Here is a 72,089-nt window from a genome sequence, read left to right as displayed (position 1 = left end):
CTTTTTCTCCTCTATGTTACGCTCACTACAGGTATAATAGTTTTACTTATGATTCTGGTTGTGTAAACCAAATGAAGTACACAAGTTACACATACAAGGAAAAAGCATAGTAAATAAATACTTTGAAATAGGGAGAGTAAGAAAATGAAGTGCAGAAACAACATGTCTGGGGGGGGGGGGCATGATGAATAAATGCAGGCAGTAAGTGAGATTAATTTCAACTTATTTTGCAGAATCTATAGTCATTCAAACAATTGTGTTGAATGAAATAACCAGAATACTTGGTGAATCATTAGCAGCCTAACTTTTTAAAAGGTCAAAGAAAATCGCACACAGTTAAAATAGTAGTATTATTCACTTAGATTATTAATAAACAAAAATCCAATAATTAAGGGGGGGATTCAGTAATCCTCCATGTAAGATAAACAAAGTCCTACTCGGAGACTGCCGTTGAAAAGTATGACATCAGCGCATCATGCATATGCATGAGGGCACGCTGACACAACTCCCAGGCTAACACGGAACATGTAGAAGTGCAGGGGTCGTGTCAGACTGCCAAGCAGTCCAAATACCCACGCCCCTGCAAGCGCCTAAATCTGCAAATGTCAGCAGATATGAGCAAGTCCGTTCAAATGTGTATACCCCCAACACTACACTCCCCCACATTCAAAACCCCTGTACAAATGAAATAAAATGTAAAACAATTTTTTTTATTATTCACAATATAGCTGCCCGTATTTGCGCGTGTGTGCGCGGGTGTGCCCATTGCTTAGCTACAGTTAGCAGTTTAGACATCGAAGAGGATAATAAACCACTTATATGCAAATGAAGCCAAATAGCAGTAGTGGAATGATAGAGCCTTCGCACAAAGAGGAGGCATTCCCGGTTTGAGTCCCACCACTCCCCTTTCCATTTTCTGTAGGAAATCCATGCATAAAAATAATTCCTGACATTTACCTTTTAAATTTTATTAAAATGCATCAAAATGGCCTATGTAGTAGTGAACGATATTTTAAATATATATAAAAAGGTGAAATGGTCATGCATACTAATGAATGCATAAGTAACCTATCTTAAGCAATGTGAAGCACTGCTAAGCAACGTTTCCCATTATTAAGCACATTTAAGAATACTTGCCCATAGCTAAGCACTGGTTTAACTAGCACAATAGCTTTGCGTGGAGCTGCACATCGCGCCAAACAGCGCAAACCAAACATGTTTGCACAAAGCTGCACACTGCGCTAACTAGCGCAACATCGGGCAACGTCAGTAAACGTTGGGCAAAGTTGAGCAAAGTCGGCTAAACACAGCCACACCCCATACCGGTCAGGCCAGTAGTAAAATAAAAAAGCAATGACAGGTCTCGAACCCGGGATAGTGTGCACCATAATCACAGTACTGATCCACTAAGCCATGACAGCATTTGATGTTCATGGACTGTCATATACATATTAATCAAAGTTTAACCAGTGCTAAGCAGGTGTGCACTCAGCTGAGAATTTTCAAATCCAGCCAATCACAAATAAGTGCGGGAAATGAGGCATATTTAAGCTCCGTAGGTGGGAATACTCACCATAACTGGTTGTAGCTCCCATCTGCAGGCAGCAATGGCTGGTGTCGGAGAGGGCTCTCGCTTCCGAGCGCAACAGTGGGGCATTGAGGAGTCAAAAGTGATGGTTTGGCTCCTCATCCATCATCATGATGCTAGACTCCTGCAGGGCCAGTTCCAGGGCACGGAATACAAAGCGGAAGCCTGGAACCGTCTTGCACATGAATTCACCAGTGCCACAGGCTTCGTTCGGACTGGTGAGTAGGTTAGACATCACCATGCAGACCTGAAGAGACGCAAGCAGGACCAACTGAACCAATGGATACAGGAGGCCCGTGGGATGCAAAATGCCCCACTACTGTGTAGGTAGCCATGGACTGAAGTATGTAAAAATTGCTAGTGTAGTCGATAGCATGGATAGGTATATGTCTCAATATCACTTCATTTACTTCACAGCTGCAGGTGTCCGTGCCGCGAATCAGCAAGCCTATGCAGATAGGCTGCTAAGGCTGCGCCACCAGGCAGGTTAGTAATTTTTCTGCATGTACTGTTATATAAAATAAGTGAGAGAGCCTGACAAAAAGTGTTGTAGCCCAATAATAAAGGTATAATAAGGCTTGAATAACCTCTCTGCATGTACTGTTATGTAAAATAAGTGAGAGACCCTGAAAAAGAGTGTTGTAACCCATTAATAAAGGCATAATAAGTCCTGAATTATTTCTCTGCATGTATTGTTATATAGAGTAAGTGAGAGAGCCTGAAAAAGAGTGTTGTAAACCATAAATGAAGGTATAATACATCTTGCATAAGATGTCTGCATGCACTGTAATAACAAATTTTATTTTATTTATTTATTTATTTTACATTTGTTAACCGGGCTAGTCTAGATGGATATATGTCCATTTTCAGTAGAGACTCGGGGAGAAAAGCTCCAAGCATGAACAGTGACAAAGTTAACAATGCATAGAAACATAGAGAATCACAGTACGGTCTAGTATTGTTCTAAAAGCAGTTGTAATAATGTATTTTTAAACTATAGCAGATTTAGTAAAAATTCTACTAAATAATTATACCAAACACAGTAGAAGATATGAGCAAGGCTAAGGTAGGGGAAGAGAACCCCAATGTTATTCTCATAAATCAAAGAAAGAGTAGCAACTAGTTTTGGAGACATAAGTTACAGGAGTAGGGAAAGGGGTAAGAGTAAAAGTGTAGAAAAATATCAGTCTGGGTTAGTGCATGGACAAAGCCAGTGAGTTTTTAGATGTTCTTTAAGATGTTTTTTAAAAAGAGAAGTAGAAGCAAGGGAAGATAATTCTGAGGGAAGCTGGTTCCAGATTTTTCCTGCAGTGTTTGAAAAGAGTGAATCCCCAGCTTTGTTATTAGCTTTATTTGAGGAAACTAGAAGCTTATTAGCAGAGTGTAGTGTGGATAGATTTGTATATGGTGTAATTAGATTAGTGAGGATAGGGATGTTGTTAGGGTGGTATAGGATCTTTTGAGTAATAAGTAATTGTTGACAGAGTATATGGTTTTTCAATTCTAGCCATCCTAGTTGTTTGAGGTTAAGGCAGTGGTCAGTTTTAAAGGGGGAGCTTGTGATTAATCTAGCTATGCTATTATAGCAGGTGGAGAGTTTAGAGAGGTTGTTTGAGGATAGGTTAGTATATATATAACACAGGCATAGAAAAGGGTAGAAATGAGGTGGATTTGGGCACTAGTTTTCCTTGCAGAAGGGGTAAGGAAGGGTTTGATTCTATAGACAGTGCCAAGTTTTTTGTTAACAGACTTTATAATGGAGTTGATGTGTTCATCATAGCTGAGACGATTATCAATTGTTACACTTAGTAGGCGGGTTGTAGTATCTGGGGTAATGTTGGTACCATTGTTAGAGGTTATAGAGAAGAAAGGAGTAGGTGATTTGTGAGTAGGGGTAAAAAGTAGTAATTTAGTTTTTTGGGGATTTAGGCAGAGGCAGTGTTGCATAAACCAGTTTTCAACATTTTGAAAAAAACAGTTTGGGTAAGAGAGTGGAGAGTGGCTATATTCTTGGCTGTACAGATTAAGGTGGAGTCATCAGTGTATTGAATGCAGGTGGCTTGAGGTATGTTGATGTGTAGATTGCTAATAAATAAAGAAAAGAGTAAGGGACCTAGGATAGAGCCCTGGGGTACTCCAATATTAACTGGGAGTAGAGAAGACAGATTGTTCTGCCAGAGTACTGCTTGCTGTCTATTTTTCCAGAAAAGACCTAAACCATTGTATAGCTTGAGGATCGAGAGAATGGGCAATTTAGTTTGCCTAGTAGTAAGTTATGGTTAACCATATCAAAGGTTTTTGACAGGTCAATAAATAGTGCAGAGGAAAAAAAGTTATTGTTATGATTTTTATATATAGAGTCAGTAAAGGATAAGAGGGCAGTCAATGTGCTATGGAATGGCCTAAAGCCATGTTGGCAGTTTGCAAGTAGGTTATTTTTTAGTAAGTGGTTAAGTAATTGTTTGTGAATACATTTTTCCATGATCTTAGCTAAAGGGGAGAGTAAAGCAATAGGGTGATAGTTTGAAAGCTCAGTAGAAGGACCACCTTTGTGTAGTGGGATGATGTGGGATATCTTCCATACAGCAGGGATTTTGCCTTCTGAGATAGTTTTGTTAATAAGGATAGAGATTGGATAGGCTATGGGTTTTGCAGCTATTTGTAGGAATTCAGATGGGAGATGGTCAGCAGAAGGGGTGCAAGGTTTCAGTTTTTGAAGTAGCTTACAGATGAGGGATATAGATACAGGTTGTATCTGAAAGGTAGGCAATGAAGTATTGTAGGTATTAGTTTGGGAAGTAGTGAAAGGTGGTAAAGAATTGGTCAGGGTTAGAATGGCTTCAGTAAAGTACTTATTAAAGGCATCATGGATCTGGTTGGAGTTATTATGGTTGAAACCAGTTGGGTCTGGAGTAAGGGTGTGGCCTGGCTGAAGAAGTGTGTTTATTCCAGACCAAAAGTTTTGTGGAGTTTGTTGGCTGGTTTGTTGCAGTTGAAGGTAGAAGTCTTTTTTATCTCTAGGAATATCCTTCTTGGTGGCATTTCTTAGCTGTTTATAGTGAAGGCAGTTTGTTGGGCATTTGGTAGCTCTCCATTTAGACCAGATTTTATTTCTAAGGAGTATCTTCTGCCTAGTTTGTTTTGTGAGCCATGGGGCAGATTTTGTTCTTATTCTAGTAGTGCGATAAGGTGCATGACAGTCGAGGATTTGAAGAAAGTTAGTATTAAACTAGGTAACGGCTTCATCAAGTTCTAGATGGGTTAGTGGTGACCAGTCACATGTTTGTAATTCAGTTAGGAAGCTGTCTGGATTAAAGAATTTTTTAAGCGGGAGGTTTTGAGGTTATGAGTAGTTGGAATATGGACTTTTTGTCTAATAATGTAGGTAAGCATGTGGTCGCTAATGTCGTCGGGAAGGGTTCCTGGAGTATAAGTTTCAGGGTGGCTATTAATAAGGATCCAATCCAGAGTACTTTCCTTGTTGCTAGGTTTGTGGATTCTTGTAGGAGTTGTTATTAATTGTGAGAAACCAAAGAGGTTTATGTGATTAGTAGGATTTAGAGAACTGCAAGTGGACCAGTCTATGTTAAAGTCACCTAGTACAATGGTCCCCTGGAGTAGTTGGGTAGAGAGGTGACTGAGTAGGTTCTCAAGAGTATTGATATTATTACCTGGGGGTAGATACATACAAAGTAGATAGACAGATTTGGAGTTATTGATTTGGAGTTTGGTTGTTAGGATTTCGCAATTGGTGGCAAGTGAAGGAAGCACATTAATGGGGGAAATCTGGAGGTTAGATTTATAGAGAATGGCTATACCTCCACCTTTTTTGATTTTATGGTCATTTCTAAGAATGTTGTAGCCTGGAGGGGTAATTTCCTGGTCTAGAGTAGATGGTTTTAGCCAAGTTTCTGTAAGACATAGCATGTCAAATGAGTGAACATCAAAGAGAGCATGTAGATGGAAAATTTTATTGTTAATACTTCTAATGTTAAGGTGAGCTATCAAGAGGGAGTTACACGGGTTTGTTAGTGTAGAAACTATAGGCAATGTTACATTGGTTGGGCTATTGGAGTAGTTAGTGTTGTGGCCAGGGTTTGGATGAATATCACCATCTAGGAGGGGGTGTTGCTGGGGGTATTGTAGAGATTTAAGGAGTTTATAGAGGTTATTAAAAGTCTTTTTGTAAGAGAAGTAGGTAATGTGGGTTGCTCTGTGAAATTTTGGCAGCATATAGTTGGAGTTACAGGTTATGTTACTGTGGTTAAAGGAGAAGATGAAAGAAGATGCTAGTGTTTGATGGATGTAATGGTTTTGTTCAGGGAGGGAATGATATTCTAAGGAGGTGAGTGAGTAAGGTAAGGTAAGACAGGCTATTGTGGTGGTTAAGAGTAGTATGTTTGAGAAAATATGTTTATTTGTTGGGGCCATGGTAAAAGTAGTTTTAAGTAGGGAATAGTTTGTATCAGTATGTGTTGTAGAAAGAAGAAGAGAGTTATGGAAGAGATTGAGCAGGGTATAAAATAAACAGGTAAGAAATTAGAGGAGGTATAAAAAAGAGGTAGAATTGGGAAGGAAAATAGTGTAGAGTATGGTTAGTAAGGTCAGGGGCTGGTTCAAAAGGGAGTGGAGTAGTACTAAGCAGCAAAAGCTAGGGGAGTGGCCTGGAGAAGATGTGGTTTGTGATAGGATAAGATGGATGGGGGAGTGGTTAGTGAAGTATAAGTCTAAGACCCCTGGGTGTGGGTGGGAATTGGGGGTAGGGTAGGGGAGCGGAGTGAGCCCGCAGGGCGAACAGAGCGGGTAGAAACAGGCAATGGAGCAGCTAGAGGAGAAACTATCAGTCAGCAGAGCTGAATACTGAAGGTAAGTGAAGTAAGCCTGAAGTGGGAAGGAGCAGAAATAAGCATGGAGTGTATTAGAAAACAGGGGAGTGTAGCAAGGTAGAATAAAGGGGACAGTGTGAAGTTTCAGAGTAGTTCTAGGTCATAGAAGTAAAGAGTAAGAAAATCAGAATAACAAAGGGGTAAGCAGGAGAAATATTAGAAGGGACAGGGGTGCCACCTACTGGGCAAAGCTAGAAGTACAAGCAAATACAGTGAGGAGGGTAGGAGTATTGCCAGATAAGGAAGGGGGGAAAAGCTAGTAAGAGGGGTATTAAGAGGTGGTGTAGGAGTTTTGTGTACAAGGTAGCTAGTGGGGGGGGGAGTAAGAGGTTGCTGGCTGACTGGGCTCAGGGCATGCTTTAGAACCCCTGAAGCAACAGTGGACGGTAGTATGTTTTACAGGTAGGACATAGATAACATACTTTCTTATTTCCTTGAGAGTGGGAGCAGGGAGTAGAGGCTGAGAGAGGAAGCCACGATTATTTGTTGTTGGGTCCTTTGTCACCAGGTAGGTAGGTTCTCAGAAAAATATGGACTGGAACAGCACAGTGAAGAGCAGGGTTTTTCTTATTTCCTTGAGAGTGGGAGCAGGGAGTGGAGGCTGAGAGAGGAAGCCACGATTATTTGTTGGATGGGTCCTTTGTCACCAGGTAGGTAGGTTCTCAGAAAAATATGGACTGGAACAGCACAGTGAAGAGCAGGGTTCAGAGAGAAAAGACGCTGGGCCAGGAGCGGACAGCAGCCAGTGGCAGTACAAGGGTACAAATAAATGAGAGAGCCACTAGAAAAGTGTGTAATGTAATTAATAAAGGTATAACTCCTGTAGTGTGTCCGTGTCACTTTCTTCGAAATGTTGATGTACTCTTGCAGTATAGAAATAGTAATGTTGTATTAAGCGCTGTCAACCCACACTTGGGTAGGCCCATAGAAAGAGGACGATGGGAGTGCCAGTATCTCTTAAGCATATATACAGTCCTCAACTGTAGTTTCAAGACTGGCATGTATAGGTAAATCTGGCACATGAGTAACTTGTTATTGTGTTCACCGGAAATGTCAGTGTGCTTCTAATAATGTAGGGGGCTGTTAAAATATAACTGATAATGTCACCTGAACACATCCAGATATGTAGACATATGAATATAAATACAATATATAAATACATAGCAGTAACATCTGCATCCTGGACAGTTTGTATATTAGATACAGGTCAGGTACATAGGGAACTAGCAAAACACATCCCACAATGTAATGGACATTGCCTAGTGTAATAATACATGTAGGGGATATATACCTGCAGTCAATAGGAATGTAGTGTAAACTATCAGTTCATATAAGTTGTTAATGGAGGTATCTTTTTACACCCTACTGTATGTGCATAAACAATGCAATTCCATACCTCAATGGGTATGTGTAATCTCAAAACATTTGTTGGGAGATATGTCCTATTGGTTTATAAATATCTGCATTTACTTTGATGCATGTGCCCTGTTCAAACACCACAATCTTGGTGGCCTGTTGCCACCAATCATTCCTGCATGCTGTTGGAATGTCCACTGTCATTCTATATATGCATGTGTTATGCTTGCTGTTCAACTGTTGGAACTCTGGTGTGTTGGGTTAATGGGAATATTACTGCATGCTGTTACAACTAATTTGGAATGCTGTTGGCTATATTGTCATTAAATTCACCTAAACACAGAACGTATGGGAAGGCCGGTCCCAGCGGACCCACCTGTCCCACCTCAGCTGGCGATGGCACCTGGCACCAGCAGGTCCAGTGCCCAGCCTGGGACCTCCTCCTCTGTTGGCCCTGTGCCACCTTTGGGTGGAAGCGCTGCAAGGGATGGGGCTCCCCTACCCCACATTCCACTCTCACCTGAAAAAAAAATGGGCAATCTGCTCCCACAAAAAAATTACACCCCATACATACCTGCCCATTTTGCACAAGTGTCCACTGGACACAGAAACTAAAATTTAACTGGCAGTACAACATACTTCGTTGTCCTCACCCCTCTCTCAGGGGTGGAAGGTTTCAAATTTCCCTCCAAATTACTAGTATATGCACAACTGTTGCTGTTAAAGAAATGGGCAGCTATGGACCTTCCCTACACCTGTCCTGCACATCTCAAGCTGTTTTCCCTACTGTCTTTACCTCTTTGTGCCCCTTTTTCACCACTTTCCTATCTCCCCATTTTCTTTTCTTAAAAAGAAATGAGCATGGGGGTTAGCGGGAGTAAGCACTTTTAAGCAGTAGTAAGCGGGTTTGCGTGAGTGTGTGCATGTGTGTGCTTAGCTAAGTATTGCTAAGCATTGCACAAACATGCGCAAACCCGCTTACAACTGCTTAAAAGTGCCTTAGTCACCCTGCATATGAGGGGCCTTGTTCTGCTCAGCAGCAAAATAAAACACCACTGTTAGTCTTGAACCCAGGTCCTTGGACACACTAGACTGCATGAAGTACCACTAGGCCACAGTAGATATACAGCAGGTTGTTGCTGAAATATATATATCATGCATCAGAATGTGTGAATGTAAAGGAAAGATAGGAATGTCATAACACAAAACCTGTTCTGTGGAACTTTACCAGCAGTTGTTGTGGAATTGCATTACATGACTTTGATAACAGAACCAGACATTCTAGCAGTAAATAATGTTACAGCAGCACTTTACAACCCCTCACAGTATCATAGCAGGACAATCCTCACCCAAATGTACAAAATACCAGTGTGTTTAAGGTACAGCAAGAATGTAGGTAGGCATACTCAATACTGAATTGGCCAGTTTTCATGAGCATCCTGTGATAATGTCAACAAAATAAAAAGCACAAACTGTGCAGAAGTGAGTACATTAATATCCACAGTATAGCAGTTCCCAAACAGTTCATGTGCCAAATGAAAACATCTCAATAACTACATATGTATGGCAGCTAATTGTATAAGTTGAAAAGAAACTCCATACTCCCATGTATCTTGTGTTAGCATTTCTAGGGGTGAGTACAATTCTACACTGTCAACTGTGTACTGGAAGTGGCAACATTCAGGTCTGAGTACAACATACAAATAACTGGCTACACCCCTAGCAACAATTAGAAGAAGTATACCAACCTTCTGACTTACACAACGGTGTCCACAGCAAACAAGCATGGTCTCCACTTTGGAAATCTGAAAGGGCTACGCCTACCTGACTTAACAATTTATAGCACTTGGTTGCTATGACAGTGAGTACTGCAAGTACCACACAGCAGGCTGCATACAATTGCCAAATGGTGGTCACCAATTGGTACAGAGGCCATCACATGCACATGTGCAGATACCTATAAAAGCAGTCTGTACTTGCTGTCCACACATACAATCATTTCATTGTAGGTATGGAGGGAGAGAGAGAGAGAGAGAGAGAGAGAGAGACACACACACACACGCAGAGGCAGACAACTGCTGCAGCAGAAATAAAGAAAAAGGATCCAAAGAAAATATATTGAAATAAAAAGTAATATAATGTAAAAAAATAGCAAAAAGAATATACTGAAATCAAAATAATATACTGAAAAACAAAAATTATATTGAAAAAAAAATATTGAAAAAAAATATATTGAAATAAAAAATATATTGAAAAAATATATTTTGAAAAAAAAATATCTTGAAAAGTAAATGATATATTGAAAAGAAAACGTATATTGAGAAACAAATATACCTTGAAAACTTAATTCAGGATATACGACAACAAATATGAACACATACAAAGGAAAGGTATGTAATAGCTATGTATTTACTGGAATGTAGTAGATGTTTATGAAGAGTACTCTACATAGTTTGAATCATCCATATGTGGTAGCAGTACGTATCAATGCACAAATGCCCTGCATAACTACTGGCATGGAGAAATGAGTGTGCAGCTGTGTGCAGTGGGATGTGACTGTGACATATGTAGTTCAACATTAAATGTCAAACATCTGATCCATGTTATCTGTGTTCTGTACAGTAGTGTGTACAATGTCGGTTTGGGGTAGTAGCCGATACAGTTATCTAAACATGGATGTGACAGAGTAACAAATGCACAATAGTCATATTAACGTGTAGCTTAGCATTGGCAACAGCTGTACCAGGCTAGTATGCTAATTCAGCATTAGCAGCTATATATACACCCTCTAATATTACTGTGTGCTCACATGTGGCACCTGTTCATGTTGCAGCAAGGTCCAACAGATCAACCGTGAGATACATGGACTTACAACAGTGTGGTCCTTGTGTGTGTATGGTACACACATACGGGGAGATCAGTCCATGTCAGATATATTAGCATCTGTACATGTGCACTGAGCAAGGGACATACTGCAACTTTTTGTGAAAGGTGGCTATATATATATGTTGTTGAAGGTTGTTATGTGCATATTTCTATGTAGGTTGTAGTGTGTGGCAGACCAGACAGCATACAGTGCTGGTATATGACATGTGGTGGTTAAACGCTGTGGGAATGATTCGTCAGGTTTGCAGTGTTGCAGCCAGTGAGGCCTGCTAAAGCTACATGGGCTGAGAACACCTTCAATGCATTCCGCACAACACTGTGCAATATTATGACATAACTGTATACCTCAAACCTTCCCATACTTGATATCCCCACCATGAAAGGTGGACTGTATATGTGCGTATATGTATAACTATATGTACGCCAATGGATGTTTATATGTATGTATGTATGTATATATCTATATATATATATATATATATATATATATATATATATATATATTTATATCTATACACATATATATATATATATATATATATATATATATATATATATATATATATATATAGAGAGAGAGAGAGAGAGAGACAGGGTCATAATTACTGCAACAGATGCCTGGTGACAAAACCATGGACTCAAGCTCAGTGTTGACACTGCATTGGCATCCCTCCTTGCAAAGACTCAGGACCCATGAACTACCACATAGGTGGTAGTCTACTTAACACCGAAGGTGTGATAAGAGACCATGGGACACAGGTGGACAGTAGTCTCCCCTTCGATAATCACAGTGCCACACTAGTCATGTAATCCGTCTATGTGGCACACGTCATCACAAAAGGTGTGTCATCCAGGGAAATATAGGTCAGTGTTCCCCTCTACTCCACACACATAAAACCCAGTATAGAATACAATGCCCCATGTGGTATGTACCTCACAAAACATCTACAGCAACTGGAAAGGACACAGACATACCTCACAAAGAGTAATACCAGCCTCAAACAGATGCCCTATGCAGACCATCCCACAAACCCACAACTAGACTGTGTCACATACCGCCTACCCAGAGGTGACCTCTGCCTAACATACTAAGCTATGTCAAACCCAGATCTGTTGGACATGCTCCACGTAAACAAATCACAATCTCTACGAGCTACACACTCTGGGGACCCAAACCCTTTGACCACAATAAACAGCACATGCTGGAGGGATAGATTCCTATCTCAGAGACATCCCATACTCTGAAACAAACCAACTATCCATAGCAAACAAAGCTCCTAATTAGCAGTCATCATAAATAATCCTGAAGATTGTATAGGAGATAGTGAATACACCCAGGCAATCACCTCTGTGCCTCTGCTTGACAGGGCCATGTGAAATATAATTACCTGTGTGTCAAAGGCCAGGGTAGAGTATGGCTAGAGTTCTATAGGCCCTAGGGCCAATAGTCTCTTACCTACCTATGAAGTGATACACACCCACATGTACTTGTTGCAATAATTGCTATGTGAGGTTGACTGAGTGTGATGGTGAATGTTTTGGTGAATGTGTCAGAGTTCGGTATATGTGTGATAGCTTAGTGGGAAACTGTTTCTGTTATGGTATTATGTGTCCTAGTTGTGATCCCAGCAAAAGATGTGTATGCAATTGCTAGGCAGAAAAAGCAGTATGCCATACAATCTGACGTAGTCCCTTGTTGTCAACTGGGGTGTTCCATTTTAGGCTAAAGCAGTACATGTATGCTTATTGAGTGTTACTGCTGGTGAATCCAACTCATGTATGAATTGTAGTACTACCTGAAGCTGTATGCCTAAACACACAGTATGGTGTACGTCCACATTTATTGAAACCACTGTTATGTGTGTTCCCTGTAGTCCTCACAGATTACATACCTCAGGCATAAGGTCTTGTAACTACTGACACACAGTACTGTAAGGTACACAGGTAAAGGTCACCTGGGTTGCCATACCTTTGTGTCTGGTATGTATGTCTGATGTGTGTGTGGGTATGCCTGTACCATGGCCTCGGTCATATGTGTGTTACAGGATATAACTGCGTATCTAGCAACATGTATAGTCTGGTACAGCAGTATGCCACCTATATTAACGAATGTGCACATATGTTATGCAGGGGTCTGTCATCAATGACTAGTGTGGTATACTGGTAATACTGTCAGTGGACTTTACAATCATTGCAATGGATTACATATTTCATGATGCATTAGCATGATATATACCTCCTGTGGCTAGGTGGTGCATTGTGTCACATACAGTGTGCCATGTACTGTTGTATAGTCTTACATACTGTTTTAACTTTGTTGCTGTGCAAAACATGGTTTGATATATAGAATGTGCCAGGCACTGTCAGGCATCTGTGGGTTGAGAACTAATATGTGGTATTGAAAGTGTGTATCTTCTGACAGCCAATAGGTTGCTATATATGGCAGTTAATTGATATCTTTACTTTAGAATGTCACGTGTGCCACATGACTTGCTCACACATATTGTTTCATTGTCTTCCAGGGTAATGTCCCACCATCGTAATCCCGCATATAGCATGGCTGAGGAAGAACAGATCACAGTGAGCCTGGTGCAGCACTATGCCCTGCTGTTCTCCAGAACCAGCCAGGACCAGCATGAGCAGACTGCACTGTGACAAGATCTTGTTTGTAGGGTAAATGACATAGGCATGCATAACCAGACATATGAGCAGGTACGCCATCACTGCAGTTATTTAATTAGACATGTCCGGCAGCATGCGTCTGATATCCGCAGATTTCAGTTTGCCACAGGTGGGTGGGGAGTAGCCATCCACCCCCCTCACCAGAGTGGAGGAGCTGCTCCTGAGCCAGGTGGCTCCTGGCCACAACAACCACAACAAGTAACATGTATCATCATGGAGGCTGGAGCCACCCAGCAAGTTGACATGGAGCGTGCAGGTAACATGGCATAGCTGTAGAATACTGTTACCTCTACTGGTAGAGCATGCTTATGTGAGATGTGTACTGTGTAGTTAGACGATGTGGTGCCTAGTGTTGTGCAATACTAATAATTAGGAATATAATCTGTAGGCCTGTGACTGTCAACCATTGTACTACTGTAAGATTGCAAACACACAGTAGCAATACCACAGTTGTTGCCACTGACAAAGTGTCTCATATCCTTGTAGGTCCCTCTGTTGTGACGGCAAGACAGCAGACCCATGCTGGTGAGTGTGTTCTACCTTTAATATTGCTAATTAAATGTGCATGTCATAGGTGAGGTGTAGGCCATGTACACGTAACACACCTACGCATAATGCAATTTGTGCATGTTTGCTGTGAGACTATGCACATCCTAGTAACATGGGTAGCTGCCTAAAATATATACAATACACAGAGCATCCCACACAATTGTGGCAACACTGTAGTGGACATTGGATAGGCAGAGTCGATACACATGCACACAACATACACAACTTTGTCATACGCAGTACACGTTAACATGCTACACATGGTGTATTCAGACACCCACTGTAAGGTCACACTACAGTATCCCAAACCTCATCCACACAGCACACATAATATACCTGAGGGGTAGATGCCTCACATGTGGCTGTGCGACACTCTTCAACACATAACACATTCATGTTAGGCAATGCCCCCTATTGGTTACCTTACAAACCCATGTAACAACTTGCCATGAAATGGTGAATGTAGCCATGGTACTATAGTTCAGGTACAGCATGCTATGTGCCAGTCTGGCACACATTAGTAGCCTTGAGTGACCACATGATGCTGCATGATGATGGCTCATGGTACTACACCCCATCCAGTTACAGTGGCCACAGTACTACACATATCATGAATTGCTATGCACCTCAATGTTGTGTGTGTACAGACATATGCACCTATACACAATATGCATAGCAATCACCATTTGTAGAAAGTGGCACACATATGTCTTGTAATGCTATAGAGTGTATAGGTCACATTACATACACTGTGTATGTGTGATGTTTCATGTTGCAGTTGTGTGGTAGCATGCCATGTCATAGCTGGCACTGGCATGTCCACAATATGTCCTATGCTCACCATAACCACTGTACAATGGCTATGTTGAGCAATGGTATTCCATCAGGTATACATGCACCACTCATCCTGTGTGTATACATAGCATGCATGTACTAAACCTGTGTCCACAATTATCTGCTAAAGACACAGATGCTCTAATCAGAAATGGATATCTATGTGACACACTGATACACATCCAGCCATGGTATGTATACCTGTGACTGATGGTGCACAGAACATTACAGGGCTTTTAATACCTGCACAGCAATGTTGTGTCCATGTACACATTGCGTTCCAGGGTGAGGCCATTCACTGAACAAAACACACATGCATCAAAGCCATGTATACTGTTATTAGCAAGGGCTGTCTACACTCACACTGCATGCTGTTGAGCAGCACACATCCTGCATGCTGTCACATTTGATATAAATGTTTGGCTTGTGATACTGTACCCCAACATCACACGCTATTGAGTATGTTCGGGATTGCTGGTGGTGTGTATGTGTGTGCGTGTGTGTGTGCGTGCGTGTGCGTGTGTGTGCATGTGTGTGTGTCTGTTTTAGTGAGGAGTGTATTTGTGTGCATGTGTGCATGTGTGCATGTGTGCATGTGCATGTGTGCATGTGTGCCGACATCATGTACAGGTTGTAAAGTGTGTTTCCTGTCTTCCTCTCACAGGTGCTGATTTTGGGCTGGTTCAATGCAGCAGGGAAACTGATGTCACTGAGCATAATAGTGATAATGATGATAGGTGTGTTGAGGCACAGGCATGTTTGGCAGGGTCTGTCGTTGGACCACCGATTGACAGTACACAAGTGTCCACCCCATCCATGCACATAGCCATACTGCCAATACATCCATCACCAATGCCCTTAGTAGGGAGACAGTGTACAGTCAGTATTGGCCAGAACAGTGTGGTATCCATGACACATGCATCCCAACACAGCAGCCATACCCAGATATCTGGAAGGGTACCACATAGGCAGATGTCCAGGGGTTCTCGTAGGAGCACTGCTGCTCATCATGCCACTGGCAGACATGCCACAGGTCTTACAACCTCACGTATGTTCCAGGCTGTCATGGAGGCAAAGGCACATAAGGAACAGTACACCAGACAGGGACTAAGGGCACAGAGGGCACATAACACTGCCGTAATAGACAGTATCCGTGACCTAGCTGGTGCCATCCGTAATTACAATGACATCACCGATAGACGTTGGGGAGAGACATTAGATGTCCTCCGCAATGTCATGTCCATGTGTCAGGACAGTCCGGGACGGTTGAGTCATCGACGTGGATGTATGCCGGCAACATCAGCAGCTGGCAGTCACTGCGGATGTCCCTCAAGCCACAGCCACTCCCGTAGTGCCAGTACCAGCCCCAACAATGTTGGGGGTGGGCTGTCCATAGAATGTCCTAGAAGACCATGTGCACGTGGCTCTGGACAGTCCCAGCAGGGACCTGGGTCCAGTGTACATCCATCTACCTCTGGGGATAGTACCCAGTCTGGCTTAGTACCTGATAGTGTCAGTAGCACCCCTGCCAGGCACAGGTACTGTATCTGTGGCCAGAGATGGTGATCTGTAAAGCCACGCAGGTACAGTCTGTGGCTGTCCCACAAATACCCATATGTGGCAGCCACATGGTGGAACTGTGTGCATGCAGACACACACACACATAATCCAGACACCTAGGGCTAACACATACCCACATACATTACATCAACATTGGCCCCTATCAGTATTCCTGCCCCTCACACACACACACACACACACACACACACACACACACACACACACACACACACACACATACATGTCGATTGGATGGCTCACTGTAGGCCTCTGGCAAACCATCAACACACCCTGTGCATATGATGAAACCTGTGCCACCTCCTGTCATCTGTAACATCGATGCAGGAACAGGCTACCATAGTGCTGATGCACAGGGCATCTTTATAGCAGTATAGCAATGTTAGCATGTTGTCAGCAGTAGAGTGTAATGATATGCTTGAAGGTGCAGCTGAGCAGGCATGATGCATTAAAGCTATGATTGTTATTGTAGTGTTGTTTACACCAGTGTTAGTTCCAAATGTATATTGTCCACCCACGTGCCACTTGGCTGATGTGTGCAGTATTGGCAGCATGTGTTAGAGAGTGGACAGTATGTGTGGGATGTGTGTAGCACATATTTGCAGGTCTACAGTTGTGAAAATGGTGGAGGTGCACTGTCTGCATGTACGTGCTTAGTGGACACATGGGCAGGGTGACATGCTCTGTATTACACAGTAACACTTCATACTATCTATTGGTGGCTAGTATGCATTGTACTACACACATTTTGGAACCTGACTACACATGTGTGTATGACATGGTTTGGCACTGTGCTGTGGGTGATACTGTTACTATCTGTCATTGTTTTGCATTCTAGTAGTATACATGACTTCAACGGCCTGACCATAACCAATTGTTAGATGATGTCTTGACAACTGACACACAGATGTAGGACACACAGCAACATTTGGATCCTTCAGGTACTATACTATGCCAGTAACCAGTGGCATTCAGCTGCACCCATTACTGAGACCAATCCTGTTTGACATATGGCTCTCTTACGTACAAGCAATCACAGTAGGGATATGTCTGTCCACATGTGCTAATGCATACTGTGGCCTATACTGCATTCTCCAGGTGACACACACATCCTCCACAAAGGTATCATACAGACAGATACCTGTTGTCAAACCCAGCTGTAAAGCTATAGGCCAAGCTAAGCATAGCCATCCACCTTTACGGAACATAGTATCCCCACAGTACCACATAGGTAGTAGCCACCAACATGATGAACAGGTACCGATGTGTACATGCAACCTAGTGTTACGTCATCTCTCCTTTGATAATCACATTCCCTAAGGTATTTAGAAATCCCTCGGTGGATCACATAAGCAATAAGGGGTCTGCATGCATGTCCACAAAGGTTGTTGTACACCTATAATCCATAGTCGTCATTGACAGACTCTGCTGTGTTTGAACGGGTCTGGCATATACCTCGGCCATAAACCCTCACTCACACAATTCAACAGAAACCCTAATGAGTGTGTGTGACACGGATGACCTAGGCCAGGCATCACTGCAGTGGCTGGCCTTGTCACAAGCATACAAATGTGGCCTAAGGTCTGGGAAGCAGCAGCACAGTTTGGTAAAGATGACAGCCGTGTACTTGGATAAAGCAGGGTTCCCACACATGCAATAATTGAGGTAACATGTACGTATATGTATTTGCCTCACAGCTACCTTACATGTGCAATGCCTAATGATATGTCATACGGTAGTAAAAGCAAAACCCCCAACACATTGACCAACACTGTTACACACATACTCACCAAGTGCAGGATTCAAACCCCTACCTAACTACTTCATGATACTAGAGAAGTACGCATCAACACATCGTGCTATACACATTACTGGGAAGTCTCTTTTCCACAGGTATATTTGTAGGATGGTGATGTCATCAGACTTGACAATGATTAGTATACCACCTTTAAGGTGTTTTACTACTCTCCATAAAGGTTGCTCCTTCCCAAGGAGACCACACACAAACAGTTGTGAAGTGCAGGATTCAAACCTCTACCTAACTACTTCATGATACCTGAGAAGTACACATTAACATGATGCACTATACACATTACTGGGAGTTCTCTTTTCCACAGGTATATTTGTAGGATGGTGACATCATCAGACGACAAAGATTGGTTTACCACTTTTAAGGTGTTTTACTACTCTCCTAAAAGGTTGCTCCTTCCCAAGGAGACCACACACAAACACACATGCACACAGTTGCCAAGTGCAAGATTCAAACCCCTATTGAACTACTTCATGATACCTGAGGAGTACACATTAACATGATGCGCTATACACATTACTGGGAGTTCTTTTTTCCACAGGTATATTTGTAGAATGGTGACATCATCAGACTTGACAAAGATTAGTTTGCCACTTTTAAGGTGTTTTACTACTCTCCTAAAAGGTTGCTCCTTCTCAAGGAGACCCCACACAAATGCACATGCACACAGTTGTCAAGTGCAGGATTCAAACCCCTACCTAATTACTTTACGATACCTGAGGCGTACGCATTAACGCGACACGCTATACACACTACTGGGAGCTCTTTTTTCCACAGGTATATTTGTAGGATGGTGACATCATCAAACTTGACAAAGATTGGTTTACCACTTTTAAGGTGTTTTACTACTCTCCTAAAAGGTTGCTCCTTCCTAAGGAGACCACACACAAACAGTTGTCAAGTGCAGGATTCAAACCCCTACCTAACTATTGCATGATACTAAAGGAGTACGCATTAACACGACATGCTATACACATTACTAGGAGCTCTTTTTTCCACAGGTATATTTGTAGGGTGGTGACATCATCAGACTTGACAAAGTTTAGTTTACCACTTTTAAGGTGTTTTACTACTCTCCAAAACGTTTGCTCCTTCCCAAGGAGACCACACACAAACACACATGCTTGTTAAGTGCAGGATTCAAACCACTACCTAACTACTTTATGATACTACAAAAGCATGCATTTATACGCCATGCTATACACATTACTGTGAGTTATCTTTTCCACTGGTATATTTGTAGGATGGTGACATCATCAGACTATACAAAGTGGGTTACATTAGGTGAATTAGGTGGGCTACATTGAAGGAGTGTCTAAACACTTTGGCCATGTGATCATCAAAGGGGAGTTTACTATCTACCTGTGTCCCCAGGGCCATAATTACTTTCTCTGTACATACTGGATTGCCACCTATGTGATAATTTGTGTGCACTTTGTTGTACCCAAAGGGGATGACTATGTATGCTTTGGCATTCAGCTTGAGGGCATTGTTTTGACACCAGGTATCTGTCTCTGTAAGACACTTCTGGAGGATGTCTATGTTAGCCGTACAGTCGATTATGGACCACAGTTACCATTCATCTGCAAACCTGTTCAGCCATACACCTCCCATGCTTGCCTGTACCTCTGAGCAGTATCTACTGAACAGGTGGGGTCCCAGGACCAAGACCTGTGGGATGCCATTTGTGACTGGCTTAGAGTTGGACATGGCACCCACAACTCTGAACATGTGTGTTTCATCTGTGAGCCACTTGGCCACCCATCCTGTGACATAGCTGTTAATGTTCAAACTGGTATGCTTGTCCATGATGACAGAGTGGGGAATGGTGTAGAAAGTCCTTTGTGAGGTCCAGATGGGCTGTGTGGACTACTTTCATCTCCATCTATGTCCTCGGTAACTGTTTGAAATAAGTCAGCTAGGTTTAGGAGCCAGGATCTGACTTTAACAAGGTGAAGTTGTGGAGAGTCCACTGTCTGGAGGTCTCCAATGTCTCAGTTTATGGGTTCCATGACAATTTGCTCAATAGCTCTGTAGACCAGGCTGAGTAGACATATTGGGCAATGGTGTCCATGTTCTGTTGTGGCACCCCCTTTGTGGAGCTGGATGACTGTTTGTGTATGCCATTCTTTGTGTACATAGCCTGTGGTATGCTTGTGTCTGGACAGTGAATGTAGGTGAAGATGCAGCCTGGGACACCATCCAGTCACATTGATGCTGTGTTCTTAGCTTTGGTGAGGGCTGTCTTTACCTGCATGTCCATGACGTCTGGGGCTCTGCATCCTTCTGTGATGGACACATGCCCTTTTGGGGGTGATGGGGGGGGGAGTTTAAACTGAACTTGTCCCCCTGGATGTGGGCAATGAAAGTTTGTTTTGGTGTATTTATTTCCATTTTTCAGTAGCTGACAGCATTTTTGGAAGTTGACACCTACATGTCTGGCATAGCTACCGAAGGTTTTGTGGTTGTTATTCTTACATTCCTTGGCTATTTGTCTTTAGAAGCTGTCCTTGGATTATTTTATGAGCGATCATTGTTTCTTCCTGATAATGATCAGTGATGCCTTTCCTTTAGTGAAGTTGGCTCTATCATGTGTTAGTTTCCTCCTTCTGTTGTCTAGCTTATTTATGGGCAACAACCACCTGATTGTTGTCCTATTTTTGGACGAGTGCATCTTGGTTTTATTTGTGATGTCTCATTCCATGCATCCCTGTAGATGCTCATAGGATGCATTTGTAAATGATTCTTCAGACTGTATACCATTATCCTATAGCAAGAGGTCTTTGGAACGTTCCACTTTGGTCTTGGGAAGTGTGCAGTTTGCTTTTGCAAATGTCTTCACAGTGGTTTCATTGACTGGGTGGGGGGGGGTGTGGATGTCCTGTGTGATTACTTCATGATCTTATATTACCAGCGAGGGGTTTATCTCTGTAGTGGAACACTGGTACCCCATGTTGGTGATGATCATGTCCAGTATGTTGTCACCTCTAGTGGGCATGGTGACCAGCTGTTCCAGGGTGTTAGGGTTTTTAAACTCTAGGAAACATTGGGTGAAGGACGTTGTACATGAGTAATTCCACCGCTCACTGTTTGGGTAGTTGTAATCCCTTCATATAATGGTGTTTGATAGGACCTTTATATTTTCCACTGTTCTCCGGAATATTGAGTGAGGTTCCAGAGACAAGGTACGTGATCTGTAGCAGGCTACAGTCTGATGGGCAGCTTTGGCCAATGTTAGTTGCACTTGCATGGTCTCCAAGGCCTCATGCTGTGCCACTAACCTGAAGGTGTGGGTATCCATAAGGTAAATGGGTACACCCCTTCCTTTTGTATTTCACTCGTGGTTTTGGGTCCGAAGGTCGGAGGGATTGTGAGTGTTTTATGTGGAGCATATCCAACAGCTCTGTGTCTGACATAGCTTGTGTATGTTAGGCAGTGAACACCTCTGAGTAGGCAATATGCAAGGGAGTACGGATGGAGCATTTTGAGATGGTCTGTGTATGGCATGTATTTCAAGCCGCTAATGCTCTTTGTGAGGTATTGCTGCTGGCTTTCCGGTTGTTGTAGTTGTCTTGTGAGGTACATAGCAACAGTGGCATTGTACTCTATTATAGTTCTAGTGAGTGATGAGTAGAGGGGAACATTGTCCTCTTCTATTCTGCATGAGACACATTTTGTGATGAGGTGTGCCACATAGGAGGGTTTCCTGACTACTGTGGGAATGTGATTATCACAGTTGTATCCACGGTCCACCTGTGACCCAAGGTCTCTTGTCACACTATCAGTGTGAAGTATACTACCACCTATGTTGTAGTTCTTGGCTACAGAGTTTTTAACAAAGGGGATGACACTGCACCTTTTGGCATTGAGCTAGAGCCCATGGCTTTGACAACAGCCATCTGTCTCAGTGAGGCCCTTTTGTAGGATGTCCACATCTTTAGTGTTTACAATTATGGCTCCTAGTTTGCAGTCCTCTGGAAACTTCGGCAGCCACAGACCTGCCATGTTAATGTTTACTTCAGGGAAGTAGATACTACACAGCCTGGGAAGTTATCTGGTCCCATGGCTGCTGTGATACTGGCTTTGGAGAGTGTTTTTTACCTGCGCAGCCATGATGACAGCAACTTTGCAGTCTTCCATTATAGAGATGTGCTCTTTCATGGGTGAGAGGGGGGTAAAGTTAATAGTGATCCTATCTGCCAGGATGTTGGCAATATCAGTTGGCTCTGTACATTTAGTGCCATTGAGCTGTAACTCAGAACAGATCTGAGTGTAACCATGACATGAACCTGTCTGTTGGGCAGAGATCTCCTGAGTAGACAGTATGCAACAGAGTACAAATTGGGTTACATTCAGTCTTGTTGCATGGGGCAACTATTTGAGGCCAGTAATCCTCTTGTTAAGGTACTTCATTGGTCTTACTAGCTGCTGAACGTGCCTAGTCGGATTCATCGCAAGTGTGTTTTGGTACTCTCTGACAGGTCTGATAACTGCTGAGTACTGGGAACCTCCTTTGACCTACACGCACAGACCTTGGCAGTTTGTGTGAAGACATAGCATGATTTTCCAACCACTTTGTGAATGTGTTTCTGGAAGTAGAGATAACTATCCACATTTGTCCATAGATCCCTTATTATCACATCTGTATTTAGCCTAAGTGTGTGAGCATGCCCAGTATGACCTTTCAGTATGTTGCTGCCTGACATTTGCTTCGTTTCTTTGTGTGTGAGCATGCCCAGTATGACCTTTCAGTGTGATGCTGAATGAAATCCACTACATTTGTTGGAGTGTGTGAGCACACCCGGTATAGACATTTATACTATATGTGTATGGAAAATCAAGTTGTATGTTTACAGCAGGGCTCACCTTTGTGTCATAGATCAACAGGGATCATGCTGTGCCTGCAGGGCTTCCATGCGACACTTTGCATAGACTTGTCAACATTTCTACATACAGGGGGGACAGCTATTCTTTGTACATTTCTACCCGGGGGCACACCTGATTGTTACTGTGGGTGTACATAGGATGTGGGTTTCACCTGACACTTATACACATTTGCTATGCCTGCATTGCTATGTACAGGACACCATTTCAGTCTGTACTGTTGCCTATCATAGTGGCTTGAGGCATACTACTGTACTACAGATCTTAGCATCCAATGTCACGTATATTAGATTGCGACTTCATAGCCTACACAACCCACATCACACTGCCTAGCCTGATGTTCTCTGTCTGCATAGGCGTGTGGGGGAGGTTACCCATTTGCCTCTTTAGGGGCAGGATAAAGCATTTTTTTGTGTTTGCATTAGTGTACAATTGTCCTGCTGTGTCTGTGCCACTGAAATGTTATCATGGCTTAGTGGTTCAGTACTGTGACTATAATGCACAGTATTCTGGGTTCAAGCCCTGTCATTGCTTTTTATTTTCATGCTGGGCAGACCAGACTGCTTAAGGAACAGTAAAGCAGATATGAGCATGTTTAACTTTGCTCAACTTTGCCCAACCTTGCCCAACATTGCTCAACGTTGCCCGACGTTGCGCTAGTTGGCACAAGCAATTTTGTTTACATATGCTAGATATTGGTAAAAGCTGCTTAGCACTGCTTTATATTGCTTAAAACATGGCAATCATGCCTCAGGTGGAGCTGCAGGGCTGCCTGTGTTGGATGCACATACTACACTCCCTATACATGTTTGGAAACAGGTAGTGTCAAGTTAGGCATCCCTTTTATTTTATGTGCGAGTCAGAGGGAGGTATCATTTCCAGGGTTCCTACTGAGCCAGTGTATGTGCTATGAATTGCCTCTTTGCCAAGGTCAAGGCATACTGGGCATGCCTCCTTCTGCCTACTTGGGCAGGCTCAGGTTGTTCCTCCTCCGAGTCATGCTGTGCCTGTGCAGGCCTTAGCAATGGGTGGGGGGCTGTTTGGCCCTGCCCCATGCTGTTCCTGCTGCAGCTGTTTTCGCAGGATCATATTGTGTAGCATGGCACATACCATGACAATTTGGGTATATGTAGTTGGTGAGTACTGCAAGGCTCCACCAGATGTGTCCAGGCACCAGAAACGTGACTTGAGCATCCCAAACACATGCTCAATTACATTTCGTGTTTGTGCGTGTGCCTCATTATGGAGTTCTTGTTCAGGTGTGTGTGCATTTTTGATGGGTGTCATCAGCCATGGCTACAGTGCATATCCAGCATCCTCCACTAGGTGACCGTCAGGAATGTCCCCACTGGCAAATGTCTGTTACAGCTGCGACAGATGCTAGATATGGGAATCGTGGTAGCTTCCAGGGCAGCCAGCACACACATTCAGTATTATGCCCTGGGCATCACACACGACCTGGCAGTTGATGGAGTGGAAGCCCTTGCGGTTGATGTAGGCCCTACCATGCTCACCGGCTGTTGCTTTGATGTGTATGTGCGTGCAGTCAGTTGCACCCACTACCTCAGGGTATTCCACTATTTGATGGAAGAGATGTATATTGCTGGCCAATACCTCACGGGAACTGAAGAAATATACATGATCACCGACATGTGCTGACATGACATTCAGGAACTGATGCAGTACACTGGATGCTGATGCCTGTGAAATCCCCATCATATTATCAGTTGGCCTCTGGAAGGTACCTGTTGCTAGTATTCTTAGGCCAACAAATACCTCGGTTTCCACTGGGATGGGTTCCCCTCTGTTGGTTCTGTGTGCGAGGCGTGGCCTGCACAGCTCAACAATTTGCTGCAGAAGCTCTCTGTCCACTCTATAGCGCTCCACTATCTCCAGCTCATATAGCCCCTGGTAGGTTACCCTGGGTCTGTACACTCTTCTCCCGTCTCCTCACTGTGGGTTGCTCAGCAGCATTCACAATGGCACCACCCTCAGCATCTTGCACATGTCACCTTATAATAGCAATGGCAGCCCCTAACATTTTTTGGTCTCAGTTAAGCTTTTTAAGTTTTCACTTCTCTTTGTAGGCTGCAGTGTTGCAGTGTTTCTGAGAAAAACATGGGGGAATGTTGTTTGCAGAGTTTTAAGTGCTGGGCTGGGCTGGGCTAGTGTATTGCCTGTGTAATTGGCTGATTCTGATTGATTTCACCTGGCAGCTCTGCTAGTTCTCCTTGGTTAACTTCCTACTACTTCTTTTCCTTCCTTTTCCCATTTCTGTTTCCACGGGGGGCAGCGCCACGCAAATAAGCGCAACCACATGCACACACATGCACACGCGCGCACACAGGCTTACACAAGCTTACACAGGCTTAGGCGGGTGCACATTCGTGCATACAGGCTTAGACAGCCTTACATAGGCTTACACAGGCACACACGCACACACAGGCTTAGAGGGGTTTACAGGTGCGCACACGCTCGCACACAGTGTAAGCAGCTTTGCAAGAAACTTTAGTGATAGCCACGGTGCACACCTTCAGTTTCTGGATTTCAGTTTAGACAACTGTAGACACGCCTCTTCCAATCCTGAGTAACTCACAGCAAACACATGCCACTCTGCTCCAATAAGCTTGCAGTCTTTTTGATACATACCCCTTCATGATGTCACCTATCTTCTACTCTGTTACTCCCCTAATCCTACTCTTACACTCTAGGGACATGGTTCACATGGCAGGAAAATTTGGGATTCACTATCCTTATACTCATTTGCATAGGATTGCCTACTAATGCTTGGTTACATCTCTCAGGCTGAGCTTCCCCCCTTAGCAACCACTACTCAGTAGCCATGTTGTCTTCAGCCTGCCATTCACCTACATGGCAGATGAATATTTTGAGTAAAATCTCTATTTGTGGCTTTTATTTTTTGTTTTTCTGGTTTTTAGAGCGCCACACATTTGTGCAGCGCTGCGCTACCCTTAAACATCAGAGATCGAGGAAAAAAAATTATTTTTGTTTTATTTTGCAACCGATAAAAATGCCAATGGCCATATATCTGGCCATTGGCATGCTTCCTCAACTGGATGCATCCTTTATTTGGAGCTGTCATAGCTCCATTTTGCTATTTGCAGAACGGTACTCGGTTGCTAACCGAAGTACATTTCTGCAAATAAAACTACTCTTACTTGGACAGGTTAGTGTTTCCTGGATCGCAAATGTACCTCATTTGCATAGCTTTCAGCAGCAAATGAGGTAATTTGCATAAACTAACACTATCCGTGCAAGAGTCGTTTTAGGAGCTCTCTTGCACGCCCCTGCCGGCTGTTTCTGGTTCGGTCGGCAGACATGTTGGCTGGCTGGAGTCTTACTCTACTCTTAGACTCCGTGCAAGCCTTCATGAATCCGGCCCTATGTCTTACCCTTATTAACTGATTATAATACTTTTTTGCCAAAACACAACACACATTTTATGAGACAACACAGCATTTTAAAGGAAAATCAGTGACATTTAGGACATTTCTGCAAAGAAAAGCAAATCAGTCAGTAAATGTCAGATATTTATGATATAATGACTGGGGTTCATAGACAAACATGGTACAAACATGTGTAGCCTTTTAGCACAATGAAGCCCAAAGCTATCATGTATGCATTAGAGCTTGTTTAGAGCTAATATGCCAAGGAATGCACTGCACAGTACAGTGGACTTGACACATTACAGAGAAGAGCAGCACAAGCAGGTCCATTGGACAAGTAGTACTACAGCAAGTCATGTGACTAATGTGGCTGATGTCACTGCCATGTCAGGCTAGGGCAGTAGAATTCATGTGTGCTCATGGACACACTCAAGCATCACATATTTTCGCTCACTGTCATCAAGATAGTCCAATGAGGGTCATTACAGCAACAAGCCTACCTAGTTCAGCATATAAATGGGTAGAAAAGAAGAAAATATGAGAAAACAAGTATAGGAAAATATACAAGGGTAACCATAAGATATAGTATAATAGGGGGAAATGGGAATCATTTGTGAGGCAGAGGCCCATTTTACAGATAAAAAGAAGGTGCATAGGTAAGGAAGGAACAAAGGAACAGCTAAGAAAAAGATATAGGGGAGGGGAGAGCAGCAAGTGCAGACAAACCACCATGGATTTCTGAGTCTCACAAACAGGGGTGAAACATACATAAAAGGTGGGGATGACAATGTAAGGGCACAAAGAACTAGTGATGGGGAGAGTTAGACAATGAACAAGGTATGTGGAAATGGCATATTAGAAATGGGAACATCTAGATGAGGACTGAACGAGGGTCATGGATGGAGACCAGACCATCCTAGATGCATGCAGTGTCTGTTGTGCACTGTGCTTGTTGTAAACATATTCACCATAGGGGAGAGCCAGGCAGCACCATCATGATTCATAGTCTATCTCTGATCTAGATACACATTCTGCATAAATCAGTGGATTTTAACTCAGTGATCCAGTCACAGACTGTTGCTATCAGCAGCATTGTGGAGATGGTGAGTGTGCTTTGTAACTCACATGATAATGTGCAACACCTGCACACTGATGTGACATATAAGGAGTAAATATTGCTTTTAAGCTCTCTCATGGCAGATGTTGTCCCATGGGGACTTCACTGAGACACATGATAACTGCCCTGGTCTGTCTCTACTGGCCATCTAGCCCATATTTCTGATAAGCTCAGGATGCAATTTGGCCAGGCCCATGCTGACAATACTCAAGCTGTACAGACCATTGTTGAGAGAGACTTAGTATCAGCTATGGTCACCTAGCTTGCCACAACTAGTCATTGTCAGTATCATAGACATAGATAAAGATGCTTCTCAGGTTTAACACTTTGGACCCCTTCTCCAGACTGCTGGGGAATGGTCCTGTAGTTCTGTAATTGTAATATCCTCTGTGGACACATAAAGAGCAGCACATCTTTTCATGGCCATCCTCAGAGCTATAGATGACAATTCTCCATAGGTTTCTAACACAGGACACCTCATCATGCACATCACCCTAAAACGTGCTATCCCTGCTGTAGACCACATCAAGCCCAAAGACCACAAGCTTCCACAGTGACTTCACCAACAGTCATAACATGGAAGTTCATCTCCACTACTACAGGATATGATCACTGACTCCCCTCAACCTCCTTCCAACTGGCTACTAAATGTACCTCCAATGACACTAACCAGTATGAAATTATTGCAGTCACCTGTTACTCTGGCCCCCCAATCACCTAAATGCTGATAACTGTTACTTGCCCGCTTCCTAGCTTGTGTGGGTATGTTATGTCTCATACAAAGTGTAGCTAGTCTATGCCCTGGTTTGTATCACCTGGATGTGACAATGCATGCATCATTTTATTCTGTATTGTCTGTGTGAACCAATAGTCATGGAACACACACTGCTTCTTTGCCAGTGCTGTGATGCATTTCTTCCACCTCTGCCTCACATGTGATACTGCTGCTACCTGTTCATTCCCAGACTCTATACCCTAATCTTCCACTGTCAGTTCTACTGGCATGGTGGGCTCTACTGAGATGATTCTCTGCTGTTCTAGCTGTTTCAGCAGTGCCATATTAAAATCTTTTTGAATTATGCTTTAAAAGACAAAGAAAGCAAATAGATAATTAAATATTTCACATTTTATTTTCATTTTCTCACTAACAATATATTTTACAGATCTTAGAAAATTCAGCAAAAAATCTTTGCATTAATGGAATACAGAGGGCATGACAATTAATGATAGCTGGTATGGGAACATGTCATTTCATCTATCGCCAGCTCATCAAAACAAAATTTCATTGTTTCCTACTTTCTCAAAATGGTTTTGATATTATATTTTTGTTTATTTAATAAAAGAGGTTTGAGAAGCATGGTAAAGTAGCCTCCTCTCTGTAAAACATAGGGAAGCACCACTTTGTAGGAAGGCAAATTTGATAAAATGATATTTTAATGAATTTGCTCATGACAAAACAGTCTAGCTTCTCTTACATTGTATGGGAGTTTGGGGATCCATGCAAATAGGTTAATAGGTTCATAAGTAGGTACTAGGCTATCGGCCCAAGGGCCTATGTAAGCCTAGCCAACAAGGTTCCCTGGCTTACGCCACCCAAGAAAGTTATTTTCCTGTGCCACTATCGAGCAGAGACACAGAAGTGATCTCCAGGGTGTATTTCCTATTTCCCATCCACTCATCAAGATTTTTCTTGAAGAATGTTAATGAAGAACTTTGCTTGACATAGATTGGTAGCCTGTTCCAGAGTATGGGAAATCTCTGGGACAGGAATCTATCCCTCCAGCATGTCCTGTTTATTGTGGTGACAAGGTTTAGGTCCCTAGAGTGTGGATTGGGATTTCTTTAGGTGTAGTATGTCCAACAGCTGTAGGTTTGACATAGCTTTATATGTTAGGCAGAGATTACCTCGGAGTAGGCGATATGCTACAGAGTAAAGCTGGAGTTTTATGGGATGGTCATTGTAGGGCATTTGTTTGAGGGCAGTAATCCTCTTTGTGAGGTACTTCTGTGGCCTTTCCAGCTGCTGCAGATATCTTGTGAGGTACATTCCAAAAGGGGCATTGTACTCTATAATGGGTCTAATGAGTGTCGAGTAGAGGGGAACAACGACCTCTTTTTTCCTGGATGAGAACCCTTTTATGATGACTTTTCACTAACGGTTTTACCAATCATAAGTTAATTATATAATATCCACACAAGAGGACAAGAAAACAATAATATTCTAACCCTTCAAACTGCGCATCTCTGTAAAACACGCACATTACACTGCACACATACACACATAATTGTGTATGCACACTTACCAATAGCTACAGATTTACAGCTGTAGAACTCTAAATGTGGCAGATTTCCACACTACAATAAAAATGACATAATGTTTACATGGATAATTTGGATGCATATCAATTATCTAGGGGGAATAATAATCCACACATAATCAAAACTGTTGACTATTGCAAATTGTATTTAAAAACACCAAATAACTGTCTGCACCCCATGCACTTTTGACTCTAAATGTACTAATTGTAGGATAACTCAGCCTTAGGATAAGGGAATACTTCCTTGGGTTAAGTGAATACTTCCTTAACCCCATTTAAGGGGTTATATTTATATAATAGTTGTTGTTGTTGTGTCTTTCGGCTTTTCCCGGTTAGGGGTCGCCACAGCAAAACACCAGTCTGCTAATGATTGGCAGTAGGTTTTTACATGCCAAGTTGCTGGCCCTGACACACAACCTTCAATGAAGGTACGCCCATTCATGCATATCTCCACACAGAAGATGCTCTAGCTGAGAATTGAACAGGGCAACATCTTACTGTGAGGCAACAACGCTACCGCAGCACCACCACTACAGTTGGGACTGTACAGTAATGTACTTAAAATAGTCAAATAAACAAGAATTGTTTGTTATGAGTTTGGCAATATGGCATTCAGAGAAAGCTCTACTGATTAGTTTAGCCATGCTCCCAATAATTTTATGGAAGGTTATTTTAATAGCTTCATGTCTGGTAATATATTAAAATGCCACTCAGCAATAATCTTGAACCTTCGAATCCATGAGGCATAAATGATTCTTCATATTAAACATTTTCTAAATGTGTGCAGTTGTACATTTCTGTTATTTGAGTCTATATTATGACACCAAAATGGCTAAACAACAAACTCCGTTTCATAGACACATAATTAGCAAACTACAAGTTCTGCAAATGGCCAGATCACTGATTGTTTTCCTAGGGAAAAAAATCGGTAGGCCAACCAGACATGACACACCAGTTTAAACATTATAAAATGTGGGGCTTTGCCCCCTACACACCCCAATGTGGGGAGCTGTGCTCCCACACCACCCCTAACTAAATATACAAACTCTGAGATTGCACTACACTGGGGAAAAGGGCAAATTCACAGCGATGGCCAAGCAATTTTTTTTCCCTAGGAAAAAAATAAATCGGTGATCTCGCCATTTGCATAACTTGTAGTCCGTTATTTATATGTTGATGAAATGGCGTTCAGTGTTCAGCCATTTTGCTATCGTAATATAGACCCCTGTTATTTAGCTTTAGTTTTCAAAGTATTTTTCAAATCACATCAAACTTGGCAAAGGTACATATAACAGTACTTTTTTTGGATGTCTAGCATTGCAGAGCTCATTACTAAAATGTGCTGATTTATTGGGGGGGGGGCAAACATAATAGTAGTAAACACTTTTACTCCATTTTTTAATCCCAAAATTCTCTGGGTTGGATTCAGAAATGATCAGGGGAGTGTAAAGAATGACCTCCTTCTCCTCCAGTCTGTAACCCCACCCTTAATACAAAATCTCTTCTTCTCATTATTATAACATCATGTCAGCAACACCTGACATTATGTCAATGCCATACATGCTAGGATACTTGTTATATCAGAACCAACTAATAAGATCTAATCAGATTCAGAAACAGTCAGTATAAATGGACATCATTGCCTCTTCCTGGCATACTTTGATGATGGCCAAGCCCAGTCCATTACTGCTGTGAATAGCTGAAACAGACATCCCCACTGTACCTTACATATGCTGGTCACAACACTTCATGCAAGATAGAGAAAACTCTTTCCTGCATGCATTTGTAGGGGTGCTATTACAATTCTGAGACACTGTGGGGGTGCACTACAACAGCAGAGTTCAAATATCAAAAACAAAAGTATTTTCAATCATCCTTAGTGTATGAAGGAACAAATGACCAAACTACTTAACCAAGCAGGCATGCAGTACTATTGAAACACTACTTCATACCAGCCACAATACAGCCCCTCCTGTATGTCAATACTGGTATTGCAGGTATTTGGCCTATACATCATGTAATGTCTCTAGTACCACTGCCAACATGTACGCAGAGATCTACCAATAGCACATAGTCCCATTGATTATAATGTAAAACACTGATATGTTGCAGTTTTGCAATGGCATTTAACAAAAGGACAGTGGATACCTGACTCTGTCTTTGAATAAATGCTTGGGATAGCATACTACCCCAAGAATAAGTTGCTATTGAATCTGACCCTTTATCAAATATCTTCATGTGCTAAAAGCTAGAGAAATATGCAATATGAGCAGATATATACATTTTTTCATTTCACTGGAGGTTGTATTACAAGTTTATTTAATTACTTGTTTACTTATTTGTTTCTTAACCATTTAATGGAACTTGTCCAGGGACCTTTTATCAACCATAGCCAAGAGCCAGGCCAGTGGCAATTAAACATGTGAAAAAAAGCTGGTTTACAGGATCATAGGACCATAGGGAGTTACTAGGCTAGTGACCCTGAGGCCCTTAGAAGCCTCGCCAAGAATTTAGCCCATGTTCCAGAAAAGACAAACTTTCCAGATTCTAAGTATTTTTTTCTGCATTTTCGACTTTTTAAGCCTTTCGATTGCTATTTCTGCCTGTTTTATTCTGCTATTACCTGTTTTTACTGTTTTTAATAGCTTGAATTGTTTATTGCACTTGCTTGTTTAAGTTTTGCTTAAAAGTTAAACAACAGGCTAATACACTCAAGTGTACTAGCTTTTGATAGCATTTAGTCGAAAAACACAGCATTTATTGTATTTTCTGCCTATCTGAAAAAAACAAAAAAAAAAATACTCTTGTTTTCCATACTTTCCTAATAGTTTGTTCCAGTGATCAGATTTTGCTGATCCCTGGGCTTTGTCTTGGTTCCTGTTTTCTCCATTTTCCTTGTTTGGTCAAGGGGTAGTTTCTTTACTCACTAGTGGGAGTAGGGAGTACTGAGCTGCCTGTTTGTCCTCAGAGGAGTGGTTTAAGGCAGTAACTTGTAGTTTATTGGCCATTTTGGGTCATTTCCTGTCTTTTCAGCCCCCTGCTATAAAGCACGCTTTAGCGCGCATTAGCGCGATTTAGCACGGAGTTGCCACTGTTGCACACTAGGGCAGCGCCAGTTAAACAGGTTTAAACTATTTGGGCTACCTAAAGTCCACTCTTCAAATTTTCCCTTAAAACTACCTTCCTAGAACTATACTACTGATCTAATCAGTGTATCCTATAACTAAAAAGATCATCTCTACTTGACTCCAAGTAGACTATTCTCTATCTGTTAAACCTAGCACTTGCTCCTACAGTACTTATTACCTTGTTACGGCACTCTTATAGATAGCACCCCAAAAAGGCAAACCCCCATTTCTCGGTCACCCACGTCCCCCAGAATCTCTTTTAAAGTTTTTTTGTCTAGTCCTTCTAGCATGTCGAGGGATCAGTTGCTAGTGTCCTCTCCTGCTCAGCTGGTGAACCTGGGAATATTGAGGCAATGTTACAATTGCCTCATGTACACAGACAACCCTCTCCTCCTCCCACAAAACACAAATACATGCGAGAGATGCAACTATACGGCCAAACTGGAGGCTGAGCTCTCTCAACATAGGACTGACAAGACCAGTCAGGAGGAAAAGGTTACCACACACACTATACACCCAGTCTCACATAGTACCATCTCAACCTCAAATCATACACATAAACACACAAAGACATACTTGGAGGCTCTGATCAAAAATCTACCAAAACAGCAGAGGCCACCAAAGCAGACACCCAAACAACCACCACCTCAGAACACAACACCTGCTACACATAGACCACACAGTCAGAGTGTCAAACAGTCACAGCCCTTAAGGCCAAACACAATGCCAGACACACTAGTCATTGGTGACTCCATAGTCAGACACACTGACGTCCCGCTCACCAGACTGAGTAAGGAGAAGGTCACAGTAAGCTGCCTGTCGGGCGCTAGAATCCGCCACATAACGCATGCACTCAGGTCTCTCAACAGCAGGTACAAATACGACTCAGTCATTGTCCACGCTGGTGTAAACGACCTGAGACGTACCTCCTTGGACTACATGAAAAGAGACATTGAGGAGCTCTCTGATTATGTAGCCCAGGCAGGTATGACCCTGACCCTGAGCAGTATCCTACCTTCACCAAGAATGATGCCACAATACAGAGATAAGATGATCAGCTTTAACAATTGGCTTAAACTCTGGTGTCATTCAAAGGGGATCCAATGTCTGTCTGCCTGGGATGACATGCTGGACAAGCCACGCTGCTTCGCAAGGGACGGCTTGCACCTGTCACCCCTGGGATGGCGGATATTGGCAAAGGCTCTTGCCACCCCATAGTGCCTTTTTAGGCAAGGCTCAAATTCTAAACCTACCACCCTAGAACACAAAAAGGAAAAAACTAAGGGTAATGCTGCTCAATGCCAGAAGTCTAAATCTCAAAATGCACGCACTCGAGGCCCTTCTCAGTATGGAGAACATCGATGTCTGTGCTGTGACAGAAACCTGGTTCAAGGCTCCTGAGAGCACCCCAGCACTATCAGGTTTTACCTCATATCATGCGTCCGGCCCCAAAATCCGGAAAACACCAAGAAAGGAGGGGGGGTATCCATATTCATCAAGGACACCCACACCTCCAGACTGGTGGCAACGCACGATGCATCGGAAACCATCCAGGTGCAATTAACCATAGGCAAGACTGCTCTGCAAATTGTAGCATGTTACAGGCCTCCTCACAAACTCAGGAACCTCACATGGCCTTCCTGAAAACACTAGAGGGGATAAATGTATCACCAAACACCATCATACTAGGTGACTTCAATTACCCTAATATAGACTGGGTACACTACTCAAGCCCAAACACCCTAGCCCAAAAGTTCCTGGAATTCATAAACTCAAATGCCATGGAACAACTAGTCACCATCCCCACAAGAGGAGAAAACATACTTGATCTCATCATCACGAACATGGGAGCACAATGTTCAACACCGAAGTATACCCCTCACTGGTGAGATCAGATCACAAACTAATCTCGCTGGAGGTCCTCATCCCACCCCCACCTGAAATAAAAAGACCACAGTAAAGAACTTCTCAAAGCCGACTTCACACTTCTAAAGACTAGTGTGGTCTCCTTTAAGGCCCCGAGCCGGGAAAACAGTACTCAAGCCGCTGAATCACTTACAAATGCCTTCTACCAGCACCTGCAGGACTGCATGGATAAGGCAATCCCAAGCAAAACAAAGACTCTTTGTACCAAAGGCAAGCGTCCAGTCTGGTGGACCCCAGCCATAAACAAACTCTACAACAAAAGGAGGAAGCTACTACAAGATAGAGCAAAATCCTTAAAAGGTAAGACACCCTTGATCACTATAAGTAAAAACTAAGAGCTCTCATAAAATCATCCAAAGCAAATTTTGAGAGAAAAATAGCTATAGACTCAAAAGACAATCATAAGGCCTTCTTTAGCTATGTTAGAAACCTGGGAGGAAACTCCCAGATATGTTCAGAACTAGTTCAAAATGATGTGAAGATTACTGATCCTACAGACATTGCCAACATACTGGCTGACAGGTTCAGTGCAAACTTCTCCCCTCCCTCCCAAAAGGAGAGATATCTATACCAAGCGATTGCAGCCCCCCAAACATCTCCAACGCCCAAGTGAGAACTGCTCTCTCCAAAGCAAAAAACACAGCATCCATGGGACCTGATGGTGTCCCCGGCTGTGTGCTCCACGAACTCAACGAGGAATTAAACCCACAGCTAGGACAGCTGTTTAATCATAGTCTTACCTCTGGATATGTACCCAGGGAGTGGCGCACTGCAACTGTGGTCCCACTTCACAAAGGTGGTGACTCCACCGACCCTGGAAATTACCGGCCCATTAGCTTGACAAGCCTTATCTGTAAAGCCATGGAGAGGATCATAATGGACCTCATAAATAAAGACATAGGGAATTTGCAGACTTTGGATCCATCCCAGTTTGGCTTTGTCAAAGGCAGATCATGCCTTCTAAACTTGGTTGACTTTTTCGAAACAGTCACCAAAGCCATTGATGAGGGAAAGGCAGTCCATACAGCCTACCTCGATCTGGTGAAGGCCTTCGATACAATACCCCACTCGGGTATCATTGAAAAACTCATCAGCTTAAATGTTAACCCATACATCACAAGATGGGTTGCAAACTGGCTGAGTGACAGAACCCACAGGGTCAGAGTTGCTGGCGCCATGTCAGACTCAAAGCCTGTCACAAGTGGTGTACCACAGGGCTCAGTCCTGGGCCCACTCTTGTTTGGCATCTACTTTTCCAAGTACAAGCAAACACAGGAGGGTTATGGCTGAAAAGTTTGCAGATGACTGCAAACTGGGCCATAGTAGAAAACACATCTGACACAGATATCCTTCAGAAGGGTCTCACAGAAACGGATAACTGGTGCCAGAGCCATGGCCTAACGTTAAATGCCAAAAAATGCATAGTCATACCCTTCGGGAAAAACAAGGTTACCCCTAGCTACCAAATAGGTGGCAATCCACTGAGCACAGAAGAAGTTATCAGGGACCTGGGGACCCAAGTTGATAGTAGTCTGTCATTCAACACCCATGTAGCCAAAGTAGTTAGGAAGACCTTCTACATTGCCCACCTTATCATGAAGGGATTCTCATCTAGATCAAGGGAGGTCATAGTCTCCCTATACTCATCACTCATCAGACCAATGATTGAGTACAATGCCCCATTCGGAATGTATCTAACCCGACACCTGCAGCAGCTTGAGAGGCCACAAAAGTTCCTCACCAAAAGGATAAAGGGTCTCAAACATCTGTCCTATGCTGCCCGACTGAAAGAACTTCAACTCTATTCAGTCGCCACCTGCTCAGAGGTGACCTTTGCCTAACATACAAGGCCATGTCAAACCCAGATTTAATGAATATGCTTCACCTCAAAAAATCTAGATCCATCAGAGCCACAAGGGCGGGAGACTTAAACCTTGACACGGCTATTAATAGGACGTGCTGGAGGGATAGATTCATCACCCAAAAACTCCCTATGCTGTGGAACAAAATCCCGGTATATGTGAGGCAGAGCACCTCGCTGGCCTTGTTCAAGAGAAATCTTGACCAATGGATGGGAGATCGCAGATATACCCCAGGGATTACCTCAGTGTCACTGCTCGACAGAGGCACAGCAAAATAATGGGTATAGTTCCCCATACTAAAGGGGTGGCGTAAGCCACAAAACTATGGGCTAGGCTTGTAAATGCCCTCGGGCAGATAGCCTAGTATGAACCTATGAACCTATGAACCTATGAAGTCAGCACCCTATACTACTGTCCAGCATGGACATTGGTGGAATCCCAGGGATATATTTTCTGTTCCCCATCCAGTTATCCAGGTTGCGCTTAAAAAGGTTTAATGAGGTACTTTATATGGAGAGGGAGTCTATTCCACAAAAGGGGGAGTCTCTGGGACACAAATCTGTCCTGCCAACAAGTCCTACTGATGTCACTGACCAAGTTGAAGTCTTGCGTGTGGGTTACTCGAGTGGAGCTTGACTTGTGGACATGCAGCAGTCCCATCAGTGCATGGTCTGAGATTGCTTTGTATGCCAGACAGAGGTCACCTCTGAGGAGTTTGTAGGAATGAGTAGAGGGCCAGGTCTTTTAGCCTATCTGTGTAGGGTAGATGTTTGAGGCTCTGGATTCCCCGGGTGAGGAATCTCTGTGGTCTTTCTAGCTGCTGCATGTGCTTTGCGAGGTACATACTGAAAGGCGCATTGTATTAAATAACCGGTCTTACAAGAGAAGAATATAGTGGAATAAATGGAAGATACGGGAAACAAGTTGAGACAAGACCAGTAAACAATAGTGAATTCCCCGATGGCAGGAAACCGATGAAGGCAGTCTCACAATATTGAATGAACAATAAGTCTCAAGATGTCACAAAATAATCCTCTCGCAAGACTCTTTTACTTATCATATTTCCTATTTATCACTGTTTTATGAAATGTTCCACATGAGATATACTATGAGATTTGCATATGGGTTTATACGAATTTATATATGAGATTTTATATGAGATTTTTATTATGAGATTACATATGAGATATTTTATTATGGGATTTTTTATTATGAGATTACATATGAGAAATTTTTGTAAAGTACTTTAATTATATCATGTAAATTAACGTATTTTCAACCTTAACATGCAAATCAATTTACATATAAGAAACCCATGGTTTTTAAATTTATGGATATATGTATAATTTATATATATATATATATATATATATATATATATATATATATATATATATGCCTTTTTATATATTTTGTATGAATATTTTTTACATTTTTTTCACGAATACACTAACACAAATAATGTACATATATATATTTTTTTTTCAGGAATATATATTTTTTTCAGGAATGAGTTTATTTGTATCTTTTTACTAACTATGTGACTTTTATTGTTAAGTTACATACTATAAAACCAACAACAGTATACAAGCGTACCTATGTGTTATTTAATTATGTGTCAGTTTATCTCTTGTTTTTAACTTTTATCTTTTAACATTCTTGTAACTTTCAAACCCTTAATTTCAAGGCAACACTATTTGTCACTATTTGTTACCAATTGTGCTTGTGTTTTTTTAAAACCATCAATTATTGTTTTCTTTAAATCATCAATTATTGAATTAATCAATTAACTAACTAATTAGAAGATGTATAAAAGCCCTTGTGTAGCAACAACATTTATTTTGATGAAGTTTCCGGTCAGGAAATGAAAGCGCTCAATCGAATTGTATTGTGTTTGTGTAAATAAATTCACTTCTTTTTATTATGGACTGCAGAGTCTTGCGAGAGGATTATTTTGTGACATCTTGAGACTTATTGTTCATTCAATATTGTGAGACTGCCTTCATCGGTTTCCTGCCATCGGGGAATTCACTATTGTTTGTATAGTGGAATAAATATAATGAGAGTGTGACATGGGTAACAGGGCAACAAAGAGTGTAGTATATATTATTTATTAATACATCAGCAGCATAAAGCAGCAAGAAGACAGACCTACAACATTTTTTTGATGGTTTAGCTCATTATCTCAGAAGAGAGAGCAAGCAACTTTTGCTGCCTTTCTTTTTTATTAGCCCAGGAAGCAGACACTGTAAGCCTTGGAGAACTTTCTCATCTCTGGTCTGCTACAGAGAAGTGAGCTATGTGCTAATTAGCTAGAGAGCCAGTGGAGTATATTGAGGAAGAGGGATGCCTCATCAACAACTTTCTTTTACTTAAAGTAGCAAAGAAATAGGTTGACTATAATTGTGTTATTGTATTTTAATGCTCCTTTCTGAAGGTAGGCCTTTATCCATTTCTGGGACTGTCACTCACCGAATAATATCTCTCTGACCCTTTATCATTGCTGATCTGTCTTCCATCTATGGGAGACATAACTTCTTCCATTTTGCATATCAATGTATATTATACAGAAAAGACAGGAGCCAAGGCAGATAACATATATGCAGAAGAAAGTGTAAACTATCTGATGCTGTTCCTTAGTTGCAATGTCTATCTTCCAAAAGGGCACCTCTAACTCTAGCATTCTCATTCAGGACTGCTTGTACAACAAATGAAGGTATGTCCTGAAGGGACAGTATTGCTGAAACTCAAAAACATAGTTTTACACCCCACTCATGTATGGTTAACTGTGTAATTTAAATACACACACACACACACACACACACACACACACACACACACACACACACACACACATACACACACACACACACAAGTTTTGTTAGAACTGTACTTGTGTACCCTAGCAGTTGTTAGTTGCTTTCTCCCAGTGGATGTCTGGTTCCTTTGTCTTAAATACTCCTGTTGCACCTTTAATAATGCAGTTGAGTGTTTGTAGGATGAATAAATAAACCTCCCTGCTGTCTGTGTCTATACATACAAATGGTTTTACTTTTGTCTACTGGTTCAACACTTTGCATCCTTTAACAATCCTATAATAACAAATATTATAGATACATTGACAATTTAATTTTTATATGTAAGGGAGGTAGAGATGAAATTATAAACTTCCTGGATGACCTCCAAAAAATAGGTTTATGTTGAAATTTGATGGTTTCCAGTCGGGAAATAAAGTGAAATTTCTGGATATTAGTCTAGAAGGAAGTAAGAGTGGGAAAATTGTCACCAAAGTATACCAGAAATTTGAGGATGGCTTGCATTTTTTGGATGCTACCAGTTGTCACCCTCCACATCTTTTGAAATCTCTTCCTAATGGAGAACTGACTAGGGTAAGGAGGTTGTGTAATAACACTGATGAAGTAAACAGTAAACTATAGAAAACATCACAATTGTTTATTAAAAGGGGTTATAGTGCAGATGAAGTGCTATTATCCTTAGACAAGGTTAGTAAAGGCATTGTATGCAAGCCTAGCAGTGGTTATAATAACAAATATCAGGACAGATCAAAAGAAAAATTAGATAAGTTAAGGAAAATATATGCAGTTATGACTTATGATTTGGCAGAAGAAGTAAAACAAACTATCAAGTTCTATTGGACTTCCTTGTTTAAATACAGGGATTTGGTAGATATACTTGATACGAATTTAAATTTTCCACTCAGAAGGGGTAAAAACATAAAGGACATGCTAGTTCATGCTAGATTTATAAGACCTAGTATAGGTTTAAGTTATACTCCTGATTTTATGGGAACATATCCATGTGGTAAATGTATAACATGTCAGTATATAAGTAGGACATTTCAGTGTATTAATGGAATACATTTTCAACCTAATGTCAAGTTTTCATGCAATACAGAAAGCATTGTGCATGCGCTAAAATGCCCATTTGAAATGTTTTATGTAGGTGAAAGTAAAAGAGCATTTAAAACTAGGATGCAGGAACATGTCAGGGACATTAGAAATGAGAATATAGAAATTCCACTTGCAATGAATTTTAAAAAACATCATAGCAGCAACCCACAAGGTTTATTAGGAACAATTTTGGAACACATTCCTAGTTTACAGCATAATATTAATGTAAAGAAAAAACTCCAGTATAAGGAAACTCTTTTTATATTGAAATATAGCACTTTAGCCCCTAGGAGCATTAATATAGAATGTAATTGGAAAGTTTTTTATATGAATTTTGTATTTGAAATGTTTTAATTGGTTAATTGTTTGAATGATTGATTTATTGATTTATTGATTAATTAATTTATATTATTGTATAAATATGTGCTGCATTTTCTCTGTATGTATTCTCCTTGGAAGGCTACTGTCGAGGCACTAGAGGTTGGATTAAATATTTATTGTGGAAGATCCTGGTCTTGCTGGTCGTTTATATCTTGGGTTTTATTTTTTATTTTATATTTGTTGTGCAGTTTATTTATGTCCAGTGATCCTTCCACTACAGTGCCTAAGATTCTTAGGCTGGATTCTATGGATTCTAGTCAGACTACCATAAAACAATTTACTATGCCTTTGGGTGAAAGAACAGGTGTTCGACCAACCCAGGATGAACTGATTAATTTTTGGAAGAAGTTCCTACAAAAAGAACAGCAAAAAAAAACTAATAATCCTTTTTCCTGTATTGGATGACAACTCTTTATCAGCAGAAACAAAAGAGGTATTTGATAAATTGGACAAATTAATGTCAAAAGAACTGGCAGTTCATTTGAATTATCTTAGTTTACAGAGAAACTTGGAACTAGATATTACACCTCGTGGCTTAAGAGCCTTTAAAAATCCTACTACCCCTTTTGAAATGCAAGATGAAAATGACAAAAAAATTTCAGTTTAGGTGGGTAGACACTGCCCATAGATGCTCTATTGAGTGGATTAATATACTGGTTGAGAGAGATAGACTAAAACAAGTCATACTTCAGAATGATATTGCTTCTACTTGTAAGTCCCTATTAGGGGCTGAACGTATGGAACAGTGTTTACAGGACATACAAAATAAACTAATAGACTTTGAGAAATAATTTCTAAATACTAAGAAATACAAGCTGAACCGTGACATCAAAGATTACGGTAGTGGTTCTGCCTTTTTCTGGTTAACCAATAAGAAGCGACGACAGAGGAACATCCGGTTTGCTGATCAGGAAGAAGACCAGAGACATAATAGTGGCTCGAGTGTTGGCTCGGATGTCTCTACTGAGTGGGAGAGTGAATCTGGGGATTATCCTGGTCTTCCAGCAGCCCAGGATGCTCGTTTTTTTGCAAAGACAATTTCAGAAGAACAAAAGAGCTGAGTTTGCAGAAAGAGAGACAGCCAGAAGTGGTAATGCAACCTCAGAACCAGGGAATAGGCAACAGTTTGATGGATAGTCAGCAGTACAACAAAGGTACAAAAGAAGTAGATGGAATTAATTCCAAAATGGCTTGTTTAGAGACTGTAATGTGCAATAATAACCAAATGAGTAATGTTGATGCATATGTGGTGAATTTATCGGGTTGTACATTAAGTGAAACTGCATTTTCTGCATTAAACCATTGTTTAAAATTTATTCCAACTGTTATGCCTAGGTTACATATAATTAAGAAAGACATGTTCTGTTTGATATGCAAATTGCATCTAGCATGCTTTTTTAAGGATAAACAGAATGCTAACAGCATGGTGAATAATTTAAATAGTAGTGCATCTTATTCTGAAGATTCAGAAGAAAGTTTTTATTCCTGTGCTTCAAATGACGAAAGTGGTGGAAGTTTAGAAGTTGTTAATGCTTATTGTAAGCTAGATACATCTAAGATTTTGGTTAAAATTCAATTTATACCACCATTTACACATGAAGGTATACAGAATTTTGCAGCTATGGTGGATTTTGCAGTAGAATCTGTATATTTAGATTTTATTAAAATAAAAAACAGTGTATTAAATATAATTTAACTAAATTAGAGTGGAAAGCATTGCAACAAGTTAGTAAAAATTAAGATCTTGTCATAAAACCAGCAGACAAAGGGAATAAGGTTGTAGTAATGCATTTTTCACAATATATACAGTTGTGTCTTGATCATTTAAATGATGCTGAAACTTATAAAAAGTGCTCTACTAGGGAATATGAAATAGCTTTGCATAAATTTAAAGATTTATTATAGAAGGGAAAACATTTGGGATATTTTACTAAGGGTGACGTAGATAAAAGATTTAGCACTGATAATTGTGGGATGGCAAAATTTTACTGTTTGTCCAAAATACATAAGGACATTTTGCATCCACCAGGTCGTCCTATAGAGTTGGCATGTAACTATTTTCTTAACAACATGGGTATATTTCTGCATGGTTTTCTTTTGCCATATTTCATTAAACAAAGTTCTTATATTAAATATAGTGCTGATTTTCTAGACCAGGTATTACCCCGGAAATGGACTAAAGATATGTATTGGTTAACAGCAGATGTGAAAAGTTTGTATACAAGTATTAGTTATCAGTATGGGTTAGAAACTCTGCATAATACCTTGGGAAATAGTCCCCTTGCATATTATGTTATAGAATTAGTAGAATTCTGCTTGAAGAATAATTCTTTTGAATTTGACAATCAAATATTTCATCAATTGAAGGGCACAGCCATGGGGGCAGCATTTGCCCCCAGGTATGCCAATATTATGATGGGATTCTTTGAGCTTGAATTTCTTTATCAAATAGAGTTTTTTTAAAAGTATGTGGTCAAATATTATAGATACATTGACAATTTAATTTTTATATGTAAGGGGGGTAGAGATGAAATTACAAACTTCCTGGATGACCTCCAAAAATAGATTTATGTTGAAATCTGATGGTTTCCAGTTGGGAAATAAAGTGAATTTTCTGGACATTAGTCTAGAAGGAAGTAAGAGTGGGAAAACTGTCACCAAAGTATGCTGGAAATTTGAGGATGGCTTGCATTTTTGGATGCTACTAGTTGTCACCCTCCACATCTTTTGAAATCTCTTCCTTATGGAGAACTGACTAGGGTAAGGAGGTTATGTAATAACACTGATGAAGTAAACAGTGAACTATAGAAAACATCACAATTGTTTATTAAAAGGGTGCAGATGAAGTGCTACTATTCTTAGACAAGGTTAGTAAAGGAATCATATGCAAGTCTAGCAGTGGTTATAATAACAAATATCAGGACAGATCAAAAGAAAAATTAGATAAGTTAAAGAAAATATATGCAGTTATGACTTATGATTTCTTGGCAGAAGAAGTAAAACAAATTATCAAGTTCTATTGGACTTCCTTGTTTAAATACAGGGATTTGGTAGATATACTTGATAAGAATTAAATGTTTTCATTCAGAAGGGGTAAAAACATAAAGGACATGCTAGTTCATGCTAGATTTATAAGACCTAGTATAGGTTTGAGTTATACTCCTGATTTTTTGGGAACATATCCATGTGGTAAATGTATAACATGTCAGTATATAAGTAGGACATTTCAGTGTATTAATGGAATACATTTTCAACCTAATGCCAAGTTTTCATGCAATACAAAAAGCATTATGCATGCACTAAAATGCCCATGTGAAATGTTTTATGTAGGTGAATGCAAAAGAGCATTTAAAACTAGGATGCAGGAACATGTCAGTGACATTAGAAATGAGAAAACAGAAAGTCCGCTTGCAATGCATTTTAAAAAATATCATAGCAGCAACCCACAAGGTTTATTAGGAACAATTTTGGAACAAATTCCTAGTTTACAGCACAATATTAATGTAAAGAAAAAAACTGCTGTATAAGGAAACTCTTTTTATATTAAAATATAGCACTTTAGCCCCTAGGGGCATTAATATAGAATGTAATTTGAAAGTTTTATATGAATTTTGTATTTGAAATGTTTTAATTGGTTAATTGTTGAATTGTTTGAAAGATTGGTTTATTGATTTATTGATTAATTAATTTATATTATTGTATAAATATGTGATGCATTTTCTCTGTATGTATTCTCCTTGGAAGGCTACTGCCGAGGTGCTAGAGGTTGGATTAAATATTTATTGTGGAAGATCCTGGTCTTGCTGGTCATTTATAGCTTGGATTTTATTTTTTATTTTTTATTTGTAGTGTTGAATAAATAAACCCCCCTGCTGTCTCTGTCTATGCATACAAATGGTTTTACTTTTGTCTACTGGTTCAACAATTTCACCTTTAACAATCCTGCTGCTCAGTGCGTACAGCTGCTTCTTATTCCCATTGGCTTTCTAAGGGTCTTGATTATATTAGGCAGATACAAATGGGAAAGTAAGGCTTGTTTGGTGCTTGCAATAATGGTTAAGGTGTTTGACTCACATGCACAAGGTACAGTGTTTGACTCTTACCTTTAGAAGGAAATTGGTTAGGCTTAGAATAGCTTATTAGAAAGCTACCCTAGTAATTAGCTATCGTTAATAATTGGCAAAGCTTATTGATTAGCCTGTCTCAAGGGTGAGATTGGGATGCAATGACCATCTTACTGTCTTTGTCTGAAAAGATTTGAAGCCTGTATAAACTAAAGCACTGCTGGTGATTCCCTGCTGGGTGAGGAAACTTGTATAAATCTTTTTTTTGTCTGTGACTGATACAGCTGTTTCTGATACCTGGTTCACTTTATTTTCTGTTTTAAGAAATCTGCTTGGCCTGGTGATTTTGTTCTGTATGAGAGGTGAATTTAAGCAGCCCACCCGTACTGTAAATTGAGAGCTTCTACACTGCTGTTGATATTCTGAATTATTTATTTGCCTTTCTTTGTGCTTATGTTGAAAAAGTGAATTTTGCCTCCCATTGTCTGTTCTACTTGATGTGACTTCATTATCTAGCTAGCTGTTAGATAAAGTAGTGTTTTTGTAAACTCTAGCTTACAATTGTTTTTATATCAAAAGAGGTCAGTGGATTTTCCATCTAGTGCACTTGGAAGTAGCCTGGTATGTTTAGGTTGGGGAAACACATGAAATTTCTGAATGTCGTTTTATTGGCTGGATGGCTTATTAATCAGCTTGTTTATTAGTGTCTTTATAAATTCTGTACAAATGAGTGGCTCTTGGCTCATTTATTCAGAGCGGTTTACAGTACACTGCTCTATCTATATCTTTAAGCTTGTTTGTGGTAACATTTTCTGTTTAAGTTTACTTTTGGTAGCATTTCATCCTTTACTGTGGTTTATATTAGGAGGACTGGGATTATTCATTGAGTGACAGTAGGTGTTTACCTGGTCTGTCTGAGATAGAAAGCACACAAAAGGGCTCTAAGCATTTTTTGCACTTCTCTGCACTTGATTTGCGCTGTTCTGATACTTAGATATCAAAGACTAGATTCAGATCTGCTGAATCCAGTCTGTTGTTAGTACACTTGAGCACTAAACCAGTCATCTTACATTAAGAAGGGTTCCCCTGCACCCTTATGGCAAAAGAATATGGATCCAGCCTTGTCTGAGCTGGGGACTGCTGGAGAAAGGTTCATTGTGTGCTTTCCTATTGGTAGATTAGCTTAAAAGTGTTTTAATTTTGCTTGTATTTAAGCCTCACATTTGCACATTCCAGTGTACCATGCAACAGAGATCAGTGGTGCCCTGTATAGATGTAAATACCATGAAACTCAATTTCTCCCTAGACATCTGTCAGTGGAACCTCCCAAGCTTCCCTACTGAACTACAGGTACACTGAGCAGCTCTGGCACACTTATCATCCATAGCCATCAATAGAAGAAGCACTTATGTTAGTCCTAGTACAAAGACTAGTCAAACTAGCCCACTCCCTTTCCTAATAGTACATACAGTAAAAATCTGCCATAATAGGCAGGTAGTTTCCAATAATTTCACTGGCCACCCTGATTGACATGGGCATCCTGAGGCAATGTAGTAATTGCCTCATGTGTACTGACAACCACTTACTCATAAAACAAACAAATACACTATGTGAGAGATGTAATTGCAATATGAAATTGGAATCAATTCTCTCATGTAACAACAAGCAGCCATCAAACAGGTTGCCAATACACATACTTCACTTCTTACACAAAATGAGGTCATGACACATAAATCTTCGTATGAGGAGGTACTCACTAGAAGCCTGTGAAAAGATCAGAGACCTCCCAATGTAAAGCACTTGCACACACATTTATGCAAATAGAAATAACTACACATAATAATGCATATACCAGTGTCTCAGAAAATAAGCCCCTAAGGCAAAACACCTCAAAACCTAGGCAACTCCATAGTGAAACAAACAGGTGTCCACCTCACCAGTCTGGACAAGGAGAAGGTTACAGTCAGCTACCCGTCAACTGCCAGGATCCCTGAAATCACACATGCACTCAAGTCACTCGACAACAAGTACCGTTATAACTCTGTCATAGTCCATGTTGGGGTGAACGACTTGAGACGTACCTCTCTGGACTATATGAACAGAGACATGACTGAACTCACATATTATGTGTCCCAGGCAGGTATCAACCTAGCCCTAAGCAGCATTCTACCTTCACCTAGGATGATGCCACAATATAAACAAAAAATGGTCAACTTCAACAATTGGTTTAGCTTGTAGCGTCATTCCAGGGGGATCCAGTATCTGTCAGCCTGGGAAGATATTGTTGACAGGCCATGCTGCTTTGCCAGAGATTGTCTGCACCTGTCTTCTCTAGGCTTTTGGATACTGGCAAAGGCACTTGACTCCCCCATAATGCCTTTTTTAGGCAATGGCAAAACAACAAAATTTCTAATGTAACAACATCCACTTGAGACAAACTCAGGGTCATGCTGCTTAATGCTAGGAGTCTAAACATGAAACTACACTCCCTGGAAGCACTCCTCACCTTGGAAGATGCTGACATCTGTGCAGTCACTGAAACATGGTTCAAGGCCAAGGAGAGCACCCCGGCCATACAAGGTTACAATGCCTTCCACATGTTCAGACTTCAAAATGAGTATGAAAGAACCAAAGATGGCGGTGTATCTATCTTCATTAAAGACAAGTACACTTCGAGACTGTTGAATCATATGACTGTCTCAAACTACTCCATGTCCAATTGACTATAGGCAAAATACTCTTCTATATTGTTGTTAGCTATAGTTCCCCCACCATGAACCAAGAAAATCACACCACCTACCTGGACTTACTGGAGTCACTCACCATAAAGCCCAACACCTTAGTCATGGGAGATTTCAACTATCCTTCCATCGACTGGGTGACATACATTAGCAGGAACATACTCTCCCAGAGGTTCATGGACTTTGTCAATATAAATGCTCTGGAACAGACAGTCTGCACCCCCACAAGGAGCTCAAATGTCCCAAACGTAGTGCTCACCAACAGGCGGGGTCACTGCATCCCCCAAATGTGATGTCCTCTCTAGTAAAGTTGGACCATAAATCAGTCTCACTCAAAGTAACTATTGAACCTGTTACTAACACAGCAGCAAAAGAACTAAAAACATTTCCAAAACAAATTACAGCCTAAGTGATGGTACAAAAAGTGTTATACCCCCCCCCCATCACAGATAACGATGACTTCTACGCAGATGTGTACACAAATACCCTGTATAAACACTTAAGCAACTGTATAGACTCAGCTGTATCTGACTGGATTAAAACCATGTCCTCTTGAAAAAACAAGCAAGTCTGGTGAACCTCAAGTATAAACAGGTTATATAACAAAAGGAAGAAACTGATGTATAGGAAAAAGAGAGAACTGACTCAGCAGAGGAAGAATTCCCTCCACAGCTTGAACAAGCAAATCAGAAATCTTGTAAAGTTCTCTAAAGGTAATTACAAAGATAAAACAGCATCCCTAGCTAAGGATAATTATAAGGCATTCTTTAACTACATCCAAAATCTAAAAGGGAATGCCCAGCTATGTGCCAAACTGGAAGCAGATGGTACCACTCAAACTGTACCTGAGGAAATTTCCAATGTGCTAGTTAACAGATTTGGCACAAACTTTGCTCCCCTGTCCCCACCGGCCATACCACAAAGCATACCTGGCACGAGTCCTCTGCCTAATATCTCTAGAGATCAGGCCATATCTGCACTCTCCAAGGCCAAAAACACAGCCTCAATGAGACTAGGTAATATCCCAGATTGCTTTTAAAGCAATCTAAAACAGGAGCTAGTGGACCCATTTGGCATTCCCTTTAACCATAGCCTGAGAACTGTCTTTGTTCCAGCAGAGTGGAGAACAGCAACAGTAATCCCCTTGCACAAAGGGGGGACATCAGCCAGCCCTTGGAACTATAGACCCATAAGTCGAACCAGCCTCATCTGCAAGGCCATGGAAAGAATTATCATGGACCTTGTCAACAAGGAAATAGGTTACCTTCAAACTCTAGACCCAACCCAGTTTGGCTTTGCTAAGGGTAGATCATGCATATTAAACCTGGTAGATTTCTTTGAGAAAGTCACCAAAGCCATGGATGAAGGTAAGACACTGCATACTGCCTATTTTGACCTAGCCAAGAATTTTGACACAACTCCCCACTCAAGTATCATTGAGAAACTTTCTCAGTGGGGATTAACACTTACATCACAAGATGGGTAGCTAATTGGCTCACAGAGAGAAGACATACTGTCAAAGCTGGTGACTCCGCCTCTACCAGTATACCCATCACCAGTGGCATACCACAAGGATCTGTACTGTGCCCTTTACTGTTTGGAATCTATTTCTTAGAAGTCCAGGCTAAAGTAGATGGCCTTTGGTTTACCAAGCTCACTGAAAATTGCAAATTGGGTACAGTCATTGAGTCCCTCAATGATGTTAACGTATTACAGGAGGGGCTAACACAAACAAATGAGTGGTGCCAAAACCACAGTCTAAAACTAATTGCAAAAAAGTGGATTATTATCACCTTTGGTAAAGTAGAATTCCCTGCCAATTGCAATATTGACAGACCCCCCCAAGTTCAAAACCAGTGGTGCAAGATCTGGGAACCTAGGTAGACAGCAATCTGAACTTCGATCACCAAGTTTCCACAGTGGTGAGGCAAGCCTTCTACATTGCATATCTCATAAGTAAGGGCATTATATCCAGGTCTAAGGATGTTACAACTCCACTGTACTCAACCATCATCAGACCACTAATAGATTACAATGCTCCCTTCTGCATGTCCCTCACCAGACACCTGTAGCAGCTGGAGAAATCACAGAGGTTTCTCAATGTAAAAATACAGGGCCCCTAAACCATGACTTAGATGGATAGACTGAGAGCTGTGTCATTGTACTCTGTATCATACAGGCTGCTGAGAGGTGACTTCTACCTGACCTTCAGGGTAGTCTCTGACCCTGCCCTGATGGATATGCTGCACATCTGCAAGTCAAATGGCACAAGAGTCACTCGTTTTGGGGATTGTAACGTAGCCTGTGACATCTACAAAACATGCTGGAAAGACAGATATATCTCCCAGAGATTAACAATCCTCTAAAATAAACTTCCAATTCATGTGAAGCAGAGCTCTTCACTGACCCTATTCAAGCGCAACCTGGACAAATGGATGGGAGACTGCAAATTCACTCTGAGGGTGGCACCCATATCCTTCATGGACAGGGGTAGTTGGCATTTATAGAATCACTCTGCGAATTACATCTATTTATCTAACAAAGGACAATTGCAACTTGGGATTAACATGGCTAGGCCTGTAAGGACTCTAGGACCGCTAGCTTAGTTACCTCCTATGAACCTATTTATGTTACTATTTCATCTTAAAGTGTAGCTACCTCCCTGGCATTTGTATGCTACATACAGCCTGATCTTCCCTGTTGTTGTTCTGCACTGTGGTCTAATCATTAGAACCCCCCCCCCCCCGGCTAGGTAGCATCCCTGTCAGATACACATCTGAGCTGTGAATTTAAATTAACATATGCTGTTCACAAATAAAGATAACACCACTTTATCTAATGTTAGCTTACCTCAAGAAGTGTTCTTCATTACACTGTGCTACTGAGCATGCCCAGACTGATTTGACTCCTACTGAGCTAGAGGTGTACCTGCTCTTTGATCATAGTTTAATGTGCTTAAGCTTAATTTTGCATGTAGCTGTGAATTAATGATTGGTTATCAACCCTTCATTTACAATCTTAACATAATTGCCCTTAGCATAACCACATATTGCTGTTCCCCACATACCATTTAGTAGTCTTGCTCTAATTAAGGAAATACAACAAAGAACAACATACCTAGATCTCAGGTACATGTTAGATGTGGCTAATACCTATTATATCACTATGTCAAGCATATGAGATACAGTTAGACTAAAGTGTATGCATACATGTACTAAACAAGTGAGCCTGCATACATCTCCTATTAGAATGTGTTAGCATTTATGATCATGTTTGTGGTTTTATATTGGATGTGTGACCATATTACTGTGCAAACGTTACTATAATTATCTGCTGAAGTACTGCACCTTATTTGCTTCTGTTACCAAGTGTTATATATATCAGAACACCTGCATTACATTCAGCTATTTTGCATGTTAGATAGATAGATGATATATAGATAGATAGATCGATAGATAGATAGATAGATAGATAGATAGATAAATTGCCTATTAATGAACACTGATTTGGCAAGTTTAGTAAATGCTGTTCTAGTCAATGACATAAGAGTGCAGACTTCTGTGTTCTTAATTCTCCTTAGGGTAAAATGTGGCAATCTGACAATGTTTCTCATTACTTTCTATCATCAAAAGGGGCAGCTCAAGACTGCAGCAGTCTGATCTCATGCTGTTAGTTGAAGAAGACCCCCACAGTGTGACTCTGAACTAAGATACAAGCCAATGGTTCAATATTACTGGGGATCAAAAAATATAAAATATGCCCTACTGATATAGCAATAGTAATTTAAATAGACATACCCAAGGCTTTATCAGAATCATGCACAGATGCTCTAGCAGTAGTTAACATATGTTTTCTGCTCTAAGTCTGTTTCCCTATATAGTGTTGTTGTGTCTTTCGGCTTTTCCCAGTTAGGGGTCGCCACAGCGGAACTCCGGTCTGCTAATGATTGGCAGCTGATTTTTACGTACTGAGTTGCCAGCCCTGACGCACAACCTTCAACAAAGGAACACTTATTCACGCATGTCTCCACGCAGAAGACGCTCTAGCTGAGAGTCGAACCAGACAGCATCTTACTGTGAGGCAATAATGCTACCACAGCACCACCACCACGGATTTTCCCTATATAGTCTAGTTTGTCTTAATTTTTTTTATAATTTCAATAATACAGTTGTGTGTTTTGCAGGGTACATACAGCTGTCACTTATTCCTGTTGGTTTTCTATGGGCCTAAATTATATTAGGCAAATACAAATGAGAAAATAAGGCTTGTTGTCGCTCTTTCATCCAGAGCTGTAGCCATCTGCCTGGTGTTTGCTTAGCACACACAGCATGGTCTTCCCATTTGCTGTCCTGCAGATAGGTGTGACCATTAAAGTACCATTGTTTAGGGCTAAGCAGTGTCTATCTCATATGCATTGTCTGAGCTCTGCAATTTAAAATAACAAATATTGTTCATAAAAAAGATGTTATCTTACCTCAGACATTGTTTTCAGTTGCTTTGTGGTACTGTGCAATGTGCAGGTTGACTGACTCCTGCTGAGTAGGAGAAATGGTCCCTCTCACTCCACCACCTCCATTACCTAGTATATCTGCCCCTTTTACACTTACACCCACTTTGCTCAATCCTCTTACAAACTAACACACCCTTTAAAGTTACATCAGATAACCCTATATAAACACAATACTTCTTCTAACATATGTTATTGATCACAGCATTCACATATTGTACACTACTCACAACCAGATACAATGACATTACAACGTATTAAACGTTAAAACTTATACACATTTAGTTATCAATTATACTGCAGGAAAAAGTCTAAGTATAACAATATCTAACACCATAAAAATGTTGACTAAACTACTACTATTAGTCTTCTTAAAATATCGTTATATCAACTGATCTTATTCTACACAAAATACTAGCCCCTTATCCATCTAACATAACCTACTGCATTCCATGCAAACACCAGCACACCATTAATGTACTCAGTGGTGGATGGTACAAAAACACATGCTACCGTTACCTCACAAAAGGATTATCCCAGACTATCTATATTAGCATGGCACATACTTCTATTAATTGTACTTCCCCCATCTTTTATTCTAACCATATTTACTCTTATTAAAACTGGAGACATTGAACTAGACATGGGACCACCACTCACAAATCAAACTAATGACTGCACCCCTCTGTATAACAAATCTCACAGCATAACAATATAAATAACCTATTTCAAACATGATAAATAAAAAGAAGTAACACTGGAGGCTTTGGTCATTCAAAAGAACCCCCAAATATTAATCAATATTGACTCATGACTAAAAGACCATCGCTGTGTCTATATTCCTAGAGGAAAACCATAACTATTTCTTCACCAACAGACCTGGAACACGAAGAAAAGGGGGAGGAGGAGGAGTAAGATTTTTCATGAATATACCTGTAACATACAAGCCACACTGCTTACTACAAACATCTTTGAAAATGGCACAAGTCTGAACTTGCTGATGATGCAAATAACATGATGTAATGTCTTGAAATTTAACATAGCTTTACTATACATTGATCTCCAAGCTACATTAAGTTTATGTGACCATTACATAGACCCATTTTATAAAAAGATTAGGGAATACAAAACTCATTTTACTTGGAGATCTAAACCTCACATGGTTAAGTCCTCAAAAATGCATTTGCACTGTACAGTTTACAAATATAGATTCAAGCAACTAATACATCAGCCTTCAGTAATTACCCCTCAGTCAATCCCCTGCTCTTTAATTGATATTATCAAAACAAACTTCCAACAGAGGTAGTGGAATATAAATCAATCTTACTTAATTCTCTTAGTATTATGTCATATTGGTCATTCAAATCACCTAAACCAAAGCCAGTTGTTATCTGTTCTAGACACAACTTTGACTTTGCCCTACATATACCAGACATAGAACCTAATTCAATTCACTAGGATGAAATAATTAATGGTACCAACCCAGTTATTACCCTCACTGTATCTTTAGTACTCTCAAACCCCACAAAAACACTTTTCCTCTCAGGCAAGTAAAACTGAAAGGTACTTATGTCTTTGGTTAACACCAGATATTAGAACTTTATTAAAACAAAGACTTGGACACTCTGGAAAGTAGACTCCTCTAATATTAACAAAACAATTCTCATATGCAGAATAAAAGCCTCAGGCATTCATTGCTACCAATTCTGCCAAAGGCACATAAATTATAAATAAACCACTCTGTTTTCATGCTCCCAAACAATTCTGGAAGACCCTGAAAGCAATTGCATACAGACTCCAAAGAAAAAAAAATTGCAGCCAAGGACAGGACCTCAAATGGAAACAGTTCTCTTTATTGGATACAACCGCAATAAATGTTAAGCGCTTTCATCCCCCATAAAATTATACGGGACGTCTTCAGAACAAAAAACAACTGCATAGATCAAGTTTAAATATTATTCAAACACATACTCAACCCATCAAAGTTAAAAAACAATCAAACAATTAGAAAACAATTAAAAAACATTAACCCTCAATGTCCCTGTGCTTTAGTAAGCAATACATTATATTATAGTCATTCAGGCCAGGGTACTCAGATACATTTAGCTTTAATTGCCGTCGCAAAAGCAGTTAACGTTTATTGTGGTTGTATCCAATAAAGAGAACTGTTTCTATCTGAGGTCCTGTCCTTGGCTGCAGTGTGTTTCTTTGGAGTCTTATTGTGTGGTTCTGGCTCCCTAGTCATGAGTAATTGCATACAACTTAGAGCCCTCTAGCAATAAACACACCAGCCTTTGCTAAGGCATTCTAAACAGTAAAATTCTCATTTCCAAATCTCCAAAACCCTTCAAAATAACTGACAGTCTTATCCTGTCTGAACTTCAATCTTTCTATTTCAAATGCATCTAGACAAATAATAAAAGCACTACAAACTATTAACACCTACAAACCAGTTAAGCACCCAGCACTATATACATACTATCATCCCATCATATCTGCACACTATTAGGCAACCTTTATAATCTAACCCTTACTACAGGCATTATCTCACATACTTGGAAAGAAGCTACTGTTGTTTCAGTAACAAAATGCAAAAAAGCAAAAATAAACACTTTATCATCAGACTTCAGACTATTGCTCATATATATATATATATATATATATATATATATATATATATATATATAGAGAGAGAGAGAGAGAGATCCCTATCATATGACAGAAACCTCATTTGACTGAAGCTCATTTGACTGAGACCATAAGACTGAAATTTCAAAAGACTGAAAATTCATTTGACTGAAACCCATAAGAATGAAACCCATAATACTTAATTTCAACATACTACATTTTAAACTGGAACATATAAAACCAGACTATGTGGGGGGCTATGCCCCCCCCACACCCCAACTATATATACTAACTGCAGGATCGCACTACAGTGGGGAAAAAGTGAAAGGTATATGCCCTTTTCCCCACTGTAGTGCGATCCTGGGATTAGTACATATAGTTGAGGGGGTGTGGGGGGCACACACCCCCCCACATTGGATGGTCTTATTTTATATGGTCCAGTTACAATTTAGTATGTTGAAATTCAGTATTATGGGTTTCAGTCTTATGGGTTTCAGTCAACTGACTTTTCAGCCTTTTGAAATTTCAGTCTTATGGTCTTAGTCAAATGAGGTTTCTATCATATGACAGGGATCCATGTGTGTATGTGTGTATATATATATATATATATATATATATATATATATATATATATATATATATATATATATATATGGATCCCTATCACAACACCGACACAACACAAAGCCAACACCCAAAACACCGACACCAAAAGACCGAAAACACACAAAACCGACAACTCACAAAACCGAACACCATAACACCGACACCCAAAACACCGACACACAAAACGTAAACTACACATTACACACAACTATACATGCACTAATCATAACCCAAACCCTAACCCTAAGGTCTGACACTACCACACACTTACCCTACCCGCACCCTAACCCTAACTCACTTAACCCGCCACTAAACCTACAGTCCGTCACTGTCGCACACTTACCCTACCCGCACCCTAATCCTAACTCACTTAACCCACCACTAAACCTAAAGTCCATCACTATCGCACACTTACCCTACCCGCACCCTAACCCTAACTCACTTATCCCGCCCTTAAACCTAAACTCTGTCACTATCGCACACTTACCTTACCCACACCCTAAGTCCGACACTACCGCACACTCACCTTTCCCACACCCTAACCCTAACCCTAAATCCCTCACTATCCCACACTTACCTGTCCGCTCCCTAATGCTAAATCTTCACTATCGGACACTTACCGAGTCGCGCTCACATGTTGCCCATGTCGGTGTTTCGGCTGTCGGGATTTCACCTTGTTGATCATCTGTTTCATCGGTCTTCTGGAGTCAGTCTTCTGAGCGTCGGTGTTTTGGCGTGTCGATCAAGTCAAGGGGAACCATATATATATATATATATATATATATATATATATTTATATGTGTGTGTGTGTGTGTGTGTGTGTGTGTGTGTATGACCTGCTCTCTAACAAACAATAGGCATCAGAGACAGCTGCAATAGCTGAATAGCAATACATACAGTAATTAATTCTATTTAAAGCCCTAGGTAAACTTGGTATCAGTGACACATCCCTTAAATGGTTCTCAGCTTTCCTACTGCATAGAAATTTCACAATTAAACATAGCCAGCAGACATAAAACAATGGCATTGCCTCATTGGGTATACAAGTTTCTACCTTATTAATAAACTACCATTGAATTACCTAATTTCAACTGTACCATTTACACAATCATAATTGTATTCAGCTCACCCAGGTCTCTATCCAAAATACAGGAAAACCTGAACTTGCATTTTAATAATGCATAGAACTAGCTAACTAAAATAGATCTAAATATTAATTGTAAAAATACAACTGTAGGAACTGAACAAAATGTAGTGTCAATCATTATAGATCCACTAAGAACACCATTACATGCAGTGGCACACCAAAGATACCTTGTGATCATTTTTGAACAAAACTTTACTTTTTTCCCTACACATAAATCATATTACAATCATCTCTCAATCAATGAGGAGTAGTATACAAGTATGCCAGGTTATGCATTCTAGAAGTAAGCCATAGCAATGCAAATAATAGTACTTGAAACTGAAAATGGTTTGCCATTACTTGCTTTGAACTCAGCACAGACCATGTATAGTATGCAACTGACAGTAAATAAGATCTATAGGTTTAAATCCTTACACAGTCCAACAAATGATCACTGAAAAGCACAAGCAAAAGCTAAATGGCTAGCTATAACCGTAAAGACATTCAAGCTTCTAAACTGCCTGGCTTACAATTTATTAAGTTTCTCCTATTGTCCATGATTGGCTGTTTAACTTCAGGAGTACAAATCTAATTATTCCCTTCCTTCAGCTTTAGACAATGGTGTCACACTAGTAAGGCCATCCTTTAATGAGATAACAGGAGAAAATCGCATTGCACCAACAGCATCATACTCATCACAAAAAATATCCAAATGCTGTCTGATTTCAGCAACTTCAAAGAGAAGTTGCTACATCATCTAATTGATAAGTACAAGTGTTCCTGCTTTTATACAGGCTAAATATGCAATGCACAGAAGCACAAGCAACTACATGCAAATCTATACTGCATTAACATTTAAACATTAGCCTATAAAAGTGTTGCAGATATGCAAATATGATATATGGTTAGTGAAGAACCAAATTCATGCTCCAAATTCAGGAAAAATATAACTTTGTTAAGCACCTCTTTGAAAGAAGAAAGTACTGTTCAGCTGTAGCAATGCACTACAGGGTGACAAGAGGCAGTCAGTACTGGCCATCACATAACAGAAGTTAGAACCTAAACCATCTTAAAAGCAGTTAGACACTTCCCTGTCACACATTCAAAACAAGTGTCTGACAGCTTTTAAATCCGTTCCTTCTTCAGAGAGGCACTTTGCTTCTTCTCATTATACCTGTGTGGCAGTGCTAAGTGTTTTATGAAACACTTTGCTCTCCTACACGTTTTTATTGCAACTGATAGTACATAAAGTTCCAAGCACTAAAACAAATTATAATCAGGTCTTCATTGTCTTCTCTAGGTGAATTTCCTGATATTCATATCTCAAACACATAACATATTTATAATCAGAGAACCAATAATAATACTCTATACTGATTACCAATGGTAATGATCTTGACTTTATGATATTACTATCTCTGTGCATCTTAATGCCTTAATTTAAAACTGCTACATATTCAATGTGTAGACAAATATGTTATTGGCTATACAGGCTGGGTCATGGCTGAAAAGGATATATGGATGGCGCAGTGGTGCAGCAGTAGTGTTGTCACCTCACAGCAAGAGGTTCTCCAGTTTGATTCTCAGCTGGGTGCCTTCTGTGTGGAGTCTGCGTGTCCTTCCTGCATTCATGTGGGTTTCCTCCCATGTTACAAAGACATGCATCTGAAGCATTTCTCTCTGGGCATCCGTTGAAAATTGGCTTGTTCCAAGTTGGACTTTCCTGGTTAACAAATGCTATATAAATAAAAGAAAAGAAATATGGACCATCCCAGTAACCCATTTAATAAATAAACAAAATAATGAATAAATATATTTATGTTTGGGTTACTGGGATATCCAGTTTTGTCATGGCCTATTTTCTGAGGAGGTCCATGTTAAAAAAAGCTCCAAAAATGGGAGACATACACAACAGTTTCTAAAACAGATCAAGAATATACATGACATTTTTTAAAACTGTTGAAAATACTATTTGCTACAAAAGCAGTGGACAAAACTTGGTACTTCTACAGAATTATGTAAAATACAGAAACCATTAGTTTATCTAATCTAAGAAAATGGATACCCCTTCCCAGTTTTACTCATATGTGCTAACCTTATTCCTATCCCTACCCATGCACCATACGCCAGCTATATACATTACCTTAATAAACCCTTTCCTAGTCAAAGTGTGTCTGAAAGTTTGTGGTCTATACGTGTGTGTGTGTGTGTGTGTGTGTGTGTGTGTGTGTGTGTGTGTGTGTGTATATATATAGTATTTTTTGTACTTGTTAAAGTGTGCTGGTCCTGGAACCATTTTCAGCACCAACTGAAGCCAAGTACAGCACAAGAAAACAAGTTTACTTCTAAAGACAGAAATTAGACAAAATTAAAATGTAAATGCAAATTCAAAGAAATACACCTAAAGTTATCTCTTAGAAGTACATGTTACTCTGTGGTAACATACATAATACAAATTGGAATAGAAAGACTTCCTCGTGGAATGGTAAATATACCTGTCCAACATTTTATGCAGTGTGTGATGAGTACAACCCACAGAGAAAATACAGAGTACATTAAACACAATATTTTCATGTATAAAGAGAAGAATAGATTATTCAGAGGCTGCAGAGAGAAGAAATAGGAAAACTGTGAGAAGGAAGGGCAGAGAGAAGAAAGAAGAAAACTGTAAGAGGAAGGGCAGAGAGAATAAAGAGAAAAACTGTGAGAAGAAAGGGCAAAGAATGAAGTTAAGGGTAGAGTAGGCAAGATAGCCTCAGTGAGAAAAAAAAGTAGTTATGGTTTGCAGAAAGATGCATTATTGAATGGTATACAGGAATTAGTGAGTGCCTGAGAAGTTATGGATGGTTAGTCAGAAAAAAGTTAGGGCACAATGGCTTCTAAAATTGGAGGAAATAGAGTTCTTGATAGTTAGGCCCATATTTCTAAAGTTGCAAAAGTGAAAGGAAATCCAAGAAAAGCAAGGAAGTGTGGTTGCTCATAGTGGAGCACACAGAAGTAAGAGATCACTAACGCTTTGGAAACAAGAAGAGGACATGCATTTAAGTAATTTATACAGTAAGAAGGGAAATTATGGGGCAGAAATCAACTCTTTAGCAGAGCAATCTAAGGTTGTTGAGATGTCAATATCAGGCTAGTGTTGTCCCATTTTGCTTTGAGAACATTAAAAATGAAGTAACAGTTGCATAAAGATTTCTTTATACTACATGAAGAAATCATCTACCTTGTAAACTGTTCCATGAGGTATAAATGGCAATAAAGGAAGAGAATGAAAATAAAGTTCTGAGTTGGTTGTTTTCTTGAATAGCAAAAAAACAAAATCAGCTTCTAGAAGATCACACAATTGTTTAATTTGAAGGAAAAATCTTTGATCTATTTTCCAATAATCAACCAGAATCATTTTCCTACACAAAGTATCTTCCATTGGATATCACAAGTCCAGAAGAAGAGTTTCTAGTAGGTGTGGGTTGCTGGATTGCAGAGCTCATTCCAAAATATGTTTTCCTCTGTTTGTAAAAATGAAAAATAAATGTTCATTACTGCTTGTTGTTTAGTATTCTCTGTACTGATTTGTAGGTGGCTAAGATGAAAGTTGCCCTAGAAGGTTGCAACACCCCTCTAAACTGATTTCATCCCCTCCACGTTGATATGAAATAGTTGTTCAAATCACCTCCTCAAACATAGTACAAAGAATATTCATAACAACTAGATTGTCTTTAGAAAATGAATGCTGTTTTAATAAATAAGCAAATTAATGTTTTATAAATATATATATATATATATATATATATATATATATATATATATATATATATATATTTTTTTTTTTTTGTTATAGAAGTGCTACAGAATCATGAAAGCCCAAAATCCTGAAGTCCAAAATCCTGAGACCAAAATCCTGAAAGTTCAAAATCCTGAAAATTCAAAATACTGAAAACTTAAAATCCTGAAAACACACAGGATACAAACACTTACTATATTCCACTACAAGTACATACAGAAACATATTACTCTTCAATTATATGCAGGGGGGCAAGCCCCCCTGCACCCCCCATGTGGGGGGGCTGTGCCCCCCACACCCCCTGCTACTTAAATATATCAACTCCGAGATTGCACTTCACCACACTAATTGCAATCTTGGAGTTGAGATATATATAAGTACTAGCGGGTGTGGGGGCCGCAGCCCCCCACGTGAGGGGTGCAGGGGGCTTGCCCCTCTGCTTATACTTGCAAAACAGTAATATAGTTTGTGTTTTATTTCTTTTTGCATGTACTTGTGCTGGAATAAGTATCCTGTGTGTTTTCAGGATTTTGTGTTTTCAGTATTTTGAGTTTTCAGGATTTTGAACTTTCAGGATTTTGGTCTCAGGATTTTGGGCTTCAGGATTTTGAGCTTTCAGGATTCTGTAGAGCTCCCATATATACATACATACATATATATTAATATATATCCAGATGTTTAAGTGACTTTCATCCTAAAACAAACATGGAACTTCTTCAGAACCAAGAAATTTTATAACAAGTGATTTAAATATCAGTTAAAATCTAGTCACATGAACAGTTTCATCCAATAAAAACAAATACATTCACAAAAGAAATACATACAATAAGAAATGTTTGTTTAAAAACCTGGTTAATAATACTCTCATCTGTGGTTTCCAAAAAAACATACAATTTTAAACACATTTCTTGAGACTTACAGAAAGGTGTTATTTGTTGGAAAACAAACTCTCCATACTATGGTTTGTAGCTCTAAGCTTAAGTAATGAGGCAATGGAAATGTGTTCATTTAATCTCAACCCATTGGAGGCATTCAATCAAAGCTGCCAAATCAACTCCCTATGCTCTAACCTGGTTTCCCAGGACCCACCCAGTACATCATGAGGTACCACCTACAGTAAACCAAAGCCAAAATTAGCCAGGTTATATGCTTGTGTATGTTTGAATAACGCAGTATTGTCATTTTTTTAAATAGCATATACAGTAGATGTTCATAAATTCACCTTTTAAATTGTCTTTATGTTTTGCCCACATAATATTTAGAGTATCCCTTACATAATGCAATGTGTACTACTCCCCTGGAGGAACAATTACCCAAAGCCAGGGATTTATTGTGGGCAAAACCATCCAAAATAATACTATCTTGTTCCAACACATGGGGACATTGGTTATAAGCTCTACATTTCTTAATGCCTTTTAAACATGTGTTGGTAATAATAGGGTGTGCAAGCAAATTGTTACAGTTTCTCCCTGTCTTGTAAACAGAATTGGGGGTTTCACCCAAAGTATTAAGGATCTCTTCATTCTCTTTAAAAATGTTTAAATTCCTGGTGAATATGTTCTTAATCTTTTTAGATGACCCTTTAAAAGAAATGACTAAGTAATTTTAAAGTAAAGTCTATGTCCTGGTTAATATGTGACAAGTTGGAATGTGCTTTGATACTTTCAACACCTAAAAGGGGTATGTACTTTGAACCCCATCATTATTAATTTATTTATTAAAACATCATGCATGTTTTAAAGACAATCTAGTTGTGAACTATATTTGGACTTGGTTTCTTTGGACCTCCGTCACCACACAGACACACCATGTGTCTTTTTCCAGAGTTATCAGTTTTACGACTTAGCTAGCTGCATAGTCACATGCAGGTTGTATTGGTTCTGTTACAGGAGTTTTCTTTTTATGTCCTGTGATAAAGGAATCATCATGTTCACTGGATATATAGATTGGACCCAAATGTCGATGTTATGCCTGTGTGTTTTTCTCATACATAACTTTGTTTAAGAAAAAAGAGAACTCAAGAACATGCATATATCAGTGCTCTCAGCAGCTGTCTTGCAGTTATGGCCTGTTCATTCCAAAACTGCAACATAAGTCATAGGAAATCTCTTTTATGTCCTGTGATACAGCAATCATCATCTCTCATATATAACATTGCTTGAGAAACCAGGATAATGCAAGAACATAAACATCCAATGCTCTCAGAAGCTGTCTTGCAGTTATGACCTGTTGTTGACAAAACTTCAGCAGCAATGAATAATACTCAATCTGTCCTGTAGTAAGAAGTCCTTCATTTGTACTGACAATATGACTGTCCCTAGAAAAGTTAATGACATTGAGGGATCAGGAAAGACTTCTTTAAATTTATTGTTATTCACTATGAGTTAGACAATGCAATGCTGTGAATGGCGTACTCAGTCAATATTTCTTTTCCTTCTGCCACTCTCAGCGATTCTTCCAGACTTGATAATATAGTGATGTTATGCTTCCAGAGGTGTTAACCAAACTGGTAAAAACTTTTTTTTTAATAGTTGTTCCATGTGTAAATGAACCAATGCCAGATGGCTCAGCAATAAGTTACTGAATTATGACATTGTGTTGTGCTGGAAAGTTATGATACTTTGTTCATTACTGAGACATGGTTTAATGATTTTAAAATAATTCCCTAACTGCCCAACTGTCTCAAATAAATTTGCATACATCACCTTTTAGTGCACACTGCACAGTAGTAACTCCAATAATAGAATGATACAACCACACTGCACCTCTGTGTTGTAAAGATAAATACCATGTCTTCTGACAAAGATCTTTCGCTAGCCATGGAGATGCCCTATATTCCAAATTAATATCCAAAGCATGGAATTCCTTACCCTCAACCATTAGACAACTAGCAAGTGTTAAGTTCTTCAAAGGCCATCTTAAATCTCATCTGCTGTAATGCAGTGTCCCTCATGAGTCCAACCTACCAGAGCTGTGTGAAACTTGATATCTGGTTGTAATTCTGCTGGCCAGAGTCACTATAAACTTGCAAGTGATTGCTACTGGTGAAGTTGGAAGTGTAAGAGATGAAAGGACCACAGACTGCCATGTGTACTTACAGATAGGGCTTTAATTCTAGGAGACTCATATCTCCTTTGCACAATGGAATGATCCTTGTAGGCCACTGCAAATTATGAATCATGGTCTGGAAAAATTAACATATCTCTCCATAGGCAGAGATGGTAACCAAGCCTTTCAATTTATCTAGTCCAACAACTGTTCTGAGTCCTAGTCTCCAAGGCACTGCAAAGACTAGTCCACCCATACCAATACATCATCCCCAAGCCTCACCCACTGAAGAAAAGTTACAAATAAAACCACATATTTCTTTCTTCCTCCCACCACCTTCAGCTGGTGTCTGAGTGTAGCATGTAGTTGAACCTGGGTCACCTTGGTCAAAGTGAAGTCTTTATTAATCAAAGCTAGTGGATGTGATGCCTGGAGACTTTCCTGAACTCACTCTAAGTAGAACTTTTATAAAAAATTACATAGCCACATGATTTAACATCCTAACTGTATGGTATCAGATTAATAAATCTTTTACCATATTTATGTAGTAACATGGAATCATCATCCCATGGAAAGACTGTAAGAATAGTTGCCCTAATTCAGTAGGCATTGATAGAAAAAGATAGTGTCAGGATCAGCCTTGTTATTATTATATAAATTCTTCAAAACTTCCACGACACCCACAAACTGTAGAAATAACACAAATGAAGGCAAAAGGCAAACTGATCCACTCCCAAGTATTTATTTAGTGCTTTCATTTATAAAATACAAATTTCCTCAGAATAAAAACTTAAAAACTTGAACCATAGTGGCCAACTCATTTATATATGCACTAAAACCATGTGAAAAAACTTGCCTCAGTTTGAAACCAGCATTTAAAGATATATTACATCTACAGTTTGTAACACTTGCATTTTCATATACATTACATACTTTCCCACTGCTAAGCTACACAAGCACATACTTGCATATAACATTGCTAAAATAACTAAAATACCTCTACTAGATAAATTCTTATATATGTAAATAAATACATATGTGGTTCTAGCTATCATGTTAAATATAACAAAGATGACTTTAAGCAAAGTGTATGCCTCATGAACATAGTTACACATAGAAAGCAAACTTGGCTTTCAGTCTCAGAATAGGACTGATAGAAATCACACCATTTAGTTCTGGATAACTTGTTGCCTTGGTTCGGTTAGCAGTTGCCATTTGAGTTCCTTAAATTCCAAAAAATCATCTATAGCACCTCCTCTTTCACCTATATCAACATGGTCTATAATAATATATTTAGAATGATGGTCTACAAGTTGAATTACATGTTCAGTTAAGGCATTCTTAGAGTCTTTTTTACTGACATCATATTGATGTTGATATATTCTGGATTTAAAGCTATTTTTTTTGTCTTGCCTATGTAAAGACATGGGCATTTTTTTCAAATACTCATATAAATAACCAGTTTGCTGTTACAATTATATCTCTTTTTCAGCCTTATTGTACCAAAATGGGCTAAATGGATTTCATTCTGCTCTAATATGTATTTACATTGTGGGCAATGCCCACATTTACTCATTTTTCCACACAATTCATCATACCTAGGTGTATATACATACATATATATATATATATGTATATAGATATATATATATATATATATATATATATACACACACACACACACACACACACACACACACACACACACACACACACACACACATAGATATTTATCTAGACATATATATAGAATTATAGATATAGATAGATTGATTTATAATAAACTAGTAGAATTACATGGCTTTCTACTGAATTGCATCAGCTAGAAGGAGCTCAGGAGGTTCCCCTATCAATGACTACTTTTATTATTTAGTTTCTTCATAATATTCGGTCACAGTCTGAAACTTGGGGGAACACAAAGGTGTAAGTACTGGATCAGCTTTGTCAGTTAGATAAGGTATGCCACATCAGAGAAAATAATTTTCTTTGAATATTGCTTTTCTATTCAGATGACTAAAAAGCAACATCATTTGTGACTTGTCATACTTAAATGTTGACTAACAAATCTGAAACTTAACTTGAGGTATCTACCATTCCTAAATGTTTTGTTACTCACTGGGATGAGATAATTCATGAATGTTCTTTAAGCAATGGGCAAAGTCCATCAATTTCAATCTGAAATGGGAGGTGTTGACACTGTGCATGATTTGTGGGGAAACATGGCTAAACAAGAGTTACAAAATACTCAAAAAACACTACTGCAAGATGAAAGACTAGTGGACTCACAACAGTGGTCAGACTTTCAGTGGTGTTATTAATTGTTGCAGTTGCAATACAGTAATCTTGAAGGCCTTATCATCTTGAAGGCTTCATCAGGCTTTTGAACATTATTCAGTCCACTCTGATTTAATATGATATATGTCATCAACAAGATGTCTTAAATGCTTAACTGCTTATCTAGGTGTGGTGGATAAGTTCTGAAGATATTAGCAGATTTGCTTTCATTTCCATGACCTTGTGAAACTTTTCTTAGTGTACTGCTATGAGTATAGGCTGAAAGCTGTGAACCATAGTTATGTACACTGAAAAACTTCTAGTTAAATAAAGATGTATGGAGCTTATCCTAATTTCAGTTATTGTAATGTTGATATGTGGCGATTTTCTCCACAGAGCTCCTCTGAAAATGGCCATGGGCCCAACTGGACCACCCTGTTTGACAAAAACAAAGAAAGAAAGAAACAAGCTAAACCTCTAATAGAGAAATTAATTTCTACTGGGTTTCAGAGTGTTTTGGGTAATTCTGATACAACAATGCTCTATCTGACTCACTTTGGTATTTAATTCATACATGGAAATGCACTTCATTATGAGCCATTTTGTCAGTGCTTGTTTTTGTGATGTTTGTTCTTGACAAGGGAAGAAGAAAGAATATTCTATATCTTATTAATTGGATGTTATGACATAGTGCTGTTTAGTAGTGAGGAGCCCCTAGGAGTGAGGTTTTGCTGCATGACGAGTCTGGGGCATGTTACCTGAACAGTGCTGGTACTCCTCTGTCCTGTGACTAAAGAAAATGTGGAAGTTTCTACAGGTGCACTACATGTGGATGCTTTAAGTATGAATCTGTGCAGCTTAAGTGTGCATGGTTTCCCCTTTGTAATAAAGAAGACCTCTTGAGTGGTAAATGGTGGATGGATTTCAATAATGCTATGATTTACCTTATTGTAACCAGCAGTTAAATATGAGACTTTACCATTAATGATAATTTACCCTGTAAGGTGGTGGGTGATGTCCACTTTTTGTCAGTAAAAAGAGGCTCCAAACCTGAAGAAAAAACTTGAAAGTGGATTGAAGAATCAGTTAAGAGTTGATTAATAAACAGAAAAAGATAGCAAGATGTGGCAGCTGTAGTCAATGTAAGTACATTAATAAAACAACCAACATTGTAGGACCTAAATACTCAGTGGCCATATGTTATTTAGGTTATAATCGTGCTACTAAAGGCATTGTTTACATTGTTAGTTGTCTCTCCTGTGATTCCTCTATATATAGGGAAGACAGAGCATCAGTTAAGGCAAAGAAAGTACAGTGGTATAACTTGCACTTACCATAACACTAGGCATTCAAATTTCTCATAGCTACAATAGCCTTTTGGCTATATGGATTGCATCATAGGCAGGCTATAACCCATGCAAAGAAAAAGGCTACTGCAGCAATGAGAATGATGAACATTATATGAACATGTTAAAATATAAGGACCCAACTAATGCATGAAGTAAGTATTACCAAAGCTGCATTAATTTTAAAAATATATATTTTTTATATTGGAGAAGATACCACAAGCAATTAGAGGCGATAGTTTGAAAAATATGAGTATATGGAATTATTGTGGTAGGCGAGACTTTTTTTAAACATCTATATTGAATTATCACTTGTGGCATAGGAAAACTTACATTTATATTAAAGCAATCAAAGCATATCAACAAGTTCACATTTACAAACATTATAATTCACATTAATTGTTATATATCATATAAACTAAGCAACATTACATAAATTATTCAGTCCATGCCTTCTCTTAAACCTCATGTCTCCTTTTTTGGTGGCTATCAGAATTAAACTTAACAGCCTTGCTATGTCTAGACAACTCAGATCCTGTATCCCAGCTCAAAAAATAATTCTACTTTGCAGGGAATTTTTAAAATCTGTTGACTCACTAAGCTCCCAAGTTATCTCTTTCTTCTCCATCACACCTCCAACATTTGGCACCTACCTGAGGAAAAAGTCTGTGGCGACTTCTTGAGATATAAAAGTATCTGTGTAAGCACTCGCAGGTAAAAATCCTAAATCTTCAAGATTTTGTTGAATATCTGGGATTCATGTCCTCCCATCCTTTCTTTGTGAAGTGTATATTTAATCTATCTTCCCAGTCTTTTTGGCCTCTTCGGATTGATTCCTAAAGTTAGCGTGCAATATTTTATATGTTCTACTAATTATACCTTTTTAACAGAAGCTTCTGTTCAAGATTCACTTAAAATATCAACCAGTGCAGGTCTTTCATTTAGGATTCCCCTGTCCCTTTCTCTTTTTCTATATTCTAGCCTGCAATCCAAATGTCTTCTTGGCCTCTTCCTATTCTATTACCTTTCCTTCTCTAATTATTTGTTCCTAATACCCTTGGTTATTTTGCAAGTTTTCTCCAGTAAATCCCAGCCCCCTCTTTTCCTATACTGTGTACCCCTAAATGCAGTCATCCCAATCATCAGAATCTTCATTCCCATGTTGGCTTAGTTCTTAGAATACTTTCTGCTACTTTATAAATATAATATTATTTATGGTTATTGCTATTCTCCTCAAGGATCCATTTCCAAAATCCAAATCTCTCTTTATTTTTTGAGCTTCCTCCCTGTTTCATCAGGATTTACTCCACTTTAAATTGTAGCTTTCTATTTGTGCTATATATATGAGCCTTACCTGTGTAGTTCTGAAAAATAATTTCAAATTTGGTAATCCCAAACCACATTGTTCTATTGGAAGGATCAACTTATCCCACTTTATTCTTACCCTCTTACCCCCCTAGATAAAATCCTTCAACTCTTTATTAATTGCTATCCACAAATTATTCTCTGGTAGTTAAAAACATGCCTGACCTGTGTATAACTAAAAACATTTCCACTACAACTACCCATAAAACAATGCTTCCAGTTTCTCAGTTTTTATATTATCTTTTGTTTAGCCTATTTCCACATGTCCTTAGCTGCCATAACAGAATCCTTTTAATCCGTACTACCAAGTACTTCATTTTATTATGTTCCCATAAATATGGGCATTGCTGAACTAATTTGTGTTTGGGTACGTAGTTTACAGCTATTGCCTTTGTTTTAGCTTCATTAATCTTGTATCCCAAAAATACTTTAAACTGTCTCAATCTTCCATGACACTGAAATAATATCATTTGCAAATAAAGCTAACTTTTCTTGATTATCATGCTAATTATATCCTTGAATTTTTGAGTCCCATGTTTTCTTTCCAATGGTTCTAAATAAACAAAAATAAATGTAAAAGAAGACACCCCTGTCTGATTTCTCTGCTCAAACAAAACTTATCAAAGAAGACCCCCAAATTTAATTTTTACCTTCAATGCCTCACATATCCTCCCAATTAACCATAATATTATGCCAAGGAATGCAAATGCATCCACTGCCCTATTCAAAACATCCCAGCTTACTCTGTCAAATGATTTCTCGGCATCAAGACCCACCAACTACAATGGTATTTTCTTAGCTTCTTCTTCCTTCTGGATCATTATTGTTCTATTAATGTTCCAAATGTTTTCCTCCTCTCCACAAAACCACACTAATCTATGTTTATACATTTTGGCATCACCTTTGCCATTCTTTTAGGCATTATAGACATAAGCACTTTATAATCATGGTTTACAATCTAAATGGGCCTATATGAAGCTGTAAATGATAGGTCTTTACCATGTTATTATTATTATATTACAGCCACCATTGTCCCAAAAAATTTAAGCTCCAAAATTGCAGTTTTAAGTAGAACATAATACATATCAGCATAATCCTCATCCCTTGCCAATCACACCTTACTACTACAAATCTGTTATTATTATCTTTTTCCTCTTCTATCACTACTGGAGCTCCTCTAGCAATTAATATAAGTATTTTTTTAATGTCTGTACTGCAAGCCTTTATAACTCCTATATATTTCTATTGCCACCATCTTCCAGTTTACTGTTGCAGCGTTGTGTTCTGTGCTATATGACTGCTTAGTTACATGCTCATAGTACACTGGTGTGATAATTTAGTACTTAATTTTAAATGCTAATTCCTTTTTCATTGATTCAACTATAAGGTTTGCTATGTACTCTTGGCTCATAGTATAAGGTCTCCTAGCAAGTTAATTCCTCAGTGTTTCCTGTATTCCCCTCTAACAACATTGTTTTTATTCCATTTTCTTTATAGTTTTCCAACCTCATAAAATACATTGCATTTGTGCTCCCCTCCCTCTGTAGTGATTAACTGCAAGAAAAACCACCATGCGATTGTGGTTCAAGACCCAACAAGAACTCCTGCAAAGTGAACCTGTGCAAGTCCAGATTTGTAATTGTAGGTTTATTTAATTACAGAAACCCAATTTTACACTACACTACTGCTATATCCTATATATCCAAAAAAGTGGTATGCACTCCACCAGGGACAGTAGTCGCTAGGCCAGCATCCAAATTTAAGCCATAGTCCCCTAATCTCTAAGGTATAAATCAGCCACAGTTTCTAGTAGGTGAAATAGGTTGGTGGTTCAGAATACTTTACTACATATTTCTGGGCATTTATTTTAATTACTGGCTGCTCACAGCTTACTTAATATCTATTTACCAGGATACCAGTGCAGCCAAGTTCTGCTGTGTTTAAAGGTCAGCCATTCACCTCCAGTCCCTTTCTTTCTTATATATAGTTTCTTTTTTGGTGCTGGGGTCCTGCCGATCCATTCCCCTACCCTATCTCCATTCTCACCCACCTCCACATTAATTTAATTTATATACTCCTTTCTCCTCCTCATCTCTCCCTTCAGCCAATCACATACTACCTTTTCCCCTTCCCACCAGTTAACCAGTCTCATATTACTACATCTCTCCTCACTACTTATCAGGCAAACAATAGTTATCTACTACCTTATTACACTTCACCTCACACCAGGCCCACATTCAAACTCACTGCAACCCCCATAAACACTAACAATGTTACTTTTATACATAGCCTCAGCTACCTTTCTAATAACCACTTGTCTAATTACTTCATACCATGGACTACACATTACAATTATCTCATCACCCACATTAGTCAACATAACCCAAACAACCAACACTCACACAACCACTTTAATATCACTATACCTCTACAACTCCCACACAGAACACGTCTCATTCAAGTATTCTCCCATCCAACCAAACTCTTACTTGTTTCATAAATATTTAAAATTACTCACGAAACTTGCCCAATTCCCATGCATGTTATCTCTGCTTATTCAAACTGGTGACATAAACCTAACCCTGGCCAACAGTCAAGCTCCCAACCATTCCACCATATAACCCTGGCCCACAGTCAGACTCCCAAACAATTCCACCAAAAAAAATCCCAACCAAAAGAACTACATGAACCACCCCCAACAGTAGCTCTGACCTCTTAATCTTAAATGTTAACTTAACACCAATATAGTCATACTAACTGAAATGTGGTTAAAATCACATGTCAAAGACAGTAAGCTGCTAATCCAGGGTTACAATATTCATAGATTAGATAGAATTAACAAGCAAGGCAGTGGTATTGCAATTATCTATAAGGACATACTTAACCTAGAAAAGATTAGACCACTACCCCTCTGATCCAAAAAGCTCAAACATACTTGTATCCTGCCTACAATTAAATGATAAAAAATGCATCATCATCCTATCAGTCTACATCCTCTCAGGTAAAAATTCTATGAACATTGAAAATCTCTTTAACTGGGCAGCAACCATCTTTAACCAGGAAACTATCATTGCAGGAGGTTTTAACCTAGACTGGTCTTTCTGCTCTTCCAAAAACCCATCTAACTATTTCAACCGACCTTTCAACTTTACCCAAATCATCACCACCCCAACTAAGATTGACAAGCACAGCAAAAAACAATCCACACTTGGCTGGATTCTCACTAACAGACCCTCCTTATGCCTTCACTCTGGGTCTCTACAAGACACCCACAATAATCACAGATGCACCTACTGCCTAAGACAAAAAGTAAACCCTAAAAAGCCATCATATACAAGTCCATCCATAACACAAAGAATTTCTCCACAGATATTTTAACTCCCTCTTGAAACACTGTAACTGGTCCCTACTAAAACACCTCCAATTATATAATACAACTTAGTACTTTAACAACCAATTCCTGGAGCTGCCTCCATCAGGAAAATCCATGTAAAAAAACA

This window comes from Protopterus annectens, chromosome 9.part0, assembly GCF_019279795.1.
Source record: "Protopterus annectens isolate FY-2018-M chromosome 9.part0, PAN1.0, whole genome shotgun sequence".
NCBI lineage: Eukaryota > Metazoa > Chordata > Ceratodontiformes > Protopteridae > Protopterus > Protopterus annectens.
Note: the sequence above shows the minus strand (reverse complement) of the source record.